Source organism: Balaenoptera acutorostrata, chromosome 3 (genome assembly GCF_949987535.1).
Source record: "Balaenoptera acutorostrata chromosome 3, mBalAcu1.1, whole genome shotgun sequence".
Taxonomy (NCBI): Eukaryota; Metazoa; Chordata; class Mammalia; order Artiodactyla; family Balaenopteridae; genus Balaenoptera; species Balaenoptera acutorostrata.
The window spans coordinates 173,543,885-173,614,907 of NC_080066.1; the positions used below are offsets into that span (position 1 = coordinate 173,543,885).

Consider the following 71,023-nt stretch of genomic DNA (forward strand, 5'->3'; position numbering starts at 1 on the left):
TCGCACTGGAATCCTTCTTGGTCAAAAGATGCCATGCACATCTGGAAGGGCCCTGAGTCAGACCAAATATGGACACGGAGCCAGACAAAGCAAGATGTTTGGCCAGAGGGAACCTGGAAAACTGCCCCCATATAAATGTTTAAACCACCCCAAAAGCGGGCGACACCCTCTGAACCCACCCATGTGTCTTTCTGCACATACTTTGCTTCTAATAAATGCTCTATCTGCTTTACAAATTTCCATCTCTTTGCTGAAATTCTTTCTCTGAAGAAGGCAAGAGCCAGGGCCCTGCTTCTAGCCACTAGAAGTGGCTCAGTGGTCCAGTGGTTAGGGTTCAGCACTTGCACCGCCGCGGCCTGGTTTGATTCCCAGTCAGGGAACCGAGATCCTGCTTCAAGCCGCAGCACCCTGTGGCCACCCCAAGTCAAGGACAGGCAGAGACTTGGGTGGGGTGGGCTCACTGTTGCATGCACCCATCACAGGTGCACACTGAATGAAGTCAAGGCCTCCAAACAAAACCCAGCAGCACCTGGCTTCCCTCATCCACTCTCAGCCCCACTCTCAGGGAGGCATTGTGACACCGAGGTGCAGCACAGGTCCTAAAGCCAGGGAGACCTGCGTTCTAATCCCGGTCAATCACGCGTTAGCCGGGCCACCTGGCCCAGGTCGCCTCACCTCTCTCTGCCTCACTGTTTCCATCTGTCCAATGGGATCACAGAAGTACCTGCTTTGCCCACTCCACCAAGACGTTAGCAATGCTATCAAATGCAACAGGCAATGTGAAGGTGGCAATTTAATAATAATTAGTAATAATAGCAGTAATTAATAATAAGAGTAGTAGTAGTAATGGACATGAGGAACAGCTGATTCTGGTCTTCCAAGTCACGTACTGCTCATCATTTTCATCCTCTGGAATCTGGAGAGAGTGTGTTGAGGGCGTAATGCTGCTGGAGGCCCAGGAGCAGGGCAATTCTTCCCTGTCAAATGGAAAATGCTATAATAATGGATCAGGCAGTGAGAATAGAGTTTTAAGGAAGGCTGAGGTCTGTAGGTAATTTAGTTAGCACAGGAAAAGAAGTTACCGTCTTTGGGTAACTACTGGGTGTTTTATGTGCTACAGTGCAGTCAAGGATGGGAAATACTCATTTCTGAGTTTTTAGAAATTGAGGAAAACAGAATGGCTGTCTACCTGAGACCAAGGAAAGGGCCAAGGGCTGGGGATGCCAAGCTATGTGGGTGAAGAAGTGATGTGGAAACCCCCAAGGCTATATATCATTTTCCAGCAATGCTCCACGCAATCTCACGTGGGGTCCAGGACCACACAAACCACAAGTGCAGAAATGAGGAATGACAGAGCTCTGGAAGCTGATATCACAGGCTTACCCTGCGGATGGAAGGAGGCACCAGGCATATCAGGAAAATGGGAAGGGAGGCTCCTTTCATTCATCCATGTTTCCAGCACTCCTTCCAAGATGAAAGAAAGCAGTCTGGCGAAAACCATGCATGGGCTGGTAAGAAGGTGCCCTTTACTTGCAAGGGTATGCTCTCGGCTGGCATCGCCTGTTTGCTGTTACCAGATTGTCCTTTTACAGAGGACTGGCTCTACAATCCAGAATAAAATGAAGGACAATTGCTTTTGGAGAAAGAATATATTGATTGAGACTTACTCATACTAAGATGTAAATGACTGCTATCTGATACCATTAATGGGGGCAAGGAAAGAAACAGCAGAGCCCTGGGGATCTGAAGCAGGGGAGAAAGATCTCTGAGGTGGGAGAGATCAGAGAACAGGGAAACAGAAGGGTGGGGGTTGGAGGATTCAATCTGGAGTCAGAAAATCTGGGTCTGGGCTCCATATCTGCCACTGTCCAACTGCACAACCTCCTCAAGATACTTCATCTCTCATGATCTTGATTTCCTCACCCATAAAGTTGGGGAGGAATGCTTGAGAAATCCACTGGGAGGATTCATTGAACTAGTGCCTGTAATAGGGGCGGTATAAACCATCACCGCCTCTGTATAAACTGTTGCATGACTTTGGAATTTTGCAGGGGTCCCTCAGGGCCAGACCAGTAGCTTTCATACTCTTCCCTTCAGAGATAAATAAAAAAAAAATATTGGGTGCCTAGCTCGAAATCTGTGTGGTGTAAGGATTAAAACCTACACATCACACAACCACCAACAGTCTCCAGGCAGGTTTCTAAACAGAAAAACCTGACCAGTCAGCTCCTGTGTCGCTTCCAAGGCCAGAAATGATTTTCCTCCTCAAATGACCAGCCAAGTCATTCTGGTTGTTTCCTGGGGGTTCACAGCCTGAGAAGAGGTGTGGGTCTGGACAAGGTCAGATTCCTTGTGCCTCCTCAAATCTTACCATGTCTCTGTGCCTCGACTTGTTCACCTGTAAAATGGGCATAATCCTATCTACCTCCTCTCTGTGGAGATAATCCATGCAAAGCCCTTGAGCTGTGTCTGACACATGGAGGCACTCTGTGGGAGCTGGTCTTGTTGTTTAATCATTATCATTATTATGTACCATTTAAATTATTATTTTATGGTGACGCTGGTTGTGGAGCTGAAGCCACAGAAGGCAGAGCATCTCCACAGATACGTCCACATCCCGCCACACCCACCCTGCCTCCCAATCGCAGCTGTCTCCCATCTGGCACACTCTGGCGGCCTTGGGTGCGCCGGGCTGGGCAGGAGGCTCGTGCCACAGATGTGTGGGCGGGGCTGGATGCCGGAACCAGGAGGCAGGTGCTCTCAGCCAGCCCTTGGCGGCTATGACTCACCTCTCAGGTACAGCTGGCGCAGGTGGGGAGCAATGCTCTGAATTCAGTGCCAGGTTGGGGGGCTGAGGGAGACTGGGCAGAGCTGGGGCAGGGCGGGGTCCTGGGTGGGTCTTTGGAGATAGCTCTGAAGTATGATTTGGGCATGGTCGTTGACCTTGGGGTGGGATGCGATTTGGGTCCATGTAGGCATTCGGAAGGAGGCCTGCAGGTGGGCCCAGATGTTCTCTGGACCAGTGTGTCTGATCCCAGGGACTTGATCTAGGCCAGTGTAGGCACTCAGGGGGCCCATGGGAAGTGCAGGGCCCAGGGGCTTCTGAGGTGGCGGCAGCGGGTGGCTGGAGACAGGCAGGGGGTGGAGCTTTGAGTCCATGGTCATTTGAGTCAGGGCTTCAGTAGCCACGGGCGAAGGGGAGTGGAGTCCAGTCCACGGGGGGTGGGAGTGGGCAGGGGGACAAGAGGCTGGGTGCAGGACAGGGAGAAGAAGCAATAAATCAAGACCTGGAAGACTGCTCTGATAGCCTAGCACGTTCCCTGGAGCTCTTCTTTGCCACAAAGACTGTTTTCTCCCATGTTCTCACTCTGGCGGGGAGGGCGGGGGGCAGTTTCTGACCTTGCCGTTCTCTCTGTGCTGTGGTCTCTGCCGCATCTCCCCGAGTCTGAAGCGCATCCCCCTGGCTTATTTTATTCATAGCCTTCAGCACTTCTGAAATGGTCTTCTTTTATCTGCCTGCCTACTTCGGCATGGATACCGAAGCGTTTGGATACCAGCTCCTTGAGTACAGAACCTGGCACTGACCACAGCTGCACCCCCAGCTCCTGCAACAGACTAGGTGTGTGCTCAGGACACAGACCCGTGGGGTGTTGGGAAACCTGAGTGAGGCCAAGGACTTGAGTCAGACACTGGATGGGGGACTCGTGAGATGGCAGCGTGGCAGGGACATGCTGTGGGTTTTGAGTCAAACAGACCTGGTTTGAATAACTGTCTCAGCTACTAGCTAGTTATCTCAGTCCTGGCAAATTCCCGTACCTCCCAAAGCCTCTGTTTCCTCAACTGCATAATTCAGGAGAAATGTAGGAAATGTCTCAGCTCACAGCATCCGAGTCAGCGGGAGATACTGGGTTTCAAGAAGGCCCAGGTTGCGAGAGCTGTGATGTGAAGCTGCCAGAAGCTTCACACCTGCTCCAACCTTTGCACTGGTTTGTGTGTCAGCTTTATTCTCTCTTGCTCTGCAAACTGGCTTCTGCTGGGATCAGCTAGGCTTCCGTCAGGGCAGCAAAACCAAGGTGAATGATGGGATATAAGGGATTACTCCAGGGATGAGTTTCCCCAGAGTTCTGGGAACTGGTGAGAAGTCTGTGGAAGGTCCCTGCACCTGGTGGCCAGCCATCTGGTGGTGATAGTGATAGCGGTGCTGGTGGTGATGGTGTTGGTGATGGTGGTAGTAGTGACAGTGGTGGAGGCGGTGCAGACAGTCTACAAATCCTTCTCCTAATAAATATTTAATTACAATTTCTGGCTGACAGAAAAAGTGTTGTTATATCCCTTTTTCTTGAAATATGTTTTAATCTTCAAGCCCCTCAGGTTTGACGTGTTTTCGGTCATCTATCCCTTTGACAGGGATATCTGCCTTTGACAGACAGGTGGGAGAAATAGCAGAGGGTTCCCAGAGTGGGACAGGGGGTGCCCAAGGTGGAATTCCCACTCTCAGCCTGCCCTCCACTACCATTCATTCATTCATCCAAGTCTTCACTGGCTGTTTCTCTGGGCCTAGCACTGTGGTAGCCTCCGGGGATACAGTGCTAGAATATTCCCCCAGGTTGCCACAAATGTAGGTTTTCCCTAGAAAAATACAATGGCTCCCTCTCCTTTTATCTGGAATCCAGTGGGAGAAAGTTCTAAAAATTCATCTCTAGGTTTGCTATGTCAAAGTCTGCTGATCTAGATAATGAAGTCCCCAAACCTGGATATTTAATAAAAGGAAAAAAAATACAGGCATATAACCCGTGAACTCCGTGCTTGAGTGGCAAAGGAATTGAGGTGACAATCAGGGTGGGCAGAGTCTTGGGAATTTTGGGGGCTTCAGGATTCGCCTGGGAGGAAGTGAGAAGGAGGGGAGAAGGAGGCCAAGGGGTCCAGGTGGGCGGAAGCTCCTCTGGACCTGGAATGCCGCCTGGGGAGAGCCCCCTGCAGTGCGGACAGGAGGCACTGAGCATGACCACGTGATCTCCAGGTTGGCACGTGCCACCCGATGGCTTTTCTCCCCACTCTATCTCTAATCAAAGGGATAAAGTGCGCCAGCAGCTCTCATCTCCCACCTGGACGGTGACAGCCACAGCCATAGGGGTTTCTTTGGATGACGAAAGCTCCACTCTGCCTCTAGAGGACTGTGGTAGAAAACAGCTTTCTCTGTCACTTCTTGGGCTGCTTGTGATCCTGTTTCCTTTCTGTCCTTCCCAGCAGTTTCTAAAGAGATGCCCTAAGCCAACATTCCCTTGAACTTCTCTTTCAACAGGACTTTGATTCTGGAGCCGTTGCATAGCGGCACTTTCTAAGGGGGCCCAACCTCCCACCATCAGTCTGCCTGGCTGACCTGCTCCTGTTTCCGAAGCAGCCCCCGCAGGAGTCTGGTTCTCTGCTGCGGTGCTGGGTCTTCAAAGAGAAAGCAAGGGCATCTTCCATTTCCGGGTAAGTGTTTGTCCTCACAGCTGAGCTTTTTGCAGTTCATCACTCCCCCACGCGTTGGCCGCTACCCACCTTTCCAGAAGCATTCCTGCTAGCCCTTCACATGTCCACACTGCAGCTAACGCTGCACATCCCTTCTCCCAAACATCCAGGGGCTGCACTGCCTCTTGGAAACTCCCTCCCATCCAGCTCCCTATAGCTGCAGACAAATGGACCCTTCAAGTCAAATTCCACCAACTCCGGAGAGCCTCCGGGGCTGTTTGCAGTTAGAAGAGGCCTCACCCTTCTCTTCCCCACTGTACCTGACCTGCACGTTTCCTAGGGCACGGCTTATGGGCTGTTTGCTGCTTGTCATTTGCTCACTGCCCTGGTTTCAACACTACCTTCACCAATAGCACCCATGACCCTATGAATCTGTGTGTCCAGCCCGAGTCTGGTGGACATGGAGGCCCACTGCCTTCAGCCACGGGGGTGTGGTCAGCAGACAGAGCTCAGCTCTCGGCTCCTTCAACCGAGCAAGATGGGAATGTAAAAGTCCAGCCAATTCAGCCCAAGATGGACAACTCTACTGAACAATGTTCCCTCTTGGCCAAAGCTTTGTGGGGCTGGTAATGCAGTTCCACTTTCCCGTCTGCCCCATCCTGCCTCCCCTCACTTTTGTTCACAGGTGTTGATCCCCGCCAAGCATCTTCTACCCAAACTCCAACTCAGCCAGCAGCGCTGGGCCTTCTCCTGGGCTTCTTCGTTTGTTCTTTCATTCAGCAAATCTTGATCCAGCCCTGGCCACGTGCAGACACCCTTCTGAGCAATTGAAACAATGTGGGACTTAAAGACTTGTGGGGAGAGAGACTAGAAACAAGCAAATAAACGAACAAGATACTGTAAATGCTGTGAGAATGGACAGGTAATGGATCAGAGAGTGACTCGGAGGTAACCACCCTGGATGGAGGGGGAGTGTGGAAAAGCTTCTCTGAAGAGGAGATGTTTGATCCGAGTGCTGAAGGTTGAGAAGGAGCCAGCCATGGGAAATGCTGTTCTATCTGGTTATTTTTGTCTAACTGCACTGGACATCTCACCAAATGCTCCCAGGCCCCAAGTGGCCTCCCCTGTCCCCAATCCTTACTACACTCCTCTGCCTGTGTTCATGACCTCGGGGGATGCCACCCCTGTCCACCAGGCACTCAGCCCAGATCCTTGCAGCCCCCCTGCCCCTTCCCTGTCCCTCTTCACCAGGTCCTGGTACCACCAATCTTCTGGGGCCACCACACCCCCAAGCCAACCGCAGGCTGCCAGCACCTGTCATCAGCTGTTGCAATACTCACCTGACAGGTTGCCCTTCTCCATCTTTCACCATCCTTCTTGCTCTTCTTTCTTTTTTGTGATACACATGTTCTTTTTTTAAAAAAAATTAAAAAAAAATTTATATTTTGGCTGCGTTGGGTCTTTGTTGCTGCACGCAGGCTTTCTCTAGTAGTGGCGAGCGGGGGCTACTCTTCAATGCGGTGCGCGGGCTTCTCACTGCAGTGCCTTCTCTTTGCTGTGGAGCACAGATTCTAGGTGTGTGGGCTTCAGTAGTTGTGGCACATGGGCTCAGTAGTTGTGGCTCGCGGGCTCTAGAGCGCAGGCTCAGTAGTTGTGGCGCACAGGCTTAGTTGCTCTGCGTCATGTGGGATCTTCCCGGACCAGGGATTGAACCCGTGTTCCCTGCATTGGCAGGCAGATTCTTAATCACTGTGCCACCAGGGAAGTGCCGAGATCAGTTATTTATTGCCACAATAATGCAAACAACCATAAAACTTCAGTGGTATATAATCAGCACTGGTGGTGTGTATGAATGGAGTCAGCTAGGGGACTGGCTGCTGTTGATATTTTTCTGGGCTTTGCTGGCATGTCTGGAAGTTGGCTGACTGCCACCTAATCTAAGCTGGCTTCCCCCAGGATGCTGGAGTGACTCAGCTCTGTTCCACATATCTCTCATTCTCCCTTAGACCAGCCTGGGTATCTTCTTCTCCTGGTGATGACAGAGGCAAAAGAACTCAAGTGGAAATATGCAAGGCCAGGGCTGAGAACTAGTAACCTTAATCTGTTGGCCAAAGTAAGTCTTGTGGTCGTACCCAGGATCCGAGCGGAGGGCACTACACATCAATGTGCAAAGCGAATGTGTGCAGGAAGGGGTGATGTTTGTAATCTACACCAGGGATGCTTAAGATCATGAACACATGTAAAAATGAAGACTTTAATGGTCCCTATTCTTGGTGTGAGAGCGCTCAGTAAATGTAAGCTAATGTTATAATCCTTATCATGCCTGTGAAGTACACTTTACAGACCCCAATACCCAGTAAAGGGGGTCAAAACTAGTATTTTCACTGCTCCAGATAAACTTGCAGGAACTCACGGACCTTCACTCTGTCAGTCTCACAGTTCCGAGCGCTCCCCTCCATTGCCAACTGCGAACCCACTTCAGATGCATCTCATTTCTCCTCTGCTCTGGTTGGGGAGATTGCGCTATTCATCTCTGTGAGTGAGAGCTCCTGCCTGGTCTCCGCTGACTCACAACCCTTCCCAGATTGCTCAGGGCCTCCAGTCACCATCTGTTCTCCAGTCGCATTTGTTCTGCTTTTCAGTATGGTCCCGACCTGCTCTTCTGACCTCATCTCTTCTTTTTCTGCCATTTTTACCCTGTGGTTCAGTCAGATGGGATCACTACCCATCCCCTGCCACGTTTGCCAGGCCCCATGCTCCATGTCAGTCACGGGTTGGCTGCTGGTCTGCTCCAAATCATCTTCACTCTGGAACCCAGATTCCTTCCCAGACACTGCCAGCCTCGGTGGAGGTGGGAAAAGAGCAGGGTGGGCTGCGCTTTCTCGTAAAGCCTGTTCCCAGAAGGGACATGCATCATTTCTGCACTTACTTGAATGTCCAGAGTCAACACATCAACTTTTCTTAGGGAGGGGGCAGCGGTCTACTCCAGGTTCAGAATCCCTGAAACTCTTTGTTGGGAAAAAAAATTAAATAGATTGGAAAATTTTGTTGCCAAGTGTTTTCAAGTTTACAGATATGAGGATATTCGCAGGTGACACCTTTACATGGCTTTCAACAGCAACATTGCATAATGATAGAAATGTTTCCATACATCTGTTTTCAAGAGATTTTCAAAGCATGAGGCTGGTTTTTATTTGTTTGTCTTTTGAAAACTGTTACTTTCTCACTCATTATTAAAACCTCTTTTATATCAAAGAGACAGATTGTTTTTTTGAAATAAATCCACTTGGAAATGAGACCCATTTTTAATTGCAGAGGAAAAAATCGACAAATTTGAAACACCTATCCTGTGTAAAAGAAAAAAAAATGTGCAACTCATCTTTAAGAATCATACTTTCAAGTACCTTACATAAGATAAGCAGAAAATTTCTGTGTGGTATCAAAGCTTTCAATATAAATAATTCCTTATCTTATGATTCCTAAAGATTCAATCTGAGATATTTATTTTATAAAACTCATTATATTGACAATATCTTTCAACTAAAGACTTTGAAAGTGACTGTCTTACTATATAAAGTGTGTTTTGATAATGTAACACACATTGATAACATAGTTTGCTTTCACTTATATAAGGAGTTTCACATGTGGTGCTACTTGTATAAACATATCCCTGAATTCTTTGTATCTTCTAGTCTAAACAAATACTGCATCTGTGCCTACACTCTTTCCCCATAAAAATATTGTTTTGACTTAAGAAATAACATAGTGTTGAAAAAAATATATTCTCCAGTAACCTTTCCTTTAGTGTTTCACCAAAAAATAATAGTTTTTAAGGCATATTTCACTGCTGAAACAGAATCTAAGACTCTAGCAAACCTCCTAATTTGAGACATATTAGTCTCAGTACTGTCATCTAACTATAGAGCAAACCACCCATATGAGGAATTTGTTTGATTCAAATCCCTGTTTCGGATCTTCAGCAACGTTTTCTCTGGTTCATTAAACAGTATTTGCTAACAAATGAATTCATTTTAGTTTGTTGCCATATTATTTTCCATGCACTAGTTCAGTCATTTTTCTAAGACCAAGAGTATGTGACCTTTTGTTTTCATTATTAAGAAAGATATCTAAAAAGAGGCTTCTCCTGAGAAACTGGTCACATTATCTTTCTTGATCTGGAGCCTGGCTATTTGGATGGGTTCAGTTCATGAATAATTAATGAGCTGTACACTTATAATATGTGCTTGTTTCTGAATGTGAAGTGTATTACACTTCAATAAAACATATTTAAAGAGACTTCTAAAATGTGTTATTAAAATGAATAGCATTTTGTAATGTGACAGATTGAATACATGAGTTTACACAATGCTGAAAAAATCTAGAGATTGGTCTTAGTTTTTAAATAGCTGGCTAATTGTGATGATTCCACACGATCAGAGCTAATATTTCAGGGAATAACATCTGCTGAGGAGTCAACCTTCTGGAACTGTGTTCAGCTGCAAGTAACACAAGACTTGACCAAATAATAGCTTAAACAAATTAGAAGGTTTTTTCATACAACAGAAAGATGACAGTTCTTGACATTGTCTCAGCAGCTCACAGACGTCAGGACTAGTCTTTACCACTGTTTTGTCATTTCTCTCAAGATCACAACAGAGCTGCCACACCTCTAGACATCACATCTGCATTACAGAAAGGAGGAAGGAGGAAGCCACAAGGAGGAAAGGTATTACCTACGTTAGAAAAAGAAAATTCTCCCAAAGCCTTAGAAGATGTCCCATTATTTCTCTTTAGCCAGATTTCTACTCAATTATCATCTTTAGTAGCAAGGGAAACTAGGAAATGGAGCTTTTTTGTAGGGCACATGGCTACTCTGTATAAAACTGGGGTTCTGCTAGCAAGAAGGAGAGGCTGGCTGTTGAAGAAGCATTGAGCAGGGTCACAAGGCGAGGCCCGGAGTGGTTACGCTCATGGGTGTAAACCCGTATTTCACATGGTCTTTGAGGCCTTTGGAGCACTTTGGCTGATGCCTTATGAGATGTGGTTTGACCTTCAGAGCACCTTGTGCTGGGGCTGATGGGAAGCCAGTACTCGGAGCAGGAGTGGGCCAGAGCAGCCTTTGGGCAGATGGGGAAAAAACATTCTGTCTAGATGGACACAGCCCCGCACTTGGGAGGAAGGACTGGCCAGTGGAGTATAGATGGATTTCAGCCCCCACTTGCCTCCTGCCTGAGTGCCCTTGTGCAGTCCACAACCTGCACAACTGTGTGCAGCAGCAACACATGTCAGTTCCGCCATTTCCTGTTTGTACAGTTCTCTTTGCATAATTGGTTTTATTATCCATAATCCGTAGCTGCTTTGTAGGAATCTCTTTAAGTGGGTTATTCATGTTGTGAGGGTTAGTTTAATTAACCCCTGGGTAATATAGTCTGTATACTCTGTCAGAGCGCTGAGCCAGAAACTGCAATGTGAACCAATCGTCAGAAGTTGAACCAAGGACCAAGGACAATACTGCCCCTTGCACACCGTGGGGTGCTCCCCCCACCAACATAACTTGGACTCTGCACGTGGAGTTGCCTAGGTGACAGGTAACTGAGTAAGAGAGCCAGTGCTAACCACGTATTACAAACTAGCAGAGCTTCATTTCTTTTTTATTAAAACAATAAAAGGTAAACAAAGTTCTAATATTTTCTTCCATGTTTTCTAGGATGCTCTAAATGCATCTTGATGTTTGTTTATCTGTTTTACAGGGAATCAGTTCAGAGGACTTATGATTTTTAAGAAAAGTCCTCTTGAATGGAATCTTTTCCTCCCAGTCTTCTGATCATCTATTCTAGGATAAGCAAAACGGCTTAATTTCTGATGATCTGGTTCTGCACTCATAGCAGACATGACTAGTCGATCCTAGGACTCTTACCTGCTGAGCCCAGCACTTCTCAACCCCGTGCTCTGGGCAGCTGTTAACATCTGATCAGGAGGCAGTGCCAAAATGCACCTATAGCTATTGCCCATCTTCAGACGTGGAGGGGCCGATTCAATCCAGTTCAGTCAACTTTTCCTGAGCACTTCTGCTGGATGCAGGGAGAGAGACAAAGAAATCAGACCCTCCGCCCTCAAGCATAGGTACTTATAAACCCTCATCACAGAGTTTTCATCTCATCTTACCACTACATCCTATAACCATACTGGGAAGCCACCATACAATTAAGCTCTCCCTCTGTGTCCTCTGTTTATCCATATATAAACAGGGGTTTCTCAACCTCGGCGCAATTGACATTCTGGGCTGGATCATTCCTGGTGCTGGAGGCTGTCCTGTGCACCATAGGGTGTTCAGCCTCGTCTCTGGTCTCTATCCATTCGATGGCAGTAGCAATCCCTCCCCCAACGATGACAATCCAAAATGTCTCCAGACATCACCAGAGGTTCCCTTGGGGGGCAAAATCCACCCCACCCCAAGTTGAGGACGGGTGCACTAAAGTCCCTTTCAGCACCGGATTCTCAGACTAACTCAGGACCCAGAGAAGAAATTAGCATCCACAGAGGCCTGGGAAGGATTTCTGCGCCATCTGCTGGCGACTCGAAGTCTTGTCCTTGCCGAGCCTGGTGAACTGCCCTGCAATCAGCCAGATGGAAACACCCCTGGGAGATGGATGCTCCGAGGCTCAGCCTGGGGAACGGGCTGGAAAAAAAAATGGAGAATGTAAGACTCGTGTTTGTGCTTTGTATAAGATTCACACATTAGAGCAGAAACCAAGGCTGACGGGGTCCTTGGTGAAGAGCTGCGGTCTTCTCTACCCCTGTGTTTCTCAATGGGGTGACTTTGCCTCTCAGGGGACATTTGGCAATGTCTGGAGAGGTTTGGGGTCGTCACAACTGGGTGGTGGCGGGGGCTACTGGCACCCAATGGGTAGAGACCAGGGATGCTGCTAAACATCCTTCATTGCACAGGACAGCACCCACCCCCCGTCCCAAATGCCAAGAGTGTCAGGTTGAGAAACTCTGCTCTAAACCAAGCAATGAGCTTCCCAGAGTGTTCCTTGCCTCCTGGGGCAGACCCTGGGCCTGGATGCACACTTATACACTCTGACACACACGCGAGGGGCCTGGAGAAGTGCCCCAGACTTCATGGGAAACGCGTTTGGAATAATGCAGGATCAGAGGGGGCTTGGAACCCAGCCAGCAGGGTTGTTTTCCCTCCTTGTGAAGCAAACAACCCACCAGCAGCACACATTTACGTGATGATTCCTGCAGACCCAGCCCTGGGCTGAGTGGACAAGCGAGTTGATTGCTGCTACCGGCGTTTCTGAGGAATGCAGAATATGGAGTTAGAAAGACCAGACTTGAACATTGGCTCTGCCACTTTCTTCCTGGGTGAGCTGGGGAAAGTAGTTGACCTCTCAGGACCTCAGTTTCCTCATCTGTAAAATGGGTGCAATACCAGCAGTACTAAGCTTACACAGTAGTTGAGCTTATTTGGAGGAAGTCAGGGGGGAGAGGGAGGGCCTGGGCAGCCACACTGTCAGCTCACACTCAGGGCTGGAACCACCCTTGGGCGCAATCCGCTCAGCTGCCAGGCTCTCAGGAGGGGGCGAATGTCACTGTCCTGAAGGTGACTCAACTCCTCCCTACCTTTGCCGCCTCTGTTCCTGTATCTGCCTCTGCCTCTGCCTCCCCAGTTCCTCTGCAGCTTCGGGGCTCCTGAACCTCACCACCCCACGCTAATGCATTCTGTGCCGTGCCTCCCTGAGAGAGAGGCCCTCAGTGGTCAACCAGTCACTGGCCGCGCTTGGGGCCAGATCAGGGGCACTTCCCGCGGCCCCCAAGGTCTCTAGTCCCCGTGGGAGGGGGAACGAGCTATGGGTGAGACCCCCAGCCGAAGCCATGGCAGGGGACTCAATGACACACAGTAGGGTCACCGTCAGGGGGCTGAGGGCATGGCAGGTGCGGGTGGGGGAGGGAGGCAGCACATTCAGGAGTACGCGGCCATGTATGTGCTGTCAAGGGCAGGAGGACACAGTCAGTGAAAGGAGAACCCGGTGAGGGGTACAGCGGTGGCTTCTGGAAAAGAAGGAGGTGCACCGGGACGTGGCCTGTCCACTGAAGTGAGGAGGCTGACCGGGCGTCTGAGACCGTGTCCGTGTGTTTGGCCAGACCTTGGAGGTTCACAAAGCTCTTTTCGGCTTCCTCTTCCAGCTGATCCTCAGAAACCCCTCTGTGGTTGGAAGGATGTCCTTATTTTCCAGATGTGGAAATTGAGGCCCAGCTGGGGAAATCGCTACCCCCTGGACGTGCAAACAGCAAGGGCCAAGACCAGGCCCGATGGCAGGTGTAACAGCAAGCTTTGTACAGCACGGCTGACAGGGCCACTTGGGAGAGCGTATGGAGGCTTCCCCTCCGTGGTCTGGAATGTCTCCTTCATGGCCCGGAGCCCCAGCGCATCAGCACTTGGGGGGCATGGGCTGCTACCTTGCTGAGGCATCATCCCCTCGGCGGCCTCTGAATCAAGAGCGCCGGCAGCTTTGTGGGATGGGAGTCGGGGGCGTGCAGCACTCCTCGCTCCTTGGCACAACGGCAGGAGTAAATCCCCCCAGTGAAATACTGGAGCCCGTTAAAGCCCTGCTCCCTCTCCCAGCAGAGGACGTGGGGACTCCAGTCTCAGCAGGTCCAGGGTATCTGCTCAGAGCCCCCCAGTTTAAGGCCTGACAAGACAGAAATCGCATTTGGTTCTGGAAAGTTCTTCCTGGAGAACAGTGGCCTTCTCATGGCCCTCTCTCCCAGTGGGGGGCTTCCCCCTCTGTCTCTGCCAGGAATCCTGTCAAGTGAGGCTGTGTTTTGGAGGCGGAGGGGGGACGGGGGAGAGGGAAGGGACTGCTGCTTCTGTCAGCTGTCACTGCCTAGCTGGCCGTAGATTGCAGGCCTGCATGTGTGGACACCAGTGACACGCCACGTGCGTCTGCACGGCTCTGAGTGAGTGCAGTGCCACCGCCGCCCCTCATCAGGCCTGCATTAAAAGCCTCAGCCCTAAGTCTGGCCGCGTCCCTCTGAGGCCCGTTTCCCTGACGGTTTCCTGTAGGAGGAAAACCCAATGATGGTAGCACCTAGGGGTTCTGCTCCAAAGAAATCGTAAGTTCTCCCTCCTCTTTCCTTCTCTGCCTGTGGGAGTGTGTGCACGAGCTCACACATGTTGTATAGAACTCTCATTATAGAATAGAATGTAAATCATCCGTGTCTATAGAAAGAAATCTATATAGAACTCTCATTATGGAATAGAATATAGAACATGTATAGAACTCTCCTTATAGAATAGAATGTAAATCATCCGTGTCTATAGAGAGAACTCTATATAGAACTCGCATTATAGAACAGAATATAGAACATGTCGTATAGAACTCTCATTATAGAATAGAATGTAAATCAACCGTGTCTATAGAGAGAACTCTATGTACAACTCTCATTATAGAATAAAACATAGAACATGTGGTATAGAACTTTCATTATAGAATAGAATATAGAACATGTCGTATGGAACTCTCCTTATAGAATAGAATGTAAATCATCCATGTCTATAGAAAGAACTCTATATAGAACTCTCATTATAGAATAGAACATAGAACATGTCGTATACAACTCTCATTATAGAATAGAATGTAAATCATCCATGTCAATAGAGAGAACTATATGTAGGACCCTCATTTTAGAAGAGAATATAAAACATGTCGTATAGAATTCTCATTATAGAACAGAACATAGAACATGTCACATAGAACTCTCATTATAGAATAGAATGTAAATCATCCATGTCTATAGAAAGAACTCTATATAGAACTCTCATTATAGAATAGAATATAGAACATGTTGTATAGAACCCTCATTATAGAATAGAATGTAAATCATCCATGTCTATAGAGAGAAACGGAGATTCTAGAGACAGAGGGTATGCAGATCTCTGCGTAACCAAGTACAGACAACGTGTGTGACACCTACAGAGGAAGGGGTGAGAATGAAAGCCTGAACTGTCTAGGTCTAAATATGGATCAAAATTAAGTTCCCCCCAGAGCCACAGTGCCAGGCTTCTCTTTGTCCAGTCTGCCACTTTGGGAGCAGTTGCGAGGTTTTCTAGAGTCCTGTGGGGCATCCTTTTGTCCTAGGGGCGTTCACTCAGCTGCTTGATGGCCCAATGGGGCCGCCCCCCTTCCCACTGCTCCAGCAACTCCCAGACCCTGTTGGCATCACGTTGCCTTGGAGACGGGATTGAATGCACAGATGCCCAGGTCCACCCGGCCTGCTGAGTTGGCACCTTCAGTGCAGGGTCTGGAATCCGCGGGTGATCCTGTAGCGTCAGAATGAGTCTGTCTGGGTGACTCTGGCACGGTGGGGCTGGGCTGGCACGGACTGGAAGGAGCCCTGGCAGCTTATTTGAGGGCAGGCCTGCCGAGAATAAAAGAATTGGGTTCTAAGGTAAAGCAGGCGAGTTAAGAATCACCAGACTCAAGCCCAGTGAGCTGTACTGGCTTGCTCCACCCTCTCAATTTTCAATTTCAGGGAATATCGACCCAGAGAGGGCTGCCATTGCCCGCCACTTTCCCCACCTCAATGCTGAGCCCGGGCTCTTGTCACCTGTTTCCTGAGGCCAAGACCTCCGGCCACCCCATCTGTTTCCCAGGCACCTGGCCGCCTGCTACTGGGCTGCCTTCTCAGGCTGCCCTTACAGCCGGGGCCTCCGGGTCTCCACACACCAGGCTGTGAGGTCCCACGTGCTCCCTGGGGGGCCCTGAAGTTGCACGAGCTGCCTTGGATGAAGAGTAACAGGCAGACACCCGCACTGGGCCCCAGCTGGCAAAGCACAGCCTCAGAGCCCCCGATCTCCTCTGACCCACTGAAAACCAGGGACTATTATCCCTGGGTACTGGAGGGGAAACAAGGCTCAGAGAAGCAAAAGGTTTCCCCAAGGCCATTGCAAAAATGTGACAGAAAGGGGGATCCTGGTATGTGTCACTGGTGTGGGAAGTGGGGGAGCTTCTCCATGGAGGGCAATTGGTCAAGGGTATCTGGAGTGGGGTGAATTGTATGTCCTTGTCCTAAGCCCTGGCCCCTGTGAAGCCGACTTTATTTGGAAAAAGAGTCTTTGTAGATATAATTAAGGATCTCAAGATGAAATCATCCTGGATTATCTAGGTGGCCCCAAATCCTGTGACAGGTGTCCTTATAAGAGGAAGGCAGGGTGACATGTGAGACACAAAGAGACATATGGGAGAAGCCACATGAAGACAGAGGCAGAGATTCCAGTGACGCAGCCACAGGCAAAGAACGCATGGCGTCTCCAGAGGCTGGAAGAGTCAAGGAAGGATCCTTCCCTAGAGCTTTTAGAGGGAACTTGACCCTGTCCACACCTTTTCGGCTTTTTTTTTTAAGGTTTTTATAACACTTATTTATTTATTTATTTGTTCATTTACTTATTTGTCTGAGTTTGACTATTTTATTTTATTTTAATTTTTACTGGAATATAGTTGACTTAAGATGTTGTGTTAGTGTCAGGTGTACAGCAAAGTGAATCAGTTCTACATATACCATATATCCACTCTTTTGTAGATTCGAATGTGGAGTTAGGTTTAACCTTAGTTGCTGGTACCTGCAGGGACCACATGAAGGTTACCACCATGCTTCTCCCCAGCTGGCTGAAAGCCAGTGCCTAAAGAAGGGAAAAACTAAATTGATTACCTTCCTTACCTCGGGGCTGCCTTTTCTGTCTGAGTATCTGACTTCCTGCTTGAACTCACTTCTCCTTTCTTGCCCTTATATGTAGTGCTGCTTTTTGACAAAGGAAAGCTGGCTCTAAAATATCTGGATGTCTATGTTCTTATTCCACATTTTTATTTATTTATTTATTATTATTTTTTTATTGAAGTATAATTGCCTTACAGTGTTGTGTTAGTGTCTGCTAATTGTATTTTTTGACAGTTTCAATGTGTATTTCACAAAATATTGGCTACATTCCCTGTGTTGTACAATATATCCTTGTAGCTTATTTTATACATGATAGTTTGTACTTCTTAATCCCCTACCCTTGTTTTTCCCTTCCCTACTGGTAACCACTAGTTTGTCGTCTATATCTGTGAGTCCGCTGCTTTTTTGTTGGCCCTGTCCACACCTTGAATCTGGATTTTCTTGCCTTCAAAGCTGTGAGAGAATAATATTTCTGTTGGTTAAGCCACTTAGCTTATGGTGCTTTGTTAAGCAGCCCTTGGAGACCAATGTAGGATCACAGCCCAGATCCTGCTTCAAGGACTCGGTCCTAAGGAAGAGATGGGGAATGGACGTGCATTTAGGTCTAAGGATGTACACCCCCCATAATCTCCTAAGGCTCAAAAGGAATTCAGAAGTAACTGAAATGTCCAGCGGCAGGGGATTGCCTAAATAAATGATGGCAGATCCTGAAGAGGCGATATTTTGGATGTTTGGAAGAATGTTGTAATGTGGGGGATGACAGTCTAATGCTGGGTGGGAAGTGCAGGACACGAAGCTCTGTGTGTTAGATTGAAATATATGAATTGCTGGTGCTCGGCCATTTTTGACCTAAACATCCACAGTGATATGAAGGAGCATCTAGAAGGAACATCTCTGACTTGGCATTGGGGGCTGAGTGGGAGGATCAGGGAAGGGAGGGACTCCTGATCAGCAGGAGCAGGAGACAGCATCCCAGGTGGGACAACAACATGAGCTAAGGAAGCAAGCAAACCAACAGTGCATCTGCGGCTGTGCATCTGCGGGTGTGCATCTCAGGCTGATCCTTATCTGGACACACTGGGCTGGACCTGGAGCAATCTGAAGGCTCCCCTTTTATCATCCTCCCCCAGCCTGGACCTGAGACAGGCCTGAGCCCACAGCTCCTCCTTCTCTCCCAGTGGGCCCAAGGGAGGCAGCTCCCTGAGCTCCTTGCTCTGGCCATCCTGACAGCCCTTCTCCTCCGCATCCTAGGAAGAGGAAGGGGACGGTGTGTAGCCAGAGAGAGCTGGAGACGTTCCCAAGGGAGAAGTTAGGGGCTGCTTTATGAAGAACCAGCTTCCTTGCCCACATGAGCAGTGAAAACCATGTAAGAGAATGTGACCCTTGTGACTTTGGTCTCTAGGAATCTTAGCGGCAAATAGCCTTGTGAAAACTTCTAGCTCATAAATAGGCACTTTCTTTGACTTTCCAGCTGTGGCATTCTGTTTCTGTTAATTTACTGTGTCTTTGATAATATCTCAAAATCCGGTAGGGTAAGCCCTCCAGGTTTGTTCTTTTTAAGCACTGCTTTGATCAGCATTCCAACTTCATTTATATTTTTCCTGACAGTGTGTCTGATTTTTCAATTTTTAACTTTTAAGTTTAAATCTGGGGAGGTCCCCTAAGCCAGCCTCAAACCCTTTAACGAATCAAGTGTGACATAAACATTATTTTTTCCTCCCAAGAATGCAGAGCTGGAAAAGGCCTTGAAAATCTGCTAGCACCAAGGTTATTGCAAACTGGCAGCAAACAGGTTGAACCGGTAGAAGCCGTACTGTTTGAAATCGATGGATTTAAAAAAAATTAATTTAAATTAGGGGCCCATGTTTTAAAATTGGGATAGTTCACATTAAAAAAGAAATCCAGATTTCCAACTCCCTTTGGACAATCAGAAGGTCTCTTGGAGCCATCATTAGATCAGGCAGCAGGTCCATCTAGACCTTCAACGAATTTACTGAGCATCTACTACATGGCAGACATGGCCCTGGCCACTGATGCGTTCCTGCGGTGCTCCTGTGACTTGCCTCATTATCCTGTTAACAGCCTGGTCCCCGAGAAGGTCCAGTGTGCAGCCCTTACTGGTCCAGCCACTTCCATTTACAAATGGGGAAACTGAGGCCAGAGAGGGAAAGGGACCTGCTGAAGGCCACTCAGAGACCATTGACCATCAAGGAACTGGAATCGGGGCCTCCTGACTCCCGTTCCCAGCTACCCGCCTGCCCTCGCTGCCTTCAGCTGGGGGAGCCTGTTACTTTCACACCTCTCTGCTCAAGTTCATGTTATCAGCACATTCTCAGCAGCACCGGGGGCTCGCAGGCATCTGACTAATCAGAACCCAGGAAACCTGCCAACTGAGTGACTCTGCAGCCTCTTTCTAGGGTTGTTTTTTTTTTTTTTTTTTTTAACTTACTGTGATCCAGCCATCACCAGGCACATGCAACCCAGCCATCCCTGAACTGAAAGCAGTCATTGCAACTGACGCAGAGTTAATTGTCAGCTAACTGTCTCTGATGCATTTGACTTCTGCCCGTACACCTGTGGGACGTTGGTAGGTTGGTCCCCCTCGCCGGTTTCTCCTCTCCCTGCTCCGGTTCCCTCTGGCGGGGTTTCTATGGTGATTGAGGAATGAGGAAGAGGGACTCCACTTTCTTTTTGAGAAAGTGTCTGTGGCAAAGGGAGCGGTGGATTCAGAGCCCCCCTGGGGTCGCTCAGATGCCCCGCCGACACCTGCCTCATCGGTGACATCCTGTTTGATTTGGGCATTGCACTTTCCCCTCGGCCTGGACTCCGGCCACACTTGTCTGCATGCTTGTCCTTGTCCCTTCTCTTCATGCAGGTCTTGGCTCAAATGCCACCTCCTCAGGGTGGACTGCCCAGCCCCAGTTGTTACCGAGTCCAAGCTTGCTCTGCTCACCGCACAACAGGCCGATGAATCGGAGACGAGATGTTGAGGCAAAGAATACGACTTTATTCGGAAAGCCTGCAGACCAAGAAAATGGCAGACTAATGTCTCTAAATAACCATCTTATCGGGGTTTGGATGCCAGTTTCTTTTATAGCACAGAGATGGGGAGGAGATGAGAAAGTAAAGTAAAAAGCCCATAAGTTTTGCAAATATCCCCTGGAATGGCCAGCCTTGGGGAGGGGATGTGTTAATTTCTTCTTTTTTGCAGCCATCCACAGGTGGACAGGGTCCGGGTGTTTCCCTGAACAAAGGCACTTTGGTTTAACATTCAGGCAGAGGGGCAGGGTTCCCCAAGGCAGGCCATTATGTATAGACAGTATCCTTTTAGTGAACAAAATCAATGGGAAGCAAAGGTTAAAGTAAAAGAAACAGATCCAACGTGTAGTCAGATTTGGCTCTTCCCTGTTGCACAATCAGTCTGTATCTCCTCTTCTCCCCATGTTCCTTTTGGCACTGATCTGAAATTCTATTATGTGTTTGTTTCCTGTCCATCACTTGGACTAGGATGTAAGTTCCATGAGGGTGGGGACTTTGTCCTCCCCAAGGCTCAACTCCCAGAGCCTTGCACAGTGCCAGGCACATAATAGGTTCTCAGTAAATGACTGATGACTCAGTGAATGGACTCGTGCCTCCTCTCAAGCCCCCGCCTTCCTCACCCTTGAGAATATCACCTGTCCCGTGTGGTGTCCTGCTACTTAGTGTCTGTCAGATGACCTGTGCTTCAGAGTTCTTCGAAAAGAAAAAGGAAAAAGAACTGCTCTAGGAAAACCCTAAGTCTGGGACTGTTCGGAAGATTCATTGTTATGTAACAAACCACCCCAAACCTCAGTGGTTGAAAACAACAATCACTTTCTCACTTTTATCAGGGTTAGATGGGTGGGAAATTCAGGCAGGGTTTGGCCAAATGGTTCTTCTGCTCTACAGGGTGCTGGCTGGGGTCATTTGCTTGGCTGTGTTCAGACTGTGGTTGGGCTGGGTAAAGAGGTCCCTGGGGGCTTCATCCACGTGTCTGCTGCCTCAATGTTCCTTCACGTGACACCCTCCCCCCTTTCTCTCTCTCTCCCCACCCCCCGCCCATTTGGTTAGCTTGGGCTTCCTTACAGCATGGCAGCTCCAGGTCCGCCTCCTTACATGGCAGCTGGCTTCTAAGAAGGAACGTACCACCATGTGAAAGCAGAAGTTGCCGATCTCAAGGCTCAGTCTCAGGAGTTTATACAGCATCACTTCTGCCCCGAAGGATTAAGACAAGTCACAGGGGAAGCCCTGACTCAAAGGGAAGGAGGGGAAATAGACTCCATCTCCTGACGGAAGGAGCAGCACAGACTGTCAGCCATATTTAAGCCATCACAGGGACTGATCCCTTCCCAGGCCCTGTTTAAAGGACCTGGATAAAGGCATACTCCAGGGCACATGAGCTAGGGCCTCACCCAGTGCCACTAACTTGAGGATTGCAATTATTTACACCATGTCTAAGCCAAATGATGGGCTAATACAAAGGAAGGGTATACTGCTCAGTAAACCCTATGTAAACTCTTACTAAGGACAAAATTGAGGGAGAATATCAGCCCGACATAAGAGATCAGCATCTTGTTATTCATTAAAATATGTTAACAATTGTACCAGTTATACTCCTTTTGCTTGCAGAGAGTCTTAGGACACTTTGGATTGCTTAGACAAATCAAAAATGAGAATTTAGTGGAAAGATGGTATGGCTGTTGGAGAACTTCATGGAATCCAGCGGAATGTAGAGCAAGTGGACTACGGGAAGGACAAGTCCAGGGCTCAGCCACGTGGGTTTAGGCCTTTCTAGGCTCGGCCAAAACTGCAGCTCACAGTTATGCCACCAGCTCCAGATCGGGGGACAGAGGCAGAGGTCTGGCCATGGCCCTGGGGGCTGTCTACTGTTCTGGGGGCAAATCCTAGAGAGAGGAGTTTGTTGAGAACCAGAGGCAGGATGAAGCCTGTCTTAGTCGGCTCAGCTGCCATAACAAAGTGCCCAGACTAGATAGGTGGCTTAAACAACAGACATTTTTTTGTCTTGTGGTTCTGGAGGTTAAGAGTCTCAGATCAACGTGTCAACAGGGTTGGTTCCTTCTGAGGGCCATGAAGGATGACTGTGCTCAAGGCCTCCCTCCTGGGCTTATAGCCTGTGTCTTCACATGGTTTTCTGCCTCTGTACGTGTGTGTCCTAACCTCATCTTCTTTTATTTATTTATTTATTTATTTATTTATTTATTTATTTATTTGGAGTATAGTTGCTTTACAGTGTTGTGTTAGTTTCTGACGTACAGTAAAGTGAATCAGTTATACGTATACATATATCCCCTTTTTTTAGATTTCCTTCCCATTTGGGTCACCACAGATCACTGAGTAGAGTTCCCCGTGCTATAGAGTAGGTTCTCTAATCTCCTCTTCTTATAAGGACACCAGTCATATTGGATTAGGGCCCCACTCTCATGACCTCATATTAACTTAATTACCTCTTTAAGACCTCTATCTCCAAATATGGTCACATTCTGGGGCACTGGGGGTAGAACCTCAACATATGATTGGGGGGCACATAATTCAGCCCATAATAAACTGCCACCTAAAATTTGTTTTGAATGTCAAGACTGGTAACACCACACGAGCACCCAGAGGACATGGGGAGGTTTATTGTTCACATAATGAGACTATCTGGGGAGGACAAGGCAGGCTCCCACGCTGGTCCAAAAATGGCCCGAGAAAGCAGGGATGGGAGGCCGGCTTGGGGTTTTTACAGTGGCTGGTGGGAGGGGCTGGGGTGAGGATTCCCGTGCAGTGCGTGGATTGAACTACCAGTGGGCTTTCTCACCCGCTCGCCCAGGCATGGGGCAGAAGGGGGAGAAGGACGGAAGCGGCTTAGAAGCGGTCAGCCACCAGGTATCAGAAAGTGGAGTGAGTCTCCGTCACGAGAGCCTGCTGCAAATCCCTATATCTGCACAATCTTTCATAAAGCCCCATCCTCCTTTACCTCACTATCCTTAACAGCCCTAAATGCTGAGACCCACGTGGCTCTGAGCTGAGGGGTGCAGAGGGGCTCAAAGTCTAGATTGTGTGTTCTACCTGCCTTTGGTTAGACCTGCACAGAACCAGCAGTGCTCACAGAAGGGCCTGGTGGGGGCTGGAGCCATGGGAGGGAGGGAGACAGAGTTTGAAAGACTCAGCTGGCCCTTGAAGAGAAGAGATCCTCATCCCCTCCCTTCCCTCTTAGTTCAGAATGACTTTCACCTTCTGGAATCATCTGCTCAGGATCAGGTAGGAAATCCTCATGGCTAAGATGATACCTCCTCTTCACAGTCAGAGAGAGGAGTCTAATGCCCTTGAATCAGACCAAACCAGGATCAACCTAAATGCCCCCTCCTCCATGAAGCCTGCCCTGTCTCTCCCTTCCAATCCCTTGCTCTAAGGCGTATGGCTGTGCCTAGGGGTGCCTCATGCTGTTGCTGTTCTTGGTCACACCTTGTCTCCTGCCCCCTAAGGTCAAGGTGGTGTCTTGTGCACCTGTGTGTCCCAGATGCTGCCTCTCCCATCCTCTCCCACCCCCTGTCTTTCATGCCCTGACCCCCAGGCACACTGGGGTCTTTGCACCCATCATTATCCCATGATCATTCTTCTGCAAAACATTTTTTCATGTTGTTCTCCTATCTGGAACACTGTTCCCTGCTCCAACCCCTCTCCTTTAACTTGGGAACTCCTCATCCGTCTCAGCTCTGATGTCCTTTCCCCAGCACACCCTTCCTAACCCCCGTCCCCACCTGCAGCCAGAGTAATTCCCTGTACAGTCAATCCTAACTCCTGAACTTACCCTTCACGACTATATCCTACAGTGTGTGTATCCAGCCAATGAGAATGTAACAATGCCGTTCACCATAGCAGGAGCTCAGCAAGGAGCTGGATGATTGATTGAATGAATGAATGAAGGAAAGAAGGAATTCAGAGATCAGCTGTCGTCTTCTCCTCCCTGAGCCATAGGGCCTGAGAATCAGCCAGACATCACCCCTTCCTGCAGCCATCCCAGAATGATCCGAGGGTGCTGAGGCTCCCTGATGACTGGCGGGAGAGCAGCTTCAGCTCCATGATTAGAGAGCAAATGAGCAATTGGATTCCTGGACCAAGGAGGCATCTGTCCCCACCTTTGCTCCTGGGGTGCACCGTCCTTGCAGTCTATGCTGTGATGTCTTAGGCGGTTCCATCCCAGAGCCACGCAGCTATAATGCTGGCAGGCTGCTCAGAAATCACGTAGTCCAGGACTGCACACTGGAAGCCCTGGGCAGGATCTAGCCCCTAGATGGGTCTTGTCTGGCCACAGAGAGCTGATCTCAGTTCCGCGTGCCCACTGTTTCCCACCATGTCACCCCGGAAGCTGCTTTCCCGAGTTCGTGAAGGCGCTGGAGTTCGCTGCCCCTGGTCTGGCCCAACTCTTTATTTGCAGGGGCAGGGATATGGCTGAAATGGTGGTGCGGGGCAACAGAAACCCAGAGAGGGGGATGGTTGTGCTTAAGTTCACATGACAATTGAGGGTCAGAGTGGAGACCAGGCCCACTAAGGGGTTCCCTTGAGCCGCAGGAAAAGCAAGCATCAGGTGAACCTCAACACATAACACAAACAGGAAGGGGTGAACTCTCTTGGGCCCGCCGGGAGGGAAAGGGGGTTCTCCTGGGAGGAGTGAGCCAACTTGCAGTGAGGTTTCTCTGTATATTGAGACTCCACACTGTACCCATGGGTCGGTTCATTAATAATTACCTAATCAGGGAGGCGGTAGGTGGTGCAGAGAGGTTTCTCCAATCTTCCTGGGCTTGATAAATCCAAGCCACATCTAGAGCTCAGACAGGCACCCAGGGGCCACTCCAGGATTGACTATGCCGTGAGTAACCCTACGAGGGTCACAGTAGAGACTAAAAGGAGGATGACCAACCATCCCGGTTTGCCTAGGACTTGGAGTTCTGGGACAAGACTTTCAGTGTTAAAAGTAGGAAAGTCCTGGGCAAACTGGAACAATTGGTCACCCTGATTAGAGGTGACAAAGGCTAGAAAGATCCCTACATATGATTGCACCAACCTCCTTGCTGCACTGGGCAGGGAACTGGTGCTCAGACCCAGAACAGCCTCCCGCAAGGCCACGTACAGCTGGGGACCCAGGTTTTCTGGCTCCAGCTGCTTTTGGAGAGCTCCCATCAGAGCTTCTGGGTAATCTCACTGCAAAGCCGGAGAGAAGTGTGTGAGGGGGGTGAGGGGCGGTTGTTATAGGTTGGTAGGAAGCCATGTTAGGGGGAGGGGTGTTCTTTGTTATGGTCACTCTCCAGCGAGCACAGCAAAGTTGAGTAGATGTAACAGTGACTGTATGGTCCCCACAGCCAAAGATATTTCCTATCTGGCTCTTTATAGGAAAAATTTTCTGACCTCTGGTCTGGGTGAAAAATGATGGAGAGTTGAATGAGGGTCAAGAGGGACTGAGAGATTGAATGGGGTGGGATGGATGGAAGGCCAGATGGATGTTAGGGATGACAGCTGGTTTTGGGGGCTGAGAACTAGGTAATGGTAGGGCCATTTGATGGGGCAGAGAAATTTGGCGGAGAAAATCGAGCATCCTGTTTGGGGCAGGTTAAGTTCATTAGGAAAAGGGACCAATTCTATCCCTGAGACTTTGGACAAATCAAGTGTTGAGCATCAGTGATCTCATCTGTACAGAGTGGTGAGAAGAATACCAGCTCTATTGACCTCTACCTGGATAAGAGGGTCAAACAAAATGGCGTAAAAGAGATTTTGCAAAGTGTAAAGCACACCACGGATGTTTGTGGGGTAGTCGCTAACATAGCCTTTGGCGATGAGCACCTTTGACGCGATGGGTCACTGGGCTAAGGAAATAAACTCAGATGGTGCAAGGCACCCCAGGCTGAGAGTCCGGAGACCTGTGTTCTAGCTCAGGTATTTACTAGTTCGGTGACTTGGTTAAGTCACTTTTGGAGTCTCTGTTTCCCCTCCTCTGTAATGAGAATGGAGTCCAGTGCCATGCAGAGCTCACAGAGATGGGAAAGGAAATGAGATGGTGGAGAGGAGCTGCTTTGTAAATCTGAAGCCCCGCTGCAGAGTGTCGTGACACCACACACGTGGAGGTACTGGGTGTTTGCTACTCCCCTGCAAGCTCATCTGCAGGAGTTGAGAGTATCATTTAGATCCCTGGGCCCCTGCCTTCTGCCTGGCATCTCAGTGGGGTTGGGCATTCTGCTGGGGAGTTTCCTGGGCACATTCTTTCCTCCTGTAGACCTGAGAGCACAGAAGATGCATCTTGCCAACCGCCTGCTCCTCCTTCTGGCTGGACTACTGTTCCTTTCTCAAGGTCAGCGGCATCCTGAGCATCACGGCCAGGGTCACATCCACTGTCCCCATCAGGAGGCTCCGGGCACAGGTGAGGGCTCCCCCAGCCTCAAGGTCACTGCAGGCAATACTGCCTTTGCTCTCCGCTTCTACCACCTGATGGCTTCCCAACCCTATGGGAGCAACGTCTTCTCCCCGCTGAGCATCTCCACCGCCTACACCATGCTGTCCCTGGGGGTCTGCTCGCACAGCCGGACCCAGATCCTCGAGGGTCTCGGCTTCAACCTCACAGAGGTGTCAGTATCCGACATCCACAGGGGCTTCCAGAACCTTCTGCACACTCTCCACCTCCCGGCCGACAGGCTGGAGATACGCGTGGGCAGCGCCCTGTTGTTGAGCCTGGAGCTGCCTCTCCTTCTGAGATTCCTTAACGACTCCGTGACCTTCTATGAGTCCAAACTCTTCCACACCAACTTCGACGACTCTGAGGGCACAACCCAGCTTATCAACAACAATGTCAGGGAGGAATCTCGAGGGAAGATTGTGGATTTGATCAGCAAGTTCAGCGCAGATACCATGATGGTGCTGGTGAATTACATTTACTTCAAAGGTAAGAGTCAATTCGTTGGTGGATCCTACATCTTCCCTTTCCCCCTAATTCGTTGAAGGATTAAATATCAAAAAGAAACTCCCCAAAACAGAAAGTGGATGGATTGGGTCTGATAGGGTTGAGCAGCCTTCTGAAAATTTAATGTTAGGGCATCAGATATTTAAGTTTGTGTAGTATTGATTTCCACCCCTTCATATCTTTAGACATATTTTCTTATTTAAAAAAAAAATAACAGCAAAGTATGAAATGCATTCTACCCATGGTGACAAGTTGAACTGCTGGATTCATATCCAGCTCTGCCACTTACCAGCAGTACAAACAGGGCAGGTTGTTTGCTTGAAGGACTCTTATAAGGATATAAGAGTCCCTGCTTCAAAGTTTTGTTTCTGAGCATCAAATGATGTCACATATTTGAATACTCCTTAGAAGAGGGCCTGAAGGGATCAGCAGACTACAGCTCCTGGCCAAACCTGAAGGCCACCTGTTTTTATAAATAAAGTTTTATTGGCACACAGCCACGTCCATTCATTTATGTATTATCTCTGGCTGCTTTCACAGGACAGAGATTAGCAGTTGCTACTGAGACAGAATGACCTGCAAAGCGTAAAATATTTACTTTCTTGCCCTTTGCAGAAGAAGTTTGCCAACCCCTGACCATTATATATGCTTAATAAATAGAGTATTTGTAATTATTTTAATGATAACAATTTTGAAGACCTTTAAAAATACATATAAGTATAAAAGAAAAAATAGAAATTGCCCAGAATCCTACCTTCCTGAGGGAACCAACATTAACATTTTAGCCTAATTCCTTCCAGTCTTCCATTCACACACATATGTTAATAGAGTTGAAATCACAGGTGGGGACCGTTTTGTACAGTGTGTGTCACTTGGGGTACCATCCAGGAAGCATAGTCACCGTGAGTGGGAAGGGAAAGGGGGTTGTGAGAGGAATTAGTCCTGGCGTGTTTGTGGGAAGGACTGGGGAAGTGAAGGTCTGGAGGAAGAGGGAGTTGGAGGGACAGAGAAAACGTCACTGGAGCTGGTGGACAAGTTGGAACTTATCAGGAAATCTATATGCCAGGCACATCCAGCCGCCAGAGTGATTCCATTTTGGGGGGGCTTGGGGAGAGACCCAGGCTGAGCACCTGGCAGTGGTCTGGAGACACTGTTGGTCAGCACGGTAGAGCTGGACAATGAACTTGGCGGAGAGCATAGGCGAGCTGGAGCACACAGCCCCTCTGGTCTGTTCCTCACTCCGTCTGCCTTCAGTGGGCAATGGCTGCTTCACATCTGCCTCTCAAACCCCTGCTGTAACCACCTTGAATCTACAGGAAACAGATTCTGGGGAACAGTCTCAGACTAATAATCCAGCTAAACTGGTCACTGCTTGCATTTTACGTGTGGAATTTTCATGCACCACTGAAAACTTAAATAAAATTTTAAAAAAAATTCTGCAATAACTATAAATTCATAGGGAGTTGCAAAGTTGTACAGAGTGGTCCCATGTACCTTTCACTCAGGTTCCTCTAGATAACATCTTACGTAACTGTAGTACAATAGCAAACCAGGAAGCTGACGTTGGTGATAATCTATAGACTTTATTCGGATGTTATCAATTTTCACATGCACTCGTGTGTGTGTGTGGGGGGGGTAGTTTTACGCTATTGAAAACTTTATTTAGATCTCATTTTAGTGGCTGCACAATATTCTATTGACTCCATTCCATTGAAAATATAATGTAATTTACATGTGTAGTATACACCATCACCACACCCAAAGCTCTGGCGAGAAATAATGAAAATTTTGATGATCTCTTCCTGAAAGAGACCTCGCTGCAGTTGTGTTAGTGCTTGTGGCACAAAGAAGGAGGTGCTCCAGAAATAGACAGGAAATAGACATCTTGCCCTCTGACACATCTGCCCATCACACTGAGGACATAAATGTAGCCCCAAGACCTCAGTCTAGGTCACACGGTGACAGCAGTAGAACAACTGTGGCTTATCTTAAAAAATGAAAAGTACCTAGAAGAAAACAAACCAAAGATGTGCAGAACCTCTGTAGATAAAATTATATTGAGAGATATTAAAGTCGACAAATAAAAAATAGATATACCGTATTTATGAATAGGAAGACTTAACATGGTAAAGATGTCAGTTCCCGCCCAAATTGATCTAAATATTTTAAAGTAATCCCAACAGGTTTTTAAAAGATTCTTTTTGGTACCAGTTAACAAGCTGATTCTAAAGTGTATATGAGAGAGCAAAGGGCCAAGAATAGTTAAAAAGAGAGAATCTGTCTGCTGGGGAGCAATGCTGGTTATAAATCTGTACTTATTTAGACTGTGTGGTACGCATAGACCAATGGGAGAGAACAGAGAGGCCGGAATGGAACCCAGAAATGGCTCCATGGATATATGGACATTTGATATTTGACAAAGCCTGCATGATAGAGCATTGAGAAAAAGGATAGATTTTTAAAAAGCAGTCCTGGGACAGTATCCTCATGGAAAAATATGATTTTGTACCCCTCCATCCTACAGATCATAAGCATTCACTGCAGGTGAAGTAAAGTCCTAAATGCAAAAGGTAAGAGTAAACCTTGTAGATGAAATAGGGGAGTATCTTCATGACCTGGAGGTAGGAAAATTTTTCCTAAGCAGGACACAGAGATCTAACCATAAAGGAAAAAACTGATATGCTCACTGCATAAAGTGAAGAATTTCAATCATCAAAACACACAATTATGGGGCTTCCCTGGTGGCGCAGTGGTTGAGAATCTGCCTGCCAATGCAGGGGACACGGGTTTGAGCCCTGGTCTGGGAAGATCCCACATGCCGCAGAGCACCTAGGCCCGTGAGCCACAACTGCTGAGCCTGCGTGTCTGGAGCCTGTGCTCCGCAACAAGAGAGGCCGCGATAGTGAGAGGCCCGCACATCACGATGAAGAGTGGCCCCCGCTTGCCTCAACTAGAGAAAGCCCTCACACAGAAACGAAGACCCAACACAGCCCAAAAAAATAAATAATAAATAAATTTAAAAAAACAAAACAAAAACACACAATTATGAAAGTGAAAAGACAAGTCAGAGAGGAAGAGAACACATTGGCAACACAGAGAACTGATAGACAACTAGTGTTCAGAGAACTCCTGCAAATCACTAAGAAACAGCCCTATAGAAATATGGGTAAAAAAGTGAACTGGCACTGAACTAAAAAATAATAATAATAAAATAAAAAAAATAAAAACCAAACAAAAACCCCCACACCAAAAAAAAAATCCCCCAAAACTTCTAGTTGATCCATAAACATGCTAAAGACTACTCAATCTTATTTTAAACCAAGAAAGTGCATGTGAAAACCACAGTGAGCTACCACTATATGAACATCAGTTTGGCAAAATTATTTAAGTCCAATGATTTCAAGTAATCGGTGAAGACAGGAAACAACCTTGCTGATATCCTCTGGGGTCTCTTATTTTAGAACCTATCTGAACCCCCAGATCCATTCCCCAGGCAGGTCAGGTGCTGAACTGATGAGATGGTGGAGGGTAAGTCTTGAGTGACGGTGAGGGATGCATTCCCTGGCTGGAGGATCTGCTTGTTGGTCCACGGATGCCCTGTAGCTTCTTCCCTCCTTTCCTCCATCTCTGTGGGAGAGACCATCCATCCCCTTGATGACTGCTCCCCATGACTTCTACGTTGATGAGGATACAATAGTCAAGGTACCTTGATGCTGCAGGATACCCAGCACCACTGGTATCTTCACGACAGATACTTGCCCTGCTCGGTGCTACGGATGGATTACAAAGGAAACGCAACAGCCCTTTTCATCCTTCCTAATTGAGAGAAAATGGAGCAGGTGGAAGAGGTTTTGACTCCAGAGATGCTGACAAGGTGAAGCAAATTGCTTCGGAAGAGGTAACCCATCAGGGCACCACGCGGTGCGGAGTCTGCAGCACTGCCCCTCACATGGACCCTCCCAATGAAAGCCGGTGCGCCAGATGGGGGTGGGGAGGATCGCCAAGTTATGGAAGAATTCTTATTTGCTCCAAGACTTTCCTTGGGTTTCCTTAAATAAGGAACACTCCTATCGTACCCAAAATGTGATTTCGCTCTCATCAGTGAAAAGAGAACCAGACTAGGAGTTAGGAGTCCGGGTTCTAGATGTAGCCCTTGTACTGCACAAGTCTGGGGTGAAGTGACACTGGCTCTCTGAGGGTCCACCCTGTGCAATGAATGGGTAGACTTCCCGTCAAGATGGCTGACTGAGCTGGTGAAGAGAGGTTTCCACCCACCCCAGGAAATAGCCGGGAAGCTTTCACGTCACCATGGGGCTATGAGCAGGAAAAGTCTCCAACCACATATAAGAAAAAGACCTCAGGCCAAAGCCACATGTGGATGGAAGATTCACACAGCCCATGTGGTGGAGGAATTCCACCCAAAGAAATCAATGGGTCCAAAACAAGTGAAAAGCACAGGGCCTCATGAGAAACAAAGGCAAAACTGCCACACCGGGAGACTTGCATCTCCCTGGGCACCTGGGACGTCTGCAGAAAACAACCTCTGCTGAAGACAAACTCCCAAAGGAAGGAGGTCCTGCAGATGGCAGGCCCTGAGGGCAAAGAAGGAGCCTGGCTTTAAGCCACTGGCAGCACTCATCTGAGGGAGCAGCACAGGCAAAGGGTGTTTGTGACCACAGAACTCAGATGGAGTGCAGGCAGTGAGCAAGTGCAGTCAAGGAAAGCACAGCCGGCTGGGACCCTTGGCTAGTTCATGAGTCCAGTGTTTTAACCCAGTGCCTCTTTCAGGTATTTTTAAAGGAAGCTCAAGTTGTATATCCCCAAATTCTCCATTTCTGGCTCCTATAAATTTGATCAGATTTTGCCCAAGCTGGGCATCACGGACTTGTTCTCATAGCGGGCTGACTTGTCTGGCATCACTGAATAGCTAAACCTCCAGGTGTCCAAGGTAAGTCATCAATGGACATCAACTCCTAGAGACCTCAGAGGGGAACCTCCACCTCTTGCAAGGTGCTGGGTGACGGGTGCTCTCCCTACCACTGCGTGAAGTCTCAGAGTCCAAATTTTATTCAATCATCCACGGGCATAGGGAGCCAAGAACCAACCCACCATGTGCTGGGCATAGTGCTTGGTGCTGCGGATCTAGGGTCCATCAGGTCCCTGCCCTCAGAGAGTTCTTCCAGTCAAGTCCAGGAGACAGCGCCCCCCTCATAGATCATGGCAACTGAGAGTCACAAATGCAATGACAGAAACAGAGGAAGGATACAGATGAGGCTGAGTTGTGTGTGTGTGTTATCATAAATTTCTTAGACCAGAGAAAGGGACCTATGACCTCAGCTACATACAACAAAGGTGCACTAGAGGGTAGAGTCTTGGGTTTGAGAGTTCAAATTCCAGTTCTGTCTCTTATGACCTTAAAGGGTTACCCAGTCTCCGGATTTATTTTCCTCATCTATAAAACAGACATAATACATTGACCTCATAGGATAGTTATGAAGATTAAAAAGAGCATAGGCACATAGTATGTGCTCAATTAATGATCGCAATGTTTATTTATAAATAAGAGGTCATCCAGCTCAATAACCCCCCCAGTATAGAAATTCTTGCTGTGATATCCCAACAAGCGGCTTTGATCTTCAGTGGTCTCTGGTTCCCCTAGTCTTCCCTAAGCCCCAGCTCATGCTCTCTCAGAGGTAACGCTTGTGATTTCCTTCCCAGAGTTTCCACAAGGCCATCCTGGAGGTGGATGAGGTTGGCACCCAGGCTGCAGCAGCCACCAGCGGCTTTGTCACCTTCTGGTCCCGGGACAATCACCAAGCCCTTTGGTTTAACCGGCCCTTCCTTGTGGTGACCTTTTCCACCAATACCCAGAGCATCCACTTTCCGGGAAAGGTTGTCCACCCCACGAAACCATAGCCCTCCAGGGCTGGCTTGTCTGTTACAAGCAGGAGGACATGGCCTGGAGGGCTGAGTGTGAGCAGCTCTGGATTTGGAGTGGGGGACGCAGAAGATGCTGAGGATGCGGGGCTGAATCTGTTGGTGAAGGTGAGGGATGTGGGTGGTACCAGACCGGTGTGGACTGAACACCTAGCTCCTCAGGGCTGTGCCACCTCAGACAGATCATCTAACCTCTTCGAACAGGTTTCCACCCCGGAAAGTGGCAGAAACGCCCCCCCTCTCAGGGTAGTTGTACGGATTAAACGAAATGATGGCTACGAGGAGCCTGCCTCTGCAACACGGCTCTGAGCTGGATGGGGCGGCCTCAGGAGTCACCGACAGACGGAAGGTCCCACAGGAGGAGATCGCTCATCAAGACCAGCCCAGAATTAAGCACACCAATTCCAGGCTACAGGGTCAAGGACCTGCAAGTGCTCAGCACCTAGAGCCCTCCAAGGCTCAGAGCAATGCACACCCTCCTTGTCGCCCCCTGGTTTAATTGGTCCATTTCCCCCTGCACCTGCTGGGATATTGGATTCTGTTTTTTAACAGCCAGGCAAGAAATAAAGTCAAGCCCAGGCTGACACACTCCCCTGTCTGTCCCTACAGGGGCAGGGGGTGGGTGTATTTAAGAGTCCCAGACAAGCCTGCAAGAAGATGTAGGACTAGGGTTACTATGGCAATGACACCGCTGGGGTGATGTGTGAAAATGAAGCCCTGGTGTGAAAAAGGGGAGAAAAGGGGGGCAGTCACTTCCCAGTTTAGCCTTGAGAGTGATGCCTCCTTATTTTGCTTAAGCTCATCCCTCCCCTGCTCAAAAGGACTCAATGGCTCCCTATTGCCTACAGGATGAAGTTCAAACTCCTCTAACTGCAGTCAAGGTCCTCTCTGATCTGGTCCCTGCCTGCCTCTCCTGCCCCAGCCCCTCCTCTTGCTCTCCTGTACCCAATGACTGCAGTCACGGAAACTCTTGTTGTCTTTCCAGGTTGCCCATAGCTTCCCACCTTAGGGCCTCTGGTGCCCGCAGATCCCTATCACCCAGAATGCTCCCTTCCCCATCCCTGAGAGTCTACCAGGATTTCCAACAAATGCCTCCTCCCCTCCCTAAAGCAGACTGTCATCCTACCATCAAACATGATTGGCTGACATTAATCTCTGCCCCACATCCCGGCCAACCCTCATCCCTCTTAGAAGGAACATCTCAGAGGCAGGACCCTGTTCACCCTCATTCTCTTCACTCACCCCAGTAACTGGCCTCAGCACTGATCGTATGGTCTGGCATGTGGCTGAGGCCCAACCAATAGTTGGTGATTGAATGAATGAATGAATAAATGAATGGAAAAGGCTGTGCCCTGAGCAAGGTCCTTGAGCTATTTGTTCTGCATCACCACCCCCTGACACATCCCCGGAATTGATTGGGTAAATATTTAGTCCAGCTTCTCAGATTTCAAAATGCCCTTTGGGAGCATTAAAAAAAGAGATCTACGGGGCTGTGTGTGACCTATGTTTTACCTCTTGGGAGGCACACTTCTTTGGGACCGGAGTTCAGCATCAGAGGGGCGGGCGGGCGGGTATGCTAACGATTTCTATCATTCTCCTCTGGCAGGAAAGGCGAAATCTTTTTTGTACCTTGTGATGGGAGGGCAGAGGAAGGCAAGTGAGTGTCATCGTGAAGCCTGGGGGACCCAGGTGCCAGTGGAGGGACGAATTTCATGGCCCTCGTAAGCAGGTGTGGAGAGAAGCATCATGGGTTCATTTGGTTATTAATTCTCTCATTCAACAAAGAGTTACTGAGTGGAGATTGGCCACTAGCCAGGAAACCAGAGGGATTTCCTCAGTGGAGGAAGAGGCACTTGAAATTTGGGGTGAGACAGAAAGCCTGCAGTCCCAGCTTCTCCGTTACCTGTGCTGAGGGGCTAGCTCTTACCTCTCCGGATCTCAGTTTCTGCACCTGTAAGTGGGCGTGTAATCCCACAGCTGCTGTAGCAGTCGGGGGCAGGGTGGTGGATGGACGTGGGGTCCACGGAAGATACAGGCCTGGGATCCCCTAGCTCTGACTGATCATGTGAACGTGTGAACATGTGAAGGGCAGGAGGGTGTCTGCTCCACCCCTGGCTGCCTGGGAAGGTGAGGAGTCCTTTTCTGAGGCAGAGCAGGTCTAAGACTAATGGTTTCCAAGCTCTGTGTGCCTGCAATGAGCAAGGCACAGTGACAAGCGCTTTCCAGGAGTTACCAAGAGGCCACAGAGCATCTGAGCGTAGAACCTGGACTTTGGAGCCAGAATGCCTGTGTTTGAACCTGGAATCTACCAATTACTGAGAATACTAGTTGGTTAGTGTATTAGTTTCGCTCTAACGAAGGACCACATCTGAGTGGTTTAACAACAGAAATGTACTGTTCCACTCTTCTGGAGGCCAGAAGGCCAAGATCAAGGTGATGACAGAGTTGACTCCTTCTGAGGCTGTGAGGGAGCATCTGTCCCAGGCCTCTCCCCTGGATTCTGGGGGTTTGCTGGCCATCTTTGGTGTTCCTTGGCTTCTAGATCTCTGCCTTCATATTCACATGGCATTCTCCCTGTGTGTGTGTCTCTGTCCAGATTTCCCCCTTTTACAAGGATGTCAGTCTTATTGGATTAAGCGCCCACCCTAGTTCAGTAGGACCTCATCTGAACTAATTACATCAGCAATGACCCTATTTCCAAATAAGGTCACATTCTGAGATACTGGTGGTTAAGTCTTCAATTCTGGGGGGACACAGTTGAACCCATGACACGGTGTGGGACTTGGGGCACCCCTCTGTGCCTCAGTTCCCTCACCTGTAAAATGGAAATGATGACCTAACACATAAGCCTACTGTAGATTCTGGATGAGGTTCTGTATGTAAAGCACACATCTTTGCTGTTCCACAAATGTTCACTATTGTTATTTCATTTTATCTTTTATCACAACTCTCCTCTAAAGCAGGGTCACAACCTCACATGCCTGCCAGAGCTGGCAGGTCACCTGAACAGGTAAAGTGGGCTGACGGTGGTGGGGACCAGGCAGGTCAAATATTAAGAGCCCCCATTGAAAGGCATTTCTGTTCCACATTGTCACACACACACTCAGGGGGGTGACAGAACCCAACTCTGCCCAGGGTGAAACTCGCCTATCGGGAATGGTGCTCTTTGTTGCTCTTGATGTCAATGGAAAAATAAATCTGGCATGACTTACCTGGTCCTTTAAATTCCCATATTCTGGCCACTGGCCTATCCTACTCTCTCACCCCAGTTGTCATGGACTGAATTGTGTCCTCTAAAACTTCATATATTGAAGCCTGAATCCCCAACGTGATTGTATTTGGAGAAAGGGCCTTTAGGGAAGTAATCGAAGTTCAATGAGGTCATAAGGATGGGGCCCTAATCCCACTGAACTAGTATCCTTATAAGAGGAAGAGACACCAGAGCTTGCTTCTCCTCCCTCTCTTTCTCTCTCCCCCTCTTTCTCTGTCCCCCCCATATGTACACAGAAGAGGCTGTGTGAGGATTCAGCAAGAAGGCATCATCTACAAGCCAGGAAGACAGATCTCACCAGAAATTAACCCTGACATCACCTTGATCTTGGACTTCCAGCCTCCAGAACTGTGAGAAACACATTTCTGCTGTTTAAGCCTCTCAGTTTGTAGTATTTTGTTCTGGCAGCCAGAGCAGACTAATCCATGCCCTGAGACACCCTCAAAACTTTTCCAAGTGTACCCATTCCCAGCCCCCATTCCTTCAGAACCCTTCCGAGTGACAATAGGCAGTCAGGGTTTGCCCCATTCCCCAAATTCTCAAGATAGTCCTTACAATGTAAGGACTGGGACTTGGTACGTGGGGTGTCTCCACGGACAGGCACGTGGGCTGGAGAAGTCCTTCAGCATCTGCTTAGTCCCATCTTTCCCACATAGTTTCATCGGGAACCCGTTTTGGAGTATTAAACTAGTTTCCTGTTGTTGCTGTAACCAGTTATGACACACTTAGTGGCTTAAAGCAACACAAATTTATTCTCTTATGGTTCTGGAGGTCAGAAGTCCAAACGGGTCTTCCTGGGCCAACATCAAGATGTTGGCAGGCTTTGCTTCTGGAGTGCTTTGGCCCACGGCCTCACATCACATTGTTTTTCTCCTCCTGCTTTCCTGATCACATCGCCTCCTCTGACTCTGATCTCCCACCTCTCTCTCTCTCATAAGGAAGGACCCTTGTGGTTACATTTAGGACCCACCTGGGAAATCCATAATAGTCCCCCGCCATTTCAAGATCCTTAACTCAATCACATCTGCAAATCCCTTTTGTTATATAAGGTCACATTCACAGGTTCTGGGTATTAGGATGTGGATATCTTTGGGGGACTGTTATCCATCCTACTATAGGTAGGTAACACTGATTCCCTCCCTATAGAACATAGTTTGGGAATCTCTAGGCTACGAGATGAAGGACTCTTGCTTATGTCACATGGCACAATGGACAGAAAGCAAAACCTGGACAGAAGGGACCTAGTTCCTCCTTGTTAATGCCTCTCCCTATTAGCTGTGTACCTTTGGGCTGATCACCTAACCTCTCTCAGCTTCCGTCTTCTCACGGATTCCACGGGGATGCTGGTGCCCATCATCTAGTGCGTTGCGAGGGCAGGGAGCACAAAGCAAGCACCTGATGCCTGGTAGTGACTGTGCTTATCTCTAGGTTGAGATAAAGTTCAGTATTATGCCCTTTGCAGGGTGGTTGTAAGGACTAAAAGAGGTAATGGGCCATAACTGGGCCCAGAATCAGGGAGCGAGAAGGGGGACATCTCAGAGGTTGTAGAGGGACCCTGGTTGCTGAGCGTCAGGATCGCTTCCTCTGGGTCACGCCTGGCCCTCTGTTTCCTCCACCAACGCCACACCCTACAGTCACCCACACAACCTCTGGCTCATGGCCACGCACTGGATACCCCGGTATTAGGAAGCCCCAGGCATGGGGACCTTGGAAATGAAACAAGGGTTGAGCCAACACCCTAGCACTTGGAAATGTTCTTGAAAGTGTGGGGCTGAGTTTTGAAGCCCCAATTTCAAGGTAGAAAAGGACAGTCCAAATGAGCCCACAGAAATCCTGGAGACAGACCTTTGCTTAGCAAAAAGCACTGGCCTTGGAGCCAGCGACCTGGACACTCAGCCCCACTCTGTCCCTAATTGATGCACATCTCTGAAAAGTTCCGTCATCTCTCTGAGCCTCGGTTCAGCTATGAGTGCAATAAGAGGGGTGGATACAGTGATCCCTCATCTCAGCCATTGTGAGACCCTCTCAATCCATCTAATTTCCACCGGAATCTGGCTACGGGGGTCCACGAGTCTAGTAAGCGCACAACACTGTCAAGAGCTTGGGTCCTCACTCCTCCAGATCCGCAGCAAATTGGCTGCAGGAAACAAAGGAATCAGCCTGGAGGAAGGGAGGTTTGAGAGGATGTCCCTTTCCCTGTGTCTGGACCAGCCGGCAGCTGGTCACCTGCCCATCCTGGTCTGCCTGGGATGCTCGTGCCATTGCTGGCAGTTGGTGGCTGGTGTAGGACTTTCGGGGCAATGACGAGATGGCCCTGGTCAGAGCTCAGGTGGCTTTTGGCTTGGTAGGCCTAGAAGTCCTGCCAGGACAGGACAGGGGGAGGCTGGCTGGGGCGGGGCCAGGGGAGGGGCGGAGTCAGGGCCCCGCTGTTGTCAGTGACAGATGCTGGCTCCAGTCCAGCCAGCCCTCTGCTCTTTACTGAGCCCAACCGACCGTCGCCTCTGCTGTGTGCACGCTCGGCCACTGGACAGAGTAAGTACAGGCACAATGGATGGAGGGCCATGGGCTCGGGGGCGAGGAATGGACTCTGGAGTTATGGGATTTGGAGGGCTTAGAAACTTTGGAGGTGCCCCAGGGTGAGCAGGACACAGTGGTGGGGAGGGAGCCAGGGCCTCTGGAGTAGAGAAGTGGGGGACCCCCCCAACCCCTTGCTGTGTGGTCTTGGGGATGACACTAAATCCGGCCGACCCTCAGCGTCCTCGTGGATAAGATGCAAATTACTGCACCCCTTGCACGGTGTGACTGTGAAGATTAGATAAGTGGTGGTTCTCACCCAAGTATGATTTTCCCCGCCGGGCACATCTGGTATGTGTGGAGGCATTTTTAGTTGTCATAACTGGGGCGCGGGGGTTGCTATTGGCTTCCAGTGAGTAGAGGCCAGGGATGCTGCTAAACACCCTGAAATGCACAGGACAGCACCCACCGCAAAGAACGTTCTGGCTCCAAATGCCAACAGCGCTGAGAAACCCTGAACGGGGACAAAATGTCTGGTACCCAGGACGTGCTCGATAAACCGTAGCTTCTATTGTTTTCTGTGCCTGGAATCTTGGACCTTTAGAAACCAGGAAAAATGTTCAAATATAATCTGTTTCCCTGAGATAAGGCTGCCCTGCCCAGAGGCTGCTACCCAGAGCGGTTGTTTGAGCTCCAGATGCCATTTGGCCATTTGTTAAATAAACAAAATGTGTATGTAAAGTGAGTGAAATTTTCAGTTTTTCTAAGCATGGGGCTTTTGGCATGAAATGCAACAATAAAAGGGAAACTGCTCCCCTGGGCCAACATCCTTATTGGCAGATCCAGAAACTGCAGCTTGAAGAATAAAGGGGGCGGGAGGGAACTTTGGGAGGTGATAGATGTGTTTAGGTGTTGATGGTGGTGATGGTTTCACGGGTGTGTACTTCTCTCCAAACTCATCGAGTTGTCTACATTAAATATGTACAGGTTTTGGGGTGTCAGTCCGGCCTCAATAAAGTGGTTTTAAAAAAGAAAGAGAAAGGAAACTGAAGCTGAGCTATTCAAGGTCAGCTGAGTTATTCAAGGTCAGCTGGCATGTTAGCCCCAGGGCCACGAGGGCTCAGCCCTGGATGCCCAGACTGGTTCATTCCCACGACTCGGTGGCCAGCGTGTGGTCTAACGCCTCTGAACTACAGAGAAGGAGACAGGGTCCATTCATCCGTCCACTCATCCATTCATTCACAGGGGTGCCTGAGCACCACCTCTTGACTGAAAATGTCACGGCGGGACCAGCACAGATGAGGGTCTTCTCTTACAAGCACATGTTCTAGTGGGGGAGAGGCCAGGACAAGAGGAGTCAACAGCACACGCATACATAATTGCACATCTGTAACTGATGGAGCCATGAGAGAAACAATCAAAGGGGCTGTTATAGAGAATAATGGCAGAGAGGGCGTGGTCACGTGTGGACAAGGTACCGCCAAGAAGTGACAGTTAAGTGGAGTCCTGGACTCAGGGAGAAACTGGTCCTTGTGAGAAAGGTGGAGAAAGGGTTCCAGGAGGGAGAGCAGAGTGTGCAAGGGCCCAGGGCTGGGACGGGGCTTCTGTGTTAGGAATTGAAAAAGAAGAAGTGTGCCCTGGGAGGCAGAGCTGGTCACGTGAGGCTGGGGACAGCAAGACAGAGCCAGACTGCATGCAACCTCATGGGTTATCGCACAAATCAGAGTTCGGTTTTACCAAGCCAGTGGGCAGCAAGAACGTTCTTAGGCAGGGGAGCGCCTTGACCGTGTCTGGGATTGAAGGGGATTCTTTCAGAGTGTACTTATGTATGTAGAATGGCTCTCAGGGGCAGGAGAAGTGGGGTCCAGGTGAAAGAAAAAAAACAAAGGCTTCCATTAGGATGGTGGCAGGGAAAATGGGGAGAGGCAGGCAGATTTCAGAGCTAGAAACTGACAAGTCTTGCTGATAGTCTGGAGATGAGGAGGGAGGTTAGGAAAGTCCCCCAGGTCACTGATTCCAGGATGCTCTGCCCCCTGGTCTTTAGGATCTGGGGGAAGTTGTGATTTTGCCTTTCGCTCTCTGCCTGGGCTCCACATCTTGTATCTATCTCCTTGCGTAATTAGCAGATAGTGGACAGACCCTTCTGAGCTGCACGCCTCCCGTGGCTGAGTCCAAAGTCTACCTCAGTGGGACTTTGTTGCCTAACATTTGGAATACACGCCAGCAGATTTTGGGTCTGGATGGTGGGGGACCAGGGGAAGGACTGCCCAGGGCCTGCCTACCCCGTGCCCACCCTCTGTCGCCGCAAGTCCCTTTGGCCTGGGATGCCAGATGAAATTGATCCATCTGCTTTCTCCCCTCTGACACGTGGGAGCATCTCTGCAGACACACTGGCGTCAGGGGCCCAGGAGAGGGTCAGCCAGGCCAGGGTCTGCCGGCACGCCGCGGGGGCTGGTGTCCTGAGAGCCAGGCTCACAGAGCCTGGAGCAGACTCTCCACTGGCTCAAAGTTGGCACAAAACTCTGTAAGCTGTGTATTTGTACCAGAGGCCCAGGAGTGTAATGGCAAAGACTGGCCTTCGAAACTGAGAAACCTGAAATGAGCACCCCCGGGCCTCCGCTTTCTCAGAAGTCATCTCTCTACCGTCTGTTTCCTCTTCTGTACAATTGTGACAAGGATACCAACTCCATGTTGCCGCGGAGGAGCGTAAATGAGCTAATTCAGGTGAACAGGTTGGGAGAGACCCAGGGACACTCCCCATCAGCCACAGAGGAGGGGGCACGATGTGTCACTCCTCAGAGCCATAAAAGGGAGCCAAGAGGCCACACCTACACCAGTCAGAGGAATCTGGATTTTAAACTGGTTCCATCATTCACTGGCTGGGACAAGCTTTTCCATTTTGCTAAGCCTCAGTTTATTTGGCTGTAAAATGGGGCTAATAACACTTTTGGTAAAGATGAAATGCAGTAATATTTATAGAGTGTCTAACAGGTCCTTAATAAACAGTGGCTTCAATAAGAGGGAGAGAGAGACAGCTAAACGGAGCAAGGTTTTCTGGGTCCCAAACCTGCAGCCCAGGGGAGCCTGAGGGAAGCTGAGCCCTTGCTCTCTACGGGGCCTCATGGGGCGTTCAGAGAAGTGGCTCTGGCCCGTCAGATCGCTGGTGTTTCAGGGGGTCAGGCAGTGGTGGAGCTACAGCACCAGACCTCTAGGTTTTTATGAAGAAACTGAAGCCTGAGGGGGGAAGGGCCTGGCTCAAGGTCACCAGGCTGCAGGGCTGGGAGGATGGGAGACTGGAACTCTCACTCCTACTCCCCTGCCAGCTGCCCCTGGGCTCCGTCCAAGCAGAAAACTCCTCTGCGGTCTGTAGCTATTCTTTGAAAGTATTTCTTTTAGGGTAATTATCAGCTCGGTGTTCATCTGTGTCTGGGAGCTGGGGGGTTGGTGAGCTGAACTGCTTCTTCAGCAGCATCCTGCTACGTTGATGGTTCTAACACTCCGCACACTAAAGGACACAGAGATCACACCACCCACCCATGTCCTTTAAAGACTTCCATGAAGGCAAGTCTCAAAGTGGGAACAAAAAGGGAGTGTCAGCATGGGAAGCCTGTTTCTTAATTCTCTGCAGAGTAGGGGCTATCGGTGGTGACCGTGGAGGCCAAGAATACAAGATCCGGAGGCTGTGATACAGAGGAGGAGGACCAGGGATCTGGGGGAGCTAAATGGGGTGGCGGTTCAGAGCGTGAGTTGTGAGGGTCAGAACTAGGTCTGAACCCTAGTAGCTTTGCCACTACTAGCAAGCAAGTCATCCTCTCTGAGCCTCAGATGACCCGTCTGTAAAATGGAGCCAGTAATAGAACCTGCCTCCGTGGGCGGGTGTGAGGCTAAAGCAGTTGATATGTGTCAAGACAGCGCAGCACCCAGCAGGGGCGGGTGCTGGCGATGCACCTGGGCCTCCCACGGGCATGGGGACTGCTGAGGCCGCTATATTTGGTTCAGGGTAGCTGGAGGTTCTGCAGACAGAATATTCTAAGTGAACTTCCTTTGTGGGCTCAGGTGCAGTTTGGAGGCCAGGGGTGGTGAGCATGACTTGCTTGAGTCCGTCAATTTCATTCAGACAAAGACGGCCAGGACTGCTGATCCCCAAGCTCCCTGGTGTCCGCCCGCCAGCCACGTCCAATGCAGCTCTTTGGGGCTCTTTGGAGTTTGGTTTTGCGTGGGTCTGTGACTCTGTGTCTGTGCTCGCCCTGGGCCTGGGGCACCTGATGACATGGTGTCCACCGGGGGATGCACGCCAAGCGAGAGGTCTCATCAGGGGTCAGTCAGGCCACCGCGGGAATCAGTTGTCCAGCCGCCACCAGGCTGCCACGAGAGTGTGTGTGTGAAAGCATGTACCCCACGGTACAGCTGGGGAAACGGGGGTCTCGGGTGGGGCTCTGGCCAGTCGCTGCCACACCAAAAACTCACACCTGGACAGCATGTCTGCACCGGGCACTGCTCCAAGCACGTCACATATGTTGATCATTAAAGCCCCAGCCCCTGGTGGAGGTTCTGTCATGACCTCCGTTGTACAGGTGGGGCAGTGGCATGGGTGTAACTGACTTGCACCACATCACACTTTGGAGGAAGCAGTGGGACTGAGACTTGAAGCCAAGCTGCTGGGCTGCAGAGTCTGCACTGTTCACAGGGGGTGGAAGGAGGGCTTTAGGAGGCCCGGGCACAGGAAGGGTTTCTGGATGGAGAGGAGGGGTCTAGGAAGGCGGTCATGAGAGAGACTGTGGGCAGAGGACAAGGCCAGAATGATGGAAGAGCCCCCAGGGCCCACCTAAGAGGCTGTAGACAGAGAAAAGGAAGCTGAGGGCCTCCTCACCTGGGGGAAACACAGAAGAAGAGATGCCTGGGGGCTCAAACAACACACATTTATGGTCTCACAGTCCTGGAGGCTGGAAGTCCAAGATCAGCAGTGCTGCTTCCTCCTGGGGCTTCTCTCCTTGGCTTGTATGGGAATGTCTCCTCCTCCCTGTGTCCTCACATTCCACACGCGGTTGCCCCTCAGTCTGTGTGTGTCTGTGTCCTAGTGTCCTCTTCTTATAAGGACACCAGCCACATTGGATCAGGGCCCGCTCGACCTCATTTTAACTTAATTACTTCTTGAAAGGCCCTGTCTCCAAATACAGTCACATTCTGAGGCACAGCGGGTTAGGACTTCAATGAATGGATTTGGGGGACACAATTCAGCCCATCACAGAAGAGAAGTTGGGGGGCTCACGTTAAGAGGGCAGAATTTCCTCAAGGGGGGAAGGTGCCTCTGATGAGGGACAAGGATGGCTTTGAGGGGTCCTGGAGCAGCCCCTGGGGAAGGAGAGGGGGACTGATGGCATCGTGTGTTCACTAAGGAACCACAGGAGGCTGGCATCCTACCCACCACGCCATGGAGTAGACTCTCCAAATGAACAGGGACGAATCCAGCAGTGTGGCAGGGGCCACGGCGGGGAGTTGCCCTGAGCTCATAGAAGGACACGAGGTCTTGCACATGCTACACCCAGGGAAGGAAGTGAGGGTTGGGGGCCAGGTATGGAAACAGGCTGCCAGTTCCCGGGAACCTCAGAGACTATAACCCTGCAGAACACGGGAGAACCCTCCGCCCCACGTCCCATCCCCCTGTGACGTGTACCTCGATGTGGGTGAGAGGACGCTTCTTGCCTTGGCGGCCAGTCCCCGCCTGGGATCTCACTCCTCCGCCTCGTCCTTGCTCTCCCCACCAACAGATGTCCATGTCCCCAGGTCTCTTGTGCTCCAGCCCCTCCCGCGCTACCTAAACCCTCACCCGCAGCCTCTCCGATTCATCACCGCCCTTTGAGGCTGCTGGTTGATGGCGCCGCCCCCCGGAATGTCGGCCTTGCTTGTGATCTTCCCATCCTCTCTCTGAGGGCATCTTCCCACTCTCCCTTTCAGAACCGGGCACCACGATGCGGCTCCGCCTCCTCCTGTGCCTGGCGCTCCTCAGCCCGCGGATGGCCACCCTGCGCCGCCCCCAAAAGAAGAGAGTTCCGGAGCTGCCGCCCGCAGTCGCCACGGCGGCCCCTGGCAGCCGGGACTTTGTCTTCGACCTCTACAGGGCCTTGGCCGCGGCTGTCCCCGACCAGAACATCTTCTTCTCCCCTCTGAGCATCTCCGTGAGCCTGGCCATGCTCTCCCTGGGGGCGCGGGCCAACACGAAGGCGCAGGTCCTGGCGGGCCTGGGCCTCAACCCCCAGGAGGGCCAGGAGGAGGAGCTCCACAGCGCCTCCCAGCGGCTGCTGCGGGAGCTCGAGCAGCCCGGAGACAGCCTCCAGCTGAGCCTCGGCAACGCCCTGTTCACCAAGCCCACGGTGCCCATCGAGGAGGCCTTCCTGGGCGCCATGAGGACGCTGTACCTGGCAGACACTTTCCCCACCGACTTTGAGGACCCTGAAGGGGCTCAGAAGCAGATCAATGATTACGTGGCAAAGCAAACGAAAGGCAAGATTGTGGACTTGGTTAAGGGCCTGGATGGCACCGAGGTCATGGTCATAGTGAATTACATCTTCTTTAAAGGTAAGGCCCTTGGGCTTGAACCTGAACTTTCTCTTTTAAGATGCTTTTGTCAAAAAACAAAAAAAACCACGAAAAACCAAACAAAACCAATTCCCGCACACATGAAAGAGGGGGAGTGGATTTATTCTTTTCTGATCCCTGTTGATAGAGTGAAGCCAACGGCAGCTGGGTGAGACAGTGCCTTCTTACTGGAGAAGGTGGTGTGAAAGACCCCGGATGCTGTTTCCTCCACTGGGGAACAGCTTGTTCCTGTTTGTGCCCCTGGGGACACTTAAAGCAACCGCTTCCACATAGGCCCTGAAGCGTGAGTTTGTCAAGGCCACGATGCCAAAGAAACTGACAGCATGGCTACTCAGGGCAGGATTGTGGGCCTTAGAAAGGCCTTAGAGGGCATTTCCCAGATGCTCCCTGGTACCCATATCCTCCTAGGGGCTGTTTCCTCAGCCGAGAAATCCTGGAACAAGAACCTGTTCCCTGAACAGTCCTCTCTCCCCTCCCCAAGAGCTGACCTCCCCATCTTTATCTCCCTGGCATTTCTTGTCAATATCCCTACTCATCCCAGCTTGTACACCTGCTTCTCCTTCTAGATACTGAGCCCCTGAGCGCCCTGTGCGGGGCCTGCTGAGGATGGGGAGGGGCAGGGAGGGAAAAGGAAAGAGGAAAATAGTTAAGCTGTTAACCAAGCCCCCCTCTTCCCGTGGTCACAGATGGTGAGTATCGTGCTTGGGCTCTAAGATTCTTTGTCCCCTGGTCCAGGGCGAGGCTGCAGAGGACAGCTGTGAAATAATCTAAGTGGGGCATGGGGGCGGGATCTATATTTGATAACTAGTAAGAAAATGGAAACAATTACTTGTACCACTTTGAACAAAACGTCCCGTACGAAGCAGACAAACCAAGAAGCATAATCACAGACTTCCCAGCAGGAAAAATCATGTTTTTGCAGGAACCTTACCAACCTTTCTCCCAAACCCAGATTGAAATCCAATATTGGGAAAAGAGTGAAAAAGAGAAGCTTTGTCAGCCATAAATATTAGTTACCCTCTTCACTGGGATGTTTGACCTTGAGTACCAACATCAGAGATTCAGCAAACAACATTAGGGGTGAAGGGTCTCTGAAGACACGAAAACCAACCTCCTTGTTTTGCAAATGTGGAAATAAAGCCCCACAAAAAGTTCAAGCCTGTCCCCCGAATTAGGAAGGGGCTTGTCTTTATATTCAAGAGGTTTGGCAGTCACTTCTGCCAATAAGACTGCTCCGAAGAGGATGCTGTCTGTTTGGTAGGTTTACTGTCTGCACACTTTTCATTGGCAGCTGAGAATGTTTAATTCCTTTTCCATTTTAATCTTCAGCTAAGTGGGAGACAAGCTTCAACCGCAAAAGCACCCAAGAGCAGGACTTCCACGTGACCTCGGAGACGGTGGTGCGGGTACCCATGATGAAACGAGAGGATCAGTTTTACTACCTCCTGGACCGAAACCTCTCCTGCAGGGTGGTAGGGGTCCCCTACCAAGGGAACGCCACCGCCTTCTTCATTCTCCCCCGCGAGGGCGGGATGGGGCAGGTGGAAAATGGCCTGAAAGAAAAAACACTGAGGAAGTGGCTCAAGATGTCCATGAAGAGGTATTCTTCACACTACTCCAGGGCCAGCCTGCTGCTGCACACCTGCAGGGCCACACGGCAGTGGTGGGACAACTCACCTGGCCTGGGAGCCGCCTCCCAGCCCAGAGTCATCATGTGAAGTCCCAGCCCCCTGGCCTGACCCAGCTAGAGGGAGCAGGGCTGGAAGCTGGGTTTTCTGGTGGGGCCATCAGAGTGGGCAGTGACCTCTGGGGACAGCCCAGGTCCAAGTCCAGAGTAGGATGGGTTCCATTGTAGGCAACGGGCTGGAGGAGCATTATGACACCAAGAGGAGATGGCAGGAATATGAGCTCAGTGAGCCAGTGCTCTGAAAGAGTCCAAGAAAGGTCTTCTTCTCTTTCCAGGCAACTTGAGCTTTACCTACCCAAGTTCTCCATTGAGGGCTCCTATCAGCTGGAGAAAGTCCTCCCCAAGCTGGGGATCAGAGATGTCTTCACCTCCCATGCTGACCTGACCGGCATCTCCAACCATTCCAGCATCCAGGTGTCTGAGGTGAGCCCAGAAGCTTCTGAGCAACTGCTTTCAGAAATTCCTATCCTATCCTATCTTATCCTATCCTATCTTATCCTGTCCTATCCTATCCTGTTCCATCCTGTTCTATCCCATTCCTCATTCCAAATCCTTTCTCTCTCTCTCTCCTCTTTTCCCTCAAGAAGCAAAGGTTTCACTTTGCATCTGAACAATGGGAAACCCTATCCAGCACCATGCCTTGGGGGAAGGTGTCTTGTCTGAAGCAGTCAAAACTAAGAATTGGATGCTAGCTCCTTCACTCACCAGCTGTGTGACCTCCAGCAATTACTTGACCTCTCTGAGCCTCCTTTCTCTCTATAAACTTGGAGAGTCACACCCTTGCTGCTAGATGCAGTGAGAATTCAGTGAAAGACACGCATGCACTCACCTGTAAGCCGTGGTGCGCAGTAGTTGTTCAATCACATCATCTCCTATCTGCTTCATGGCTCAGGAGCACAGAAACTTCGACAGTGATGCTGCGGGCAGAAGCTTGTCCGTTTCCCCCTGATGGCATCTCCCAGCCCCTGGTGGCTCGGTGATGCCTGATGTCTCCCCTGCAGATGGTGCACAAAGCCGTGGTGGAGGTGGACGAGTCGGGAACCCAAGCGGCTGCAGCCACGGGGACGATCTTCATGTTCAGATCTGCCCGGATGAGCTCTCAAAGGATAGTATTCAACAGGCCCTTTCTGATGCTCATTGTGGAGAACAGCAAACACATCCTTTTCCTCGGCAAAGTGACTCGCCCTTGAGATGGGGATTTCTCCTGAAAGGCACGGGCTTCCATAGTGGAAGATGAGGGTGCACTATGGCCATGTATCTGCTGGGAGCTGGTGATATACGCAGGTTTAATTGACTAATGAGGCTTCCACAAATAATAGTAATAACAATAACATTGAAATACTGATGATTGCTTCTATTCACGTGATTGCAAGATGGGTGCTTTGGAGAACATTTGGTTTTGCTCTCACCTTTCATCAATGGAGATTAGCACTGAGATCCAGAGAGGCCACACAGCATGCTAGTGGCAGAGAGAAGCTCAGAATCCAATCCAGGAGGATTGTTCCAGTAGATATTTCCACCAGGAAGCATATTCCCAAGCCTAGTTCCCCACCTGTCTGCAATACCAGCTACCAGTTTGCCATGGTTTGGAAAGGACACTGGAATGGGGGTATGAAGTGGGGCTTCTGTCCCAGCTGTGTGACATTGGGTAATACTGTCGCTCTCTGGACTTCGGTTTCCCCACGTATACGATGAAGGGTCAGGTCAAGGATTGGAGGATCCTTGAAATCATATCAATAGGGTAGAATGTTCCCCACAAATCAGTTGATTTCAATGCATCCAAGTGCCACCCATCTTTTAAGGAAAGCAGGTGGACGGCAGGGTGGACACGGCCATCCCAGGTTTGTACCGTCCTGTGGGTACATTTACAACCTCATGGGCTTGGCTGGGGGTGGGAGAATGGAGGCCTGTTGCAAATACTAGAGTATCAGTTGAAGACCCTGATGACTAACTGTGGATTTTAGTGTCAGCAATAACAATAAAGCATTTTGCAAACACTGGGTGTCATTGTCCTTCTGGAAGTAGCTCTGGGAACAGCAACATTAATAGCTTATGTTCCAGGACTGATGCTAGGTGCTTAATCTGGATGATTGCACTTACCCCTCACAATATCCTCTACCAGGCAGGCACTCCTATTATCCCCACTTTACAGATAGGGAAGGTGAGGCTTGTAGAGAACAGGTAATCTACCCAGTCACACAGCTCCTTGGTGGTGGAGGCAGGATTTGACCCCAGGAGTGTGGCCCTCGGACCACCCTCTCAGCCCTGGGCTCTGCTGCAGAGGAGACATGACCCAGAAACAGAAGCCCAGGTCAAGTGCATCAGGGCACCAGCTCCCTTGTCACCCAGGTAGGCTCACTCTCCTCCTTCACGGAACCCACCATGCTTCCTTGTCTATCAAATAAAGGGGATTGGACACTTTCAAGAATCAATGAATGAATGAGTGAATGAGTCCTTCACTCAGTCTCAGACTGTCCCCTAATTAGCTGCCCCCAAGTCTGACCCCTGAGTGCTTGTCACACCACCTTACATGCCCAAAGCTTGCTTTCCACGAGCCTGTGCCCAGCGCTCTGACCCCAGAGACTGGACTGTGTGGGTGCCCCTTAGAACTAACGGGGTCAGAACCCCAAGCTTTGACCATCCCTCAAAGTGCTGAGCACCTACTATGTGCCAGCTGAGGGGACACTTTGCATCTGTGATGTCATTAATCCTCCAACAACCCTGTAAGGTCTGTCTCAGCGTCCTCATTTCACAGAGGGCAACATAAGTGCTTGCTCAGAGCCCCCCAGGCTCGGGGACCCAGGTGGCACAGGTGTCGGCTGGCGGCAGGGTAGATGGCTGCACCCAGAGCCAGACGGCTTCTCTGCGTTTTTGCTTTGGGCTTGGGAAGCTCTGGAGGATGGGGCCTCCTCGTGGAGCCAGACCTGCTCCTGTGTGTCTTTTCCTTTCGCAACACCTGGTCTTTTTTGGCAAATATTTTTCTCAGAGTTTACTCAGCCAGTCCAAGGTCAGGGGGAGGTCCTGGCTGTGCCACGTGTGTAAGGCCAAGGTCCAGTGCTGTCTAAAGTTCACGCAGCAAACAGTCACAAAACAGCTCCCGTGTGGGGATCGGGCCGGGCTCGGGGTGGCCGATTTGGGGTGTCATGGAAGGAAGCGCCGAGCTGGGAGTCACGGCAGGTCCTGTAAGTCAATTGTCACACGATCCTGGGCTGAACAAACTGATAGAGCAACTCAGAGATAGAGAAAGAGAGTTAACTTCTGAGGGCTCAGGGAAGGTTTTGCTGAAGAAGTGACACTGAGCTGGTCTTGAAGAGCATGTAGGGCTTCACAGACAGCAGATTTGGGAACAGAGCTGGGACTTCCAGGCCAAGGGAACAGCTGGAGAGAGCATGAGGCTGAGTGAGCTGCAGTGTGGATGGGAAATTGTGGAGACTTCAGCCTGGACCAGGGCAGGGAGTGGGAAGAAGAGCAAGGAGGAAAGAGGGGACAGCGCTTGCAGTCCAGCGGCAGGGACTCTGAACACGAGGCCCAGGTTTTGTCTCTTCTCTCTCCTCCTGATTTCAGGGCAGTTTGGCCATCCACGCCACACCTAAATCATTCCCTGGAACTCTTCCTGCCCCTCACTCTCCCATCTGTGCATACCATAGATGCTTCACTCATCCCTCTAGGGGGCGCTCACACCCATCCACACCTGCTTCTCCATCAGCCCCACCTGCCCCTCCCTGGGATAGACCTCATTCATCAGGCGAAATAAAGTACCAGCTCTGTCAGTGCCCGCGTTCTAGGCATGGCTGTCCCCCTCAGGACCCCCTTTCTTAGCCGCCATATTCATTTACTAGGGCTGCCATAACAAAGTCCCACAGACAGAGTGGCTTAACAACAGAAATGTATTATCTTACAGTCCTGGAGGCTGGAAGTCTGAGATTAAGGTGTCATGAGGGCTGGTTCCTTCTGAGGGCTCTCTTTTGTGTTTGTAGAAGATCGTCTTCTCTCTGTGTCCTCACATGGGCTTCCCTGTGTGTGTGGATGTCTGTGTCCTAATCTTCTCATCTCCCAATCTCCACCAGTCATATTGGATTGGGGCCCACCTTAATTTTAACTTAATCATCTCTTTAAAGATGCCATCTCCAAATCCAGTCACGTTCTGAGGTACTGGGGGTTAGGACTTCAACATATGAATTTGGGGGGACACAATTCAACCCATAGCAGTGACTCCACCTTTGAGTTTCTTGGCAGCTGTTGCCAAGTTCATTCGTGTTCTTAGGAACCCATTTTCACTTCCCTCTCTGACCATGTGCACTCTGAGGCCCTCCCCTTGTGGACTCCACTGCTGCCAGAAAGTGGAGGAACAATGCTAGGGCCCAGGACTCCTTCCCCCACCTCTCCCTGCAGAAACCCAGACCAAAAGAATGAACTTGGTCTCCAGAGGAAGCACTTCATGCCCCATTAAACAGCCTTGCCCAGACTACACTTGTTTATTTAGCTCTTTCATCCAAAGGCCATTGCTCATGGGGTGCCTACAGGGAATCAGGCAAGGAGCTAGTAAAAGGGTGTAATGGTGAGCCCAGCAGATGTGGACTTAGGCAATAACCAGGTACACAAACAAACAAGCAGAATTACAAACTGTGATGAGGGTAATTCTTTTGTCCACAGATGTTTATTGAATATCCCCTGGCACTGCTCCAGGTGCTGGAGATAAATGAAGAAAACAACAAAGATCTCTGCTCTGGAGGAACTATATTCTAGTATGGAGTGACAATAACAAAAAAATAACAAAGAATAAAAAAGAAAAGTAAAATACATCGCATGTCAGTTGATGGCACATGCCATGGAGTGTGAGTTTGACAATTAGAGCAGGAAGTAAAGAATAGTAGTGCTAGGTGGAGAGACCTGACATCCACGACCTTGGGTGAAGTACCCTGACTGTGTGGTCAAGGTCAACTTCACCAGTGGTATGTTGTGTTATCATCTTGTTTCTTCTGATATAGGGTGATGAGAAGGGAGCATTGCCTCAGTGGGATCTTCCCTCAAACACATAACCTCACTCTGATCATGAGAAAACAGCATACAGACCTCAACTGAGGGACATTCAACAAAATACCTGACCAGCAGTACTCTTCAAAAGTGCCAAGGTTATGCAAAACAAGGAAAGCCAGATGCTATGAACTGCAGGTTTGTGTTCCCTCAAAATTCACATGTTGAAATCCTCACCCCCAGTGTGATGGTATTAGAAGGTGGTGTCGTGGGGAGGTGACTAGGTCATGAGGGTAGAGCCTTCATGAACGGGATTAGTGCCCTTAAAAGAGACCTCAGAGATGAGGGTTGTGGTGTGATGAATTGGGAGATTGGGATTGACATGTATACACTGATGTGTATAAAGTGGATGACTAATAAGAAAAACAAACAAACAAACAAACAAAAGAGACTCCAAAGCTCTCTCTCGCCCCTTCCCATGTGTGGACACAAGCAGAAGAGAGCCCTCACCTGGCCATGCTGGTTCCCGGATCTCCAGGCTGGATGTCCAGCCTTCAAAACTGTAAAGAGTAGATTTCCACCATGTACAAGCCACTCAGCCTGTGGTATTTTGTTATGGCAGCCGGGACAAATTAAGACTCCTGAGAAACTGTCACAGGCCAGGTAAAACTAAGGAGACCTGGAAACTAAATGTAATGTGGTTTCTTGGATGGGATCCTGGAGAAGAAAAGCGATATTAGTGGAAAAAGTGAAATCCAAATGAGTCTATACAGTAAAAAGTTTCACTCCTTAGTTTTCAGAAATATACCATGGCTATGTAAGAGGTTTATGTTGCAGGAGCTCTCTGCACTGTCATTACATCTTTTCTGTATATCTAAAATTGTTTCAAACTAGAAAGTTGACTTTTTTAGTGAAACGTTAAAAAAAAAGTAGGGAAGAGAATAGGTGTGGGGCTAGGGTTGTGAAGGCAGAAGCCGGAGACCAGTTAAGGAGGAGAACAGGGCGCTAAGAGAGATAGTCAAGGACTTTCTACAGCTGGGGCCCCAGAGGGAGCTCTGGGGTGGTGGCATTGAAGCCAAGAGCTAAGGGACAAGCAGGAGTGAACGGAGCGAACGTTACTTGTGCACAACGTGAGTGAAGAAGACCCAGAGGTGGGAGAGTGTGTCCTGTTCACGGAACTGACAGGACACGGGCGGCTGGAGCCTGGGACGCTCGCTCTTCACCAGCACCCGTTAGGCTGTGCAGGGTACTGGGGGCGGGGGTGGCACTCCTAACACTGGGTAGCACTTGGATGCCACCTATTGCGTGCCTGGCACTCTTCTAAGCCCTCTGCATATATTGTCTCAGTTAATGAAGAAGCAGAGAGGCACCTGTGCAAGGGGCTGGGATGGCAAGTGGGTGACGTCAGTGACCTTCTCCTGTTTCCTAGAGAGCTGCACCCCAAAGTGGACTATCTGCCACCTATCCCCAAGGAATGAGGTGGGAACGAGGTTGCCCTGAGGTGGCAACACCTACAGACACAAAAATGCTTTGGCCACTTGGGAGAATCCAGTACGAGAGACCGCATGTCATTCCTGATGGTGATTTTCTGTGAAGACGCACAGTACAGATAACGAAATGCTACACATGCCCGCATTGCTAACTCGCCCGTATGTGCACACGTGGGCGCACACAGCCTTCTGGAGATGGGTGGCTTCTCAGCAACTACTACAGCCACAGCCTCTGGTTGTGCCAGGAGCTGAGCATTTGTTGTGTACCTGGGCAGGGTGGGGTGGGAGAGACGGTGCTCAAAGTCTTCCCCTCTCAGGGCCCCTGCTTCTCCATCAGTCTCCCAGAGAGGCTGCTATGAACCATTCGTGGCTTTGATCAGCAGGTACATTTCCTTCACAGACGTTAAGGGACCCGGGCGGGGTGGGGGTGGGGTGGGCTGGGGGCTGGGAAGATGGGTCTGGTGGGCGTGGGGTAAAGGACTATGGGACAAGGGCCCGGTCTCTTCTCCCAGGTGTGCTGAGCAAACACACGTGTCCATTCCTCCCACTGCTCGATGGGGTGATGGTAACGGGGCTGTTTGAAGGCTTGGAGGAAACCAGACAGGGGAAGGGGCCCTGACCCTACAGCAGCATTTCTCAGGCTGTGACCAACATCACCCAGGGAGCTTGTTAAAAATGCCTATTCCTGGCCCTTACCTGAAGAATCAGCGTGTTTTAACAAACCCCCCTCAGGATTCGGATGCACAGGCAGACAGAAGACCATGGGGTTTCCGATTTGGCTCAGGCCCCAGGGAATCTGCTCCCCCTCCTCCCTGCAGCTGCCACCACCCAGCTTCAGGGCCTGAAGACTCTTATACTCTACACCCCTAGGGCCCAGACACTCTTTAGTATTAGGCATTTCTCCAGCTAGTCCTTGTCGAGCCACAGCTGGTAATAAACACAAACCCAGGCACAACTTCAGGACTCTGCCCAGAGATCCATCCTTGGTGGAGCTTTCCTGACTCCCCCAGACCATTTCTGGTCCCCCACACCCACCCCTCCCTCCACCACTTCCCACACTGTATAGTTATGATCTCTCTATGTTTCTGTGTCTCTCACACACCAGGAAATCCCTGAGGGTTCGCCCCAGTGCCTGGCACGGGCTTTGGCCCAAAGTGCCCTCAACAAATGTTGGGTGAATGAATGAAGGGGCTAAGTGAGGGAGGCTGCAGAAGATTCCATGCCTCTGCAAGTCCTCAGGCCACTGCCTAAGACCCCCTATTCCTTGAGCCCTGGACCCCTACCTGAGTGCATCATGCAGGTGGGGCTGCTAATAACATATAGGACACCCAGATAAATATGAATTCCAGGTAATCAATTATTTTTTAGCATAAGTATGTCCCAGGAATTGTGGGGTAGGTCCCAGGAATTCATTTGCCAAATCTGGCAGCTCTGTCTATAGGGGACAAAGGTGAGCGAGAAGCAGCCATCCCCACAGCCAAAAGCCATCAGTGCTCCCTGCAGAGCTAATGGGAAGTCACATCATGGGGACAGCAGGCAAAGGCTCTTGCTGTAAGGGGAGTGGGAACGGGTTTGGAGGAGTCAGAGGAGGGGCTATTCCACCAAGGAGGACCAGGGAGGGCTTCCTGCCACATGCTGTGCAGCCCTAGGTATAACAAAGTGGTTGACTCATGGGTGATTGCATCAAACTGAAGCCTGAGAGAGAATGTTCTCAGAGGTCCCCTTGTTTATAAAGGGAGTTGAAACCCTCCCTTCTCCTGGCATGAGTTGAGGGACCTGTGGGCTCTGCAGGGACAGCTCTACACTCAGGAATGTGCTTGGGGACCTGGTGCTGGTGTCCCAGCTGCAGAGGTGGGCAGGTCCAGACCACGTGGGTGCTGCTGGACCAGAGGATGGAAGGGACGCCTGGGGTTGGAGGTGGGGACTTCAAACACAACAGTGCCCTGAACAGCCTGTATCCCTAAAGATGTTCTGGAGACCTTGCAGAAAACAGACTGGGAGGGAGCAGGCGGGGAGGAGTGCAGACAACCCAGTGGTCACTGACACAGGGAGCAGTGCCAGGAGCTGGGACCAGAGTGAGGGCAACAGAGGTGGAGAATAAGAAGTGGTTTCCAGGGATGTGGAAGAGGGAGATCTTGCCCCTCACTAAAGGGGAGGCTGGAGGAGGGAGGATGACTCCAGGTTCCTGGCTGAGCTGGGAAGATAGAGGCACTGTTTACTGAGATGAGGAGCAGAGAACAGTGGGGTGGGGGGGTTATTTAGGGCATAGTCAGTGGGATAGATCACCAAAGAGAGAAGCCAAGGAGGAGCTACGTCAAAATTCTGGTTACCAGAAATCTCTGAAACATGGAGAGAGCTACAGCACCCCAGGTAAGAGGCGGGAGGTGATCGATGTGACAGGAGACCACCTGCGAAGGAGAGTGGAGAGCCCTGTGATATAGGAGAGGGTCTCAGGCCAGACTAGGCTGCCGAGGGGGTACAGGAGGAAGTGGAGTGCATGTGAGGGCTTCTGGTCAACAGCACCCACATTAACCAAGAGTCCTGCAGCCTGCAGGTGACTTCATGCTCCAGGATCCCTAAAATCAGAAACTATTACTGTCCACGTGTTACTGAACCAAACTTGGGTCTGCTCGCCCATGGACAATGAAACCAGTCTGACCCCAGGTTGTGGTAAAGGAAAGTGCAGCGTTTATTGCAGGGCATCAAGCAAGGAGTACAGTCAGCTAGTGCTCAAAAGACCGGAAACTCCCTGATGGCTTTCAGGGAAATGTTTTTTGGTTTTTTGTTTTTTTTTTTTTAAATAGGCTTTTTCTGGGAAGATGGAGTGGGTGAATTTTTTTTAAATTTATTTATTTATTTATGGCTGTGTTGGATCTTTGTTTCTGTGCGAGTGCTTTCTCTAGTTGCAGCAAGTGGGGACCACTCTTCATTGCCATGCGCAGGCCTCTCACTATCGCGGCCTCTCTTGTTGCAGGGCACAGGCTCCAGACACGCAGGCTCAGTAGTTGTGGTTCAAGGGCCCAGTTGCTCCGCAGCATGTGGGATCTACCCAGACCAGTGCTCAAACCCGTGTCCCCTGCATTAGCAGGCCTCAACCACTGCGCCACCAGGGAAGCCCCCAGGGAAATGTTTTTAAAGACAAGGTGAGGGGAGGGGATTGTGGGGTACATGATCAGCTCATGGACATTCTTCTGATTGGTTGGTGGTGAGGTAATTTGGAGTCAACATCATCAACCTTCTGGTTCAACTGGTCTGGGGTCTATGTGCTAGTGGGCAGCTTCCACCTGCTGGGGTTTCAGTTTCTGCAAAATAACTCAAAGGATATGGCTCAGAATATTATCTATAGCCCTTGAGGAGGAACTAAAGATCCTTGATTTTGTTTAACGGCTAAACTATGATTATTTTGTCTTGCTTGACTGTTTTCCTTTGCTTCTGCATTTTCTCACTTCTCTGATTAAATTTATTCTTTGGAACTTGGGGAAGGCCTAGGAGGCTAAAGTTTTTCTACAAACCAGAGGCAGGTGGAGGACATGGTGCGGTCTGTCCCAGGAAGACCCCTTAGGATCCTGCTCCATTACACACGTTTTCTGGACCAGGTGCCAGATCTTTCCACGGGCTGGCCCAGAGCAGAGTCAGGATGCCTCCACCTTCCCATGGGCTGCATGTGGTGTCTCTGCAGCCAGGCTGGGAACAGGGCAGTCAGGAGTAGGCCTGTGTTTCCTGGAGAGGACAACACTGCGGGCTCCAAAGCCAGCTGGCCTGGTGCGGAATCCCCACTGGGCACTTACTGCCTTGCAACCTCAGGAATTTGCTTCATTTCTCTGTACCTCAATTTCCTCATATGTAAAACAGAATAACTTTACCTCCCTCAGAAGGTATTTGTGAAAATTTGAGTTCTTAACATAAAGATTAGATCACCTGTGATTACACCCTCATTATGACCAGGTCTCTGTGTGGTGAAGGAAGAATGTGTAAACTTGTTTAAAAAGAGGAAAGGCCGAGGGAACACCCATTTACTGAGGCATCAACTGTATGGTACACACCATGCTGTGTCTGCTTTCTTCCATAATACTCAAATGCCCCGGTTTACTGTCTTTCCCTATCCTGAGAGCCAAGTGGGCAGGTGATGTGGATTTGGGTTAATCTCCTGCTGTATAATAAATCATTCTAAAAGTTTACAGCTTGGGACAACAAAACATTTATTATCTCACAGTTTCTGAGGGTCTGGAATCTGGGAGGGGCTGAGATGCTTGGTTCTGGTTCAGGATCTCTTGTGAGACCGTGCACACCTGCCCGGGGCTGGAATTCCACATCCAGACTCACTCACATGGCTGTTGGCAACAGGCCTCAGCTCTTTGCCTTTGGGTCTATTCATAGGGCTGCTTTAGACATGGCTTCCGCTAGAGACTGTGTGTGTGTTGTGTGTGAGAGAGAGAGAGAACCCAAGATAGAAGTAGCATCTTTTTATAACCCAATCTCAGAAATGATACCACATCCCTTCATTCACATTCCCTTCATTAGCAACAAACCACTAAGTCCACTCCAGCTCAAGGAGAGGGTAATTAAACTCATCTCTTGAAGGCAGGATTATCAAAGAATTTATGGATGTACCTCTAAAATGACCAGCTTACTGTATCCTCAGAATCCATCAAAATCACTGTCCTCACAGTAGTGTCAATTAATGCGTGAGGTCAAGATGGTGGTGTGGGAAGATGCAGAGTTCGCATCTCCCCACAACTAGGGTGCCTGACAGATGTTGGTGGGTGACCTCGATGCCCAAGGCGATGGGAAGAACCCCTAAGCAAACCAGTAGGACATGGGGGACTGAAAGGGGAAGAGAAGTGGAGGCTGGACAGGACAGGCACCACTGAGGGGTGGCTGAGATGGGAGGAGGGGTTCCTAAGCCTGGAGGGACCCTCGGGGGCTCAGAGCAGGGGGAGTGTGCCGAGCGTTTCCCATGCCCAATCGGCCCTGGAAGTCTGCCTGGCTCTCAGCTGGGTCCTACACCCTCAGAGGCCCCCTCGAGGCTGTGTTGGTACTGGGGACATAGGAGGGAGGCTGAGGGAGAATAGGAGAGGCAGGCAAGAGGGGCCCTCCAGGACCAGAGGAGTGGGAGAGAAGCAGAGGACGTTTGTCCCACCCACTGGGGCCCAGGAAGCCTGCTGGGCTCTCAGGCAGGGTCCCCCACCCTCTGAGACCAGAGGCATGCCTGGGCCCCTTCTGTTGTTTTGAGCCTAAGCCCCACTCCCACCCACCCCAGGATCTTTTCCCAGCCTTGTGGGTCCTAAGCATAGGCCCCACCCACCACCCAAACCCTGCCCCTGCCTAGGCCCCACTGTCCACAGCCAAGGCCTTTTCCACCTTATTTTTTTTCTTCTCCTCTGTTTTTACTATTGTGGTTCTGTTTTAAATTCTGGTTGTTGTTTCATCTATATTTTTATTTTTATATTCTTTCTAACATATCTGTTAGTTACCTAGTCTAATTTTATTTTTATTCTTTGTAATTGTTCTCCTTTTTTTGTTTGTTTTTTTGCTACCCCACGTGGCTTGCAGGATCTTGGTTCACGAGCCAGTAGTCAGGGCAAAGCCCCTTCAGTGGGAGCTCTGGGTCCAAACACTGGACTAGCAGTGAACCTCAGACCCCAGGGAATATTCATTGGAGGTTTCCTGGAGGTCCTCATCTCAGCACCAAGACCTAGCTCTACCCAACAGCTTACAAACTCCAGTGTTGGAAGCCTGAGGCCAAACAACCAGTAAGACAAGATCACAATCCCACTCATAAAAAAAAGGAAAAAAATGAGACAGCAAGAAAATATGTCACAGATGAAGGAGCAAGGTAAAAACCTACAAGACCAAATAAATGAAGAGGAAATAGGCAATCGACCTCAAAAAGAATTCAGAGTAATGATAATAAAGATGATCCAAGATCTCAGAAAAAGAATGGAGGCACGGGTTGAGAAGATACAAGAAATGTTTAACAAAGACGTAAAAGAACTAAAGAACAAGCAAACAGAGATGAACAGTACAATAACTGAAATGAAAAATACAGTAGAAGGAATCAATAGCAGAATAACTGAGGCAGAAGAATGGATAAGTGACCTTGAAGACAGAATGGTGGAAATCTCTGCTGTGGAACAGAGGAAAGAAAAAAGAATGAAAAGAAATCAGGACATTCTCAGAGATCTCTGGGACAACATTAAATGCACCAACATTCAAATTGTAGGGGTCCCAGAAGAAGAAGAAAAAGAGAAAGTGTCTGAGAAAATATTTGAAGAGATTATAGTCAAAAACTTCCCTAACATGGGGAAAGAAATAGCCACCCAAGTCCAGGAAAGGCAGAGAGTCCCATACAGGATAAACCCAAGGAGGAACATGCTGAGACCCATATTGATCAAACTAACAAAAATTAAATACAAAGAGAAAATATTAAAAGCAACAAGGGAAAATCGACATATAACATACAAGGGACTCCCTATAAGGTTATCAGCTGATTTTTCAGCAGAAACTTTGCAAGCCAGAAGGGAGTGGCATGATATATTTTAAAGTGATGAAAGGGAAGAACCTACAACCAAGAATACTGTACCCAGCAAGGCTCTCCTTCAGATTTGACAGAGAAATCATAAACCTTACAGATAAGCAAAAACTAAGAGAATTCAGCACTACCAAACCAGCTTCACAACAAATGCTAAAGGAACTTCTCTAGGCAGGAAACACAAGAGAAGAGAACAAAAGAGGAAGGGAAGAAAAAAGACCTACAAAAACAAACCCAAAACAATTAAGAAAATGACAATAGGAACATACATATCAATAATTACCTTAAATGTAAATGGATTAAATGCACCAACCAAAAGACATAGAATGGCTGAGTGGAAACAAAAACAAGACCTGTATATATGCTTTATGAAAGAGACCCACTTCAGACCTAGGGACACATACAGACAGAAAGTGAGGGGATGAAAAAAGATATTGCATGCAAATAGAAATCAAAAGAAAGTTGGAGTAGCAATACTCATATCAGACCAAATAGACTTTAAAATAAAGACTGTTACAAGAGACAAGGATGGACACTACATAATGATCAGGGGTTCAATCCAAAAAAAAGACATAACAATTGTAAGTATTTATGCACCCAACATAGGAGCACCTCAATATATAAGGCAAATGCTAACAGCCATAACTGGGAAATCGACAGTAACACAATAATAGTGTGGGACTTTAACACCCCACTTACACCAATGGACAGATCATCCAGACAGAAAATTAATAAGGAAACACAAGTCTTAAATGACACATTAGACCTGATAGACTTAATTGATAATTATAGGACATTCCATCGGAAAGCAGCAGAATACACTTTCTTCTCAAGTTCACATGGAACATTCTCCAGGATAGATCACATCTTGGGTCACAAATCAAGCCTTGGTAAATTTAAGAAAATTGAAATCTATCAATCATCTTTTCTGACCACAACACTATGAGATTAGAAATCAATTACAGGGAAAAAAATGGTAGAAAACACAAACACATGGAGGCTAAAAAATATATTACTAAACAACCAATGGATCACTGAAGAAATCAAAGAGGAAATAAAAAAATACCTAGAGACAAATGACAATGAAAACACAATGATCCAAAACCTATGGGATGTAGCAAAAGCAGTTCTAAGAGGGAAGTTAATAGCAATACAATCTTACCTCAAGAAACAAGAAAAATCTCAAATAAACAACCTACCTTACACCTAAAGCAACTAGAGAAAGAAGAACAAACAAAACCCAAAGTTAGTAGAAGGAAAGAAATCATAAAGATCCGAACAGAAACAAATGAAATAGAGACAAAGAAAACAATAGCAAAGATCAATGAAACTAAAAGCTGGTTCTTTGAGAAGATAAACAAAATTGATAAACCTTTAGCCAGACTCATCAAGAAAAAAATGGAGAAGACTCAAATCAATAAAATTAGAAATAGAAAAGGAAAAGTTACGACAGACATCACAGAAATACAAAAGATCATAAAAGACTACTACAAGCAACTCTAAACCAATAAAATGGACAACCTGGAAGAAATGGACAAATTCTTAGAAAAGTACAACCTTCTAAGACTGAACCAGGAAGAAATAGAAAATATGAATGGACCAATCACAAGTACTGATATTGACAGTGTGATTAAAAATCTTCCAACAAAGAAAAGTCCAGGACCAGATGGCTTCACAGGGGAATTCTACCAAACGTTTAGAGAAGAGTTAACATCTACCCTTCTCAAACTCTTCCAAAAAATTGCAGAGGAAGGAACACCCCAAGCTCATCCTATGAGGCCACCATCACCCTGATACCAAAACCAGACAATGATATCACAAAAAAAAGAAAATTACCAGCAAATATCCCTGATGAGCATAGACACATAAAACCTCAACAAAATACTAGCAAACCAAATCCAACAACACATTAAAGGGATCATACACCATGATCAGTGGAATTTCTCCCAGGGATGCAAGGATTTTCAATATCTGCAAATCAATCAATGTTATACACCACATCAACAAATTGAATAAAACCCATATGATCATCGCAATAGATGAAGAAAAAGTGTTTTGACAAAATTCAAAACCCATTTATGATAAAAAAAAACTTTCCGGAAAATGGACATAGAGTGAACCTACCTCAACATATTAAAGGCCATATATGACAAACCCACAGCGAACATCATTCTCAATGGTGAAAAACTGAAAGCATTTCCTCTAAGATCAGGCACAAGACAAGGATGTCCACTCTTGCCAGTCTTATTCAACATAGTTTTGGAAGTCCTAGCCATGGCAATCAGAAAAGGAAAAGAAATAAAAGGAATACAAATTGGAAAAGAAGAAGTAAAACTGTCACTGTTTGCAGATGACATGATACTATACATAGAAAATCCTAAAGATGCCACCAGAAAACTACTTGAGCTCATCAGTGAATTTGGTAAAGTTGCAGGATACAAAATTAATGCACAGAAATCTCTGGCATTCCTATACACCAACAATGAAAGATCGGAAAGAGAGATCAAGGAAACAATCCCATTTACCATTGCATCAAAAAGAATAAAATACCTAGGGATAAACCTACCTAAGGTGGCAAAAGACCTGTACTCAGAAAACTATAACATACTGATGAAAGATATCAAAGATGACACAAACAGATGGAGAGATATACCATGTTCTTGGATTGGAAGAATCAATATTGTGAAAATAACTATACTACCCAAAGCAATCTATAGATTCAATGCAATCCCTATCAAATTACCAATGGCATTTTTCACAGAACTAGAACAAAAAATTTTACAATAGGTATGGAAACACAATAGACCCCGAATAGCCAAAGCAATCTTGAGAAAGAAAAACAGAGCTGGAGGACTCAAACTCCCTGACTTCAGACTATACTACAAAGCTACAGTCATCAAAACAGTATGGTACTGGCACAAAAACCAGAAATATAGATCAATGGAACAGGATAGAAAGCCTAGAGATAAACCCATGCAGCTATGGTCACCTAATCTATGACAAAGGAGGCAAGAATATACAATGGAGAGAACAGTCTTTTCAATAAGTGGTGCTAGAAAAAACGGACAGCTAAATGTAAATGCATGAAATTAGAACACTTACTAACATTATACACAAAAATAAGCTCAAAATGGATTAAAGACCTAAATGTAAGCCTGGATACTATAAAACTTGTAGAGGAAAACATAGGCAGAACATTTTTGACATAAATTGCAGCAAGATCTTTCTCAATTCACCTCCTAGATTAATGAAAATAAAAACAAAAATAAATAAATGAGACCTAATTAAGCTTAAAATCTTTTGCACAGCAAAGGAAACCATAAACAAAATGAAAAGACAACCCTCAGAATGAGAGAAAATATTTGCAAATGAACCAACTGACAGGGGATTAATCTCCAAAATATGCAAACATACAGCTCAATATCAAAAAAACAAACAGCCCAATCAAAAAAATGGGCAGAAGATCTAAATAGACATTTCTCCAAAGAAGACATACAGATGGCTAAAAAGCACATGAAAAGGTGCTCAACATCACTAACTATTAGAGAAATGAAAATCAAAACTACAATGAGTCATCACCTCACACTGATCAGTATGGCTATCATCAAAAAATCTACAAACAATAAATGCTGGAGAGGGTTTGGAGAAAAGGGAACCCTCATCAGCATTGGTGGGAATGTAAATTGGTACAGCCACTATGGAGAACAGTATGGAGGTTCCTTAAAAAACTAAAAATAGAGCTACTACATGATCCAGCAATCCCACTCCTGGGCATATATCAGGAGAAAGCCATAATTCGAAAAGATATATGCACCCCAATGTTCATTGCAGCACTATTTACAATAGCCAAGACATGGAAGCAACCTAAATGCCCATCAACAGAGGAATGGATAAAGTTGTGGTATATATATACAATGGAATATTACTCAGCCATAAAAAAAATGAAATAATGCCATTTGCAGCAACATGGATGGACCTAGAGATTGTCATAGTGAGTGAAGTAAGTCAGACAGAGAAAGACAAACATCATATATGATATTGCTTATATGTGGAATCTAAAAAAATGGGTACAAATGAACTGATCTACAAAACAGAAATAGAATTACAGATGTAGAAAACAAACTTATGGTTACCAGGGGGTAAGGGGGGAGGGATAAACTGGGAGGTTGGGATTGATATATACACACTACTATATATAAAATATATAACTAATAAGGATCTACGGTATAGCACAGGGAACTCTACTCAGTACTCTGTAATGGCCTATGTGGGAAAAGAATCTAGAAAAGAGTAGACATATGTATATGTATAACTGATTCTCTTTGCTGTACACCTGAAACTAACATAACATTGTAAATCAACTATACTCCAATAAAAAATTTTTAAAAAGCTAGTTTAAGTTTGTTAGTTTAATTAACATGGTTACATCTTCAGAGTTATCAACATTAAGTATAATACTTTTAGTGAACCCAATTTTAATATAAAATTTGTTAGCAAGAAATATAACTTGGTGTGATAAAATTTTCATATGTAAATTAATTGTAAATCGGATGAGAGTTTTAGGTGAACTCTAAGAATAATTGTGTTTTTTGGTATAACTACTTTAAAGTAGTTTCACCAAATCTTTTGATAACTTGAAAAAAAATTGTTTTGTTTCAGAAACTATGTAAAATTCTTGGAAAAGTAATACATCCCGGTATAATGCTATCAGTCATAAATCTAGTTACTTTCTTCAAATGTTGTGTCACAGAAATAACCAAATTTTCTTGTCAGTTTCATTATAACAAACTCTCAGATCTTAAATATTGGGTATTTTTAAGTCTTTTTTCATTTACAGAGAGTTATTGTTTACACTGTTGCTTTTCCAAATATGTTTCACCTTCAGAGAGAGTCATAGGTAGGACTCTGATACTTCCTCTGGAGTACAGTTTTCTGATAAACTTTCAGATCATATCACTGAACTGGATAAGAATTTACAGAACTCGAATGGAGAAACTGATGGCTTCATAAAACTGGGAAAAAAGATCAAAATCAGGAATTAAATTCATGGGAATGAGTGAACTGATGAAGATAATAATAATTTGTATGACTTTTTGGTTTAAATATTGCCTATTTTTTAATGTTTCATTCTACCAGATTTAAGGAACCCTCTTCTCTCAAGACATCTAGGACTTGCAGCAATTTGATATTGTATAGCTTTGTAAACAAAGATGAAACATTTATCTTTTTCTCCCCATCTGAACTCTCCAGGACTCAGAAACTCTTAATGACTATTCTTATTTTCATGGCAATTTAGTCATTTACATAAATTCAAAATAATCTGCTCTCTTTAGAACAGGACACAATTGGAAAAACATTGATTTATTACCAAGGCTTTGTTTGGAATGTCATATTTAAGAGTATGCATAAATTCAGATATTACCATCCAGCTCTAAGGAACTAAGATTGACTTTATGTAGCCAAAAATCCCCTTGGAAAAGCAGTCTGGTACTTTGCTTACAGGGTTCCCAGCTGTTTAATCAGGTGAGTAAGGAAGGTCACTTCCTGGCAATTGCACGAAGCTCAAGATATTTTGGGGATCTCAAGAAGGGAGGGATTCACCTAAATCTATAGGTATTGCAGGCAAAGTCTGATGGCAAGTGTATGGCTTGGCTTTCCTGGGCTTGAGAGGCCTTTAAAGGTTCATTCTGAGATTCCTAATGAAAAGTTCCAGGAAAGCAGATTTAAAAGAGCTTATGTGATCAGTTGCTATTTTTGTTACACTTAGATAAATAATCAGGACAAGTTTATTGATACCAGACTTATGGTAACAAAAAATTAATCTTAACTTGGCAATATTTGGTAGAATGAGGGTGATTTTAGAGAGAAAAATTATGTTTCAGTAATGTACCTTTGTGGATAATAGATTCTGGCACTGTTAACTGTCTTTGATGTTTTGGTATTTACCTGTAAACTGAACTAGATCCTGAATTCTTCTAGTTTCCTCCAATATCTGGCTCTGACTCTCCAAACTACTGTTTCCAGTTTTTCCTCTAATCTTTTTTGACTTGGAATCATTGAGAAATAAAACTGCCCTTTTTCTGAAGCCAGGTAAGCTAAAATTGTACAACTTGATATAAACCTCAGGGAAATCACCATAATAGCTCATGTATAGGCAATCTTTGTGCCTGTTGCTGTATAAGTCACTCAGAAAGATTACCTAAACACACGATGTCATCATCAGAGACATTTCAAACTGCAAAAAGAGACTTAAACCTTGACATCTAGAAATTGTTTTCAGCTGGCTCCCCTCTGGACTTGGTGCCTTATTTTAATCAAGATTGCAACTAGTCATGCTAATCATTTTTCTAATTTGTTCTCTGTTGGTTTTAAACTTCTTATGTTTTACCTCTCCCATTGTTGTACTATGACAGCCTCCAAGGGAATAATGATAGCTTGACATCTGGAGGTGATTAATTACTCCCATAAGATTCCTCCTAATGAAGATCCATGAATTTCTCCTATATTGAGTGCTGCCTAAGACTTACTTCCTAGATGGCTCCTTATTGCTCATATGTGGCCATAAGCTCTCTAAAAGCGTATCTCCTGCACAACCACCTCTTTTCCCCCTCCATGGGACATGATCCTCTGTGAATAAGTCTTCCCAGCACCAAAGAAGTCCACGCTGATGCCAAGTAAACAAATGGTTGATCACCAGTGTTTTCCCCAAAAAGATCTCGAACATAAGGGGGAAATGTGAATGGAAAGTCAAGAATTAAGAATTGTGACTTATGCACATCTCAGCTCAAATGGGTTCTGAACTTTGACCAATTATTTTCTTAATATCGACATCCAGAACATCTGCCCAGTCTTCAGACTCAAGATACATATCAGACCCTTACCCTACAGTAATTTGTGACTACCTATCTACTTATTGGAACCTTACCCTTAAGAAGTCATGACAGCCTATCTCTTAAGGACAATTATTTCCTTTCTTGTGTCCAAGTCAATCATAATTCTTGCCAGATAACATTAACAGCCTCGTGGGTTTTGTCTTTATAAGCTCCTGACTCTTTCTCTTCCTTGGAACACTCTTTTGGTTTTACCTGAATTGGTATCTTCCAAACTGCAATTCCTAAGACTCTAAAAAAACTCCTCTTGTTGCAGGCTTCTGTGTTTTCATAGTCAGCAGTCTTCTCCCCTTCACCTGCTTAGGCTCTATGGCTGTGCCCCATCAGCCTGTAAGGTGTATATGAATACTTGGGGAGATTATCAGGAGATGGATTCCATATTAGTAGGTCTGGAGTAGGTCCCAAGAGTTTGCCTTTCTACAGGCTCTCTGCTGTTGGTCTGCAGACCACATTTTGAATATAGCAAGGGTGTCAAAGCTCTATCCCTATGGGCAGGGATATCTCTTAAGACACCAGGATGCCATTAATTTCTCTTCTTTTTTCCCTTTTGTGTGGTTCAGAAATATTGCCAGGGTCCCCTGGGCTCAGAGGAGGGATTATTCAAAAAAGATTGCTGACTCAGGAGGTAAATATTCTTCAGTGATCCTATAGCCTCAGTGGCCTGTACAGAGATGACCTGGAGGGGACCACTTCAAACGTCCTCAGAGTTACTTGCAAAAAGTGGAAACATTTTCTGCCTTCACATTGACTGGAGGTTCAGACTAAGTCATTTCAGTTTTAAGGAAAATGAAGGCTCTCCTGGGGCCAGAGAATTTGGGAACACTCGGGGAAAATGTTGGGACAATGTTAGTAGTGACGCCTTAATGTCCATCCTCATTTTCTCTCCCCTCCCAGTTTTTAGCCAGGACATGGCACCCAGTGTAGAATATTAACTGCACTGAGCAGCTTCCTTTGCAACTAGGTGTGACCATATGACCAAACTCTGGCTGGCGGAACGGAAGTGGAAATAACACAGACAACATTTAGAACATTCCATTCAAGGAAAAGGGTGTGCTTTTACCTTCCCCTCTTGCCCTTAACTGGAAGGTGGACACAGCAACGACCCACCTGGGACATGGCAAATAAACATGAGGAATGGCAGAGCGACAAGATAGAAGGAGCTTGAGTCCTGACAAAGTGGGACCACCATGTCAACCCACTGCCTGCATCTGGACCTACATGAGAGGGAAATAAACTGCAGTCTTTTTTCAGCCACTACTTTTTTGGATACTGTGTAGCTTAAAAATATGTAACTATTCTGGAACTATTTGGTGTTTGAAAGGACATAAGTTGTCATTTCAGGAAGGATGGGACCCAAATCTTCTTAGTCACATCAATGCTTTACAGTCAACGAATATTTACTAAGTAGTAAAAGAGGGAAGCACTGTACAACCCTCCAACCAAATCCTGTCCTACCAGAGCTTACATTTAGTATTATTACACTTAATATTTATAGACACCTCGGTCAGGGAAATTTTGTATCTGCATTTCAGAGGCAAGGAGATTAATGTTGAGGGATTTACAGTAAATTGTTTGAGGTCACACCTGGTGAGTAGTACTTTCTTGATTCAGGTATTCAGGCTAAAGCCATACCCTCTCCCCTAAGCCAGTGGTTTCCAAAGTATGCTTGGTGGAACCCCCCAGGGTTCACAGAGGTCTGTCAAGGGTTGTCATGGAGGGAGGGTTGTGACTAAGAGAGGTAAAAGGGAAGGATTTTCCCTTGAGCTCTAGAGAGGCCTGGGATTAGCTCGAAGAGAAATCTAAGGAGACCTCAAGGCCAGGGATGAAGGTCACCCAGCTCTTAGGGTGAACCAATAGTGAAGGGGTAAGGACAAAGGCCGAGACACCGCAGGCCTCCAAAGACAGATGGGGCCAGAGACCAGAGAACCCTGACACTTGCTCTCCCAACACTCAGCACTGAGGCCTTCCGGCTCACGCTCCCTCTCTGGGAATGTAAATCGAGCTGTAGACAAAGTGCATTACCTATTAAAAACATATCTGAGTTTGTGTTTGGACATTCCTATCACATACAGACAGGTGCACACACATACACAAATCAAAGAAAAGTGACTTATAAAAGAAACACAGCATAATGTTTGGTGGGGCGGTCCCAGAGTGACACAATTCTAGGGAATATTTCCCACTGTCCTTCTCTACATTCTCTGGGTTTTTATGTGGTCCTCAGTGAAGTTATCAGAAACATGGGGAAAACTAACAAGACCAATATATTTTTTTAAAGATCAATAGTCAGGGATATTTTTCAATGTCCCTTTTTTTAATATTCTGAGCTTTCACACATACTTAAATGAGTTTTCTTAGACAGGAGAAAACACTCTCAAGGGAAATTTTTTCACTTTGTTTATTTTCAGTTTTCTTTTAAGAGACAAAAAGTTAGTGATTTCTGTAACAAGTTTGTTCAAATAGATGTAATAAATCCTGTTACCAGGAATGGTCATCTGTCCATTTCCAGTCTGAGGACAGAACACTGTGTTGTCCCCGCAGACTTTTCGCGAGCAGTGGAGGAGATCTTTGCGGGATAAATAGACAGCAGCACCCATGAAAATCCAGCATCCCAGGCAAGTTGTGGCTCTGAATCCACTCCGCACATCCCGCTCTCCCAGGCAGTTAATCCGTGATGCTCCCACATTTGGAGAAAGGGACCCCCTTTCCAGGGTGGTTCTAGGACCCTGTACGGGGCCTGTGGAACGTGAGGCAGGAGGGAGCTGGGGGGACTTATGTCCGATGCTGGGAGGGTTCTGCACCCTCTGAAGACCAGTCCTCTCTCTGGGTCTCAGTTTTCATCCTGCAAAAGGAAGGACATGCTACCAGGGCTTCTGGGGACATTTCGGCCTTTGACTCTGTGGGATTCTGATTCGAGCCAGCTGTGCACTCCATACAGCTGTGCATCCACCGTCAGGGTCAGAACTTCCCTGAGGGCCATGCGGTGCGTCTCCTTGCCTGGCACAGGTGATGCTCTCAGAGAGCCGGGTGGATGGAATTAGTGCACAGTGTCCCTCTGGGCAGAGGCTGCGGGATCTCTAGGGGAGTTTCCTGCGCTCCACTGTCCCTATAGGGCCCCCGGCCAAGCAGACAGGAGGGTGCGTCTGTCCAGCCACTGAAAAGACAGACTGCTCAGAAACAGAGCCAGCCCTCCAACCCAGCCAAGTAAAAAAAGCACTATTTCTCCAGGAATAATTTTGGAGGAAAATGTTTAACTCTTTTTGAAAGAAACGACTGCATTGGCCCTGAGTAAACTAAAAGTTGGGGCAATTGATCGCCTCTGTCCCCAGGCTTGTCCTAAGGCCTTTCCACTGGCCTCTTGATGAGACTCAGCTCAGCTCCCTCCCCTTCACCCCCTCCTCCTCTCCTCTCCCCTCTCTTCCCCCTCCTCTGCCTCTTTTCTCTCTCTCTTCCTTTCTCCTCCCCTCCCCCACAGCAGCCCTTTCTCCTCTGAACTCTGAGATGAGGGGCCAGAGGCTGAAGGTAAACAGTCCTGTTTGCTGAGGTCTCCAGCTTTGAACTCAGCCTCTCTCAGACTTTCATGCAGTAGCTCTGTCCTTTGTCCCCTGTTTTCAGGGATCACAGCTCTGGCTTGTAGGGTCCTAGAGAGGGTGGCATGTGGAGGAGATGACACCTCTGGAACTCCTCTTATGAACCCAGCACCTTCATACTTTATGTCACCTGAGCCATTCAACATGGACAGAGATGGGAACTGAGGCTCAGAGAGGCTCAGTCACTTGTTTGTCACCACACAGCACTTACATGTGGCCAAAATGGAATCCTTGTCCAGGTCTCTGGCACTCTGAGACCACGCTGCTTCTCCCCACTAGGAGGCCTTTACAGGTTTATGGTGCAATCAACCACCATGTGTCCACCTGCCAGGGGCTGAAAAGATCACTCTACCCTCCTTTGATCTTTACATCAACACTTATCAGGGCCACATAGGC

At 48.1% G+C, this 71,023-nt stretch overlaps 2 protein-coding genes and 1 long non-coding RNA gene across 3 annotated transcripts; all 3 read left to right on the top strand.

Moving 5' to 3' along the window:
- Positions 1-25,024: 25,024 nt before the first annotated feature.
- Positions 25,025-33,364, top strand: SERPINA4 (serpin family A member 4). The gene is given in 6 exon segments (XM_007178900.2): positions 25,025-25,066; positions 26,465-27,127; positions 30,771-30,851; positions 30,854-31,043; positions 31,934-32,093; positions 32,864-33,364. Coding segments are annotated over 5 exon segments (1,275 nt in total). The 5' UTR covers positions 25,025-25,066; positions 26,465-26,481; the 3' UTR covers positions 33,062-33,364.
- Positions 33,365-38,812: 5,448 nt separating this feature from the next.
- SERPINA5 (serpin family A member 5) lies at positions 38,813-49,148 on the top strand. The gene is made up of 5 exons (XM_007178899.2): positions 38,813-38,885; positions 44,823-45,443; positions 46,794-47,064; positions 47,427-47,574; positions 48,153-49,148. Exons 2-5 carry the CDS (start codon positions 44,837-44,839, stop codon positions 48,339-48,341), a joined length of 1,215 nt encoding a protein of 404 aa, XP_007178961.2. The 5' UTR covers positions 38,813-38,885; positions 44,823-44,836; the 3' UTR covers positions 48,342-49,148.
- A 1,117-nt stretch (positions 49,149-50,265) lies between these two features.
- LOC102999092 (uncharacterized) lies at positions 50,266-53,804 on the top strand. Its single transcript, XR_450706.2, has 3 exons — positions 50,266-50,333; positions 52,140-52,323; positions 53,555-53,804. It is a non-coding gene; the product is annotated as an uncharacterized LOC102999092 (long non-coding RNA).
- The last annotated feature ends 17,219 nt before the right edge of the window (positions 53,805-71,023 follow it).

What these genes read in the sequence shown, in the direction of transcription:
- SERPINA5 (XM_007178899.2), top strand. Translation starts at nt 44,837, where the DNA reads ATGCGGCTCCGCCTCCTCCTGTGCCTGGCGCTCCTCAGCCCGCGGATG. An exon ending in GAATTACATCTTCTTTAAAG is followed by an intron (nt 45,444 to 46,793) that starts GTAAGGCCCTTG and finishes TTTAATCTTCAG; the next exon opens with CTAAGTGGGAGACAAGCTTC. An exon ending in CTCAAGATGTCCATGAAGAG is followed by an intron (nt 47,065 to 47,426) that starts GTATTCTTCACA and finishes TTCTCTTTCCAG; the next exon opens with GCAACTTGAGCTTTACCTAC.